Genomic DNA, 72089 nt, shown 5'->3' on the forward strand with positions numbered 1-72089 from the left:
GGTATAGCCACCTTATACTGTGTGAGGCTAGCAAATCTAGTGCTGGACTTACTCTGTTGACTTGTCCCCGAGTCCCCACTTTCTTTCCTTTTTCAACCAATAGATCAGGTTTATATTGAGTTTGTACTGCGTTTACCTTTATTTCCCTATTAGACAAAGAGACCAGTTGGATAGCCAGTCTCTACTACTTTTCGCCCTCATTATTTCCTCTTTCGACCAAGTCCTAGATTCAGGCAACAAATCTTCCCCCACCCCACCCCTTTCTTCCTTGTTTGAACCAAGTAGTACTAGAATCGAGTGCATGAACTAGTTTTACCTCTTAACAGTAAAAATTTAGGTGGCTTTCGAACAACCGATCGATCCTATCAACGAGGGGGGCTGAGAAATAGTAAAAGATACAAATGTAGTGACATCAGGAGCTCGGGAAGTAGAGCAAGGCTTGTTTCGAAGGAAGTTATACCTGACGGTCGCCGGGATGTCGCTAGGTGGGCGACGGGAGGCTAGATTTTCCCACACTACAATAGCGAGGAAGAAGGGGTCGAAGGCCCTCCCTGGCCAGTGGTGCTTGGGAGAGAACGGCAAGGCACACTGATCGAGACGTGCCGGCAATGGGTAAGAGCCGTCGCCGAGGACGACCGCGTGAATGTTGCACCTTCTCACCTTCCCCGACGGAGAGGATCTGGCTGGATCTATGACCAGCGGTGAGTAGAGAGAGAGAGATAGAGAGAGAGAGTGGCCACCGCTGTCGTGTTTAGATCTGGAGAGGACGAGACAGTGTGAAGAGAGCAACACTCGCAAGCAAGCACGGAGGCTCCTACCTATATAGTGGACTACTAGTTTTCTTTTGTCTACCGAAGCCGGCTTGACCACGTCAATGAATGTCGAGAAGTCTTCATGCACGTGCCCCGGAGGCGCAGTTGTCGTCATTTTGATCTGAAGCACCGGATTATAAATATAACACGAAAAAATGCCACATGACAAGAAACCATAACCTCACTGCCCAAAGGAGACAACTTGAATCCCGACGGACAAACTAGACAAGGATGAAAGCTCAAATTAAAGATAAACTCGTAGAAAAGGGGTCCATCGATAGATGTCCTAATTAACATAGCCGGCTTGACCTAGATGGTAGCCGAGTAGTCTTCGTGCATGTGCCCCTAATGACCAGCGCCTTGGAGGAACTTAGTTGTCACTATTTAACCCTCGCAGTGATCCGAAGCACATGACACCTAATATTGTGAGATGACAAGAAACCTTTTTTTAGATTTCTCATCAGAACTATAGCCTTGTACAACACAGCCTGCATGATACATAGACGATAGCCAATCCAGGCGTGTCTGCCGGAGACTAGTCACATGCATGGACGAACTGATCTTCAATGTCATGCAGGGATCGTCCAGGCACCAACATATGTACAACACATCTCTAGTACTATCACTCGTCTCTCTCTTCTATTAACTCACCCGACTTGCAGGGTCGGGGAGTGTGCCTATGGTCGGTTCTCAATTGTGGTCCCACATGTGTGTGCAAACGCAATATGACGCGCCTTCCATTCGGAGAGCGGCGTGCCAGACCGACCGACCGTATGGGTGCGACGGAACGCGATGGGCGTGATGTATACTCCGTACATGTGTACCACCGTTTTGTTGAGGCTTTGCTTCATGGTGCAATCCATGGATACAAAATTAGTATACTGTACTATTAAAAGTCGAGGGCGGGGTTTTTCCCGTGCGGTAGGCAGGGCAGTTCCGCCTAGTCGGTTCGACAAAGACGCGAGAAGATGAGGGAGTAGGCTGCTGCAAATGTAGGGCTATGTGATTTGACAGCGAGTTACTGCTGGACAGGTGGGGCCTCATGATTTGACTTGCCATTATCATTTTAACTGCGGCACTACGACTGGCGTGATTCTCCCGATTCCTGACCACCTCCATGGTATACAGGTGCCTATCCCAATGCTCCACCATGTAGAGACTGGCTCTTGCATGAGAGCCCACTCCTCCACTTTTTCTTTGCCTCTGTCCTCCACATATGCAAAAATGCCATGTAAGCGGGCTTCTAGCCCACTATTGTACTTGCTCGTATAGGTGCTAAGCCTGCCACGTAGGCATAAAGTCTGATGTGGCAAGTTAATTAAGAAGAGAGAGACTAGTTTGGTGACCCCAGGAAGAAACGGTGCTAAGCGCGTGTACCTAGGTGAAAATAAAATTTTGAGTCTATAGCTAATTAAATGAAGCAAACTTAGCAACAAAAAACTAAGCACCTATGCATTGGGGACTTGAGTTGCTAAGCCATTTAATGCCCTTAGCACCTCATCTAAGCACCATTTCATTGGAAGAGGTCACTCCTTGGCAAATGCAATAAATACTACGAAGAAAGAGATAGAGAGAAGTAAAAAAATACTCTTATAGCCAACCTTATAGCTAACCTTATAGCCGGATACACCATGGCAGCCACCACCACCTGGCTGGCTTGCTTTGTCAGTGGATGGTTCTTATTCAACGGAAGAGGGCTCGGCGGGAGCAGGCATGATCCTATGGGATAACTTGGGCTCTGTCATTTTTCATCATGTCAACTATTGTTCTACTGTAACAATGCTCTCGAGGCGGAAATTCAAGCTATCAAGGTTGGAATATCTATGGCTATCGAATGGTCTAACCTTCTGGTCTTAGTACAATCGGAATCGATGGTGGCCCTTTCTTCTATGACTAATGCCTCACTTGATAAATCACCCAATGGTCAATTGGTCAGGGAGATCAAGAACTACATGTTGTAGAGGGAGTTTAAACTAGTGAAGATCCCGAGATCACAGAACATGGTCTCACATTGTCTTGCTAATTATGCCCAAATGGCTCGTAGCACCGCTTGTTGGTTGCAACGGCCATCCCATTCATAATCTTGTATTAGCGGACTCTAAGCCTTTTACTTCGGAATAAACTACTTTTAAACCCGCAAAAAGTGATGACTATGTATGACATGCCAACGTCAGACAGCCTAACACACCATGTTAAATCTCCAAGGGCATGACCGCGTGAGCGAGGCGACGGTCGTGGTAGGCGCGACCATGATACGGGCTACTGGCAGCTCTTGGATCTGAGATCAAACGGTCGCATGCTAAGTTGCTAAAAATTTGCAGAATAACCCTCCAGGATAGGATATTCACCCATAGGTCTAGAATCACACCATGCAACCGTTCGATCTCAGATCCAAGGGCTCGGAAGCCCATATCATGGGAGAATGGAAAGTTTCGTATCACCTCTAATTTTCCCAACGCTTGACATGACATTGAAAGCCATTTAATTGGGCGTCGAGTAGACATGACATCTAATTGGCCCCCCATAGTACTGTGCATGAATCCATTTATCCACTAGGCAAGCCACTACCTTGCCATTCGCACGCCCCACTCAGCATTTTTACAATCGAAAACCGTTGGCAGTTCGCTCCTACTCGTCCCCGGACGTCCTTTAACATTACGACAGTTCGCTCCTAGTCATCCCGTCCTTTCACATTACGGCAGTTCCACTAATCCTAACCCTCCTCCCAAATCCATGGCGTCCCAAATCTCCATGATCAGCAGTGAGTACAAGGTTAGAGCCATCACCGGCGATGAGTTCGACGTCATCTACACCCGTTCTTCCATGACGGTGAAAGGATGCCTTGCTCGCCTCAGACGCATGTTTGAAAACTCAAATGATGAGTGGGTCGCTGGGCTAGATGTTGTGTACACCACAACCCTGGACAAAGAGAAGAATCTAAAGGAGGAAGAGAAGATGAAGCCCGCCATGATCCAGGTTTGCGTGCATGACTTATGCTTGGTCTACCACATATGCCATGCTGACGTTGAGTGCGAGGAATTTAAGAACTTCCTTAAGGGCGGCCTAGTCAAATTCGTTACTGTAGACTTTATGAACGATAGAATAGTCCTGGGTCAGATAGGCCTCATTGTAGGCGCGCCCTTCGACCTCCAGAAGAATGGGCTGGTGCCCTCCCGTGACCAGCCTTCAATGCTGAGCCTGGCAGGAGCCATGGTTTATCCTTCATATGGTAAACTGAAGAAACCTCCGCTCAAGTTTCATCATGCATGGGAGTGGAATGTACTAGATATAGACCACATCCACTACGCTGCAATGGATGCCTACCTTTGTTTCAATATCCTACAAGGGTTGGATGAAGAGTAAGAGGCAAGTGTGTGGTTCAAGCAAAGAAGTATCGGCCAAGAAGAAGTGGGACAAGGACGAAGTCGAGCACGTGGACGAGGAGTCCGAGTAAGGTGGCAGTGTCGTTGCTCATGGTGGTTCTAGTGCAATGTCTACCGGATTAGTTGCTTAGTTTAATTTCAGGTGTGCTTAGCTTTATTTGAGGGGTGTGTTGTGCTGAGCCCCTAGCAGAACTATGTCAAGTTCCTTCTCGTTACTTTAACTCTTCAGTACGTACATACTAGTATTTCTTAAAGTTCATCTTTTAGTTGGTAATAGTACTACCACTCGTTTCTTCACATTGTATACGTACAATATATATGGCCAACATCATATAGCCAGCAGTTTAGTTGTCAAAGAATTTCAGGGTGCTTAGTTTTGTCAAAGAATTTCAGGGTGCTTAGTTTTATTTGAGGGGTGTGTTGTGCTGGACACCATTATTTTCACTCAAATCTCTTTTGTCGGTTTCAAGAGGGGTGAGGGCCTTTGTGATTTGACGGCTCATTACTGCTGGAAGGCGAGGCCTTGTTATTTGACTGCTCGTATAAATGTGCCAACGACCTGAGGAGGAGCAAAGAATCGTGTGGTATACTCCAAGTTTTCCACTGGAGTACGATAGAGGAGCACGAAACACGGTAGCCCAGTGCCATATGGCGATAAAAAATGATCTAATTTGCTAGTCATCTCATTGTTAGCATTGTTCTATTCATGCCTCGCAGAGAACATGAAGCATGCGGTGAAACACTCGAAGCAAAAGAAGAAACACAGGAGAAAAAGAAGAAGGAAGATTATCACCCCCAAAAAAGAAGGAAGACACACACACACAAGTCTGGGGTGCTGCTCTCTACTACATGAAGGGTTGCTAGCCGCGGAGTCGTAATTGCTTCTTCATCGCCTCCACGACCTCCATCTCCTTGAGCGTCTCCTCCGCCATATTCTTCATTCTGTCCATGACGCGGGATTTCTCGACGCGAGCCTTCATCATCTGTTCCACGGCTGCATTACGTACCTTGACAGCAGTCGGGTGCTTCAAAGCGAGAGCTTCACAAACTCCTCCTTCCGTTCGATGACGAGGGCCTGCAGCATCTTCATCGAGGAACTACTATTCTCATGCAGCTTCTTCCAGCCGGCGTTCTCCTCCTTTAGTAGGTCGAGCTCATACCAGAGCTTAGCCTTGTCCTCCTAAAGTTGCAGGATTTCGCCGGTCGCCTTCTTCTCTGAGGCAATGCTCTTCTTCAGCAGCATCACCAAGCCGGCGGTCAACTCCCCCTACTCATTGAGCTGAGTGGGCATGTCGTCGAGGCTCTCCTTCAGCAGCTCCATCAAGCCGTGGATGAGCCCTTCTGCTTGTTGAGCTGATCGGGCATGCCGTCGAGGGATAACGACTCCAGCGGCGCCAGCTCGGCATGTTCTCCTCCGTGGATAGGGCGCTCCTGGGAGCCATCGCCTTCCCGTGAGAGATCATTCAAGGTCTCTACGAGGCGGCGAGCCCTCTTTTTTCCGCAGCCTTGGTTGCCCCTCCCTTTTACGGGTAGTTCTCGACCTAGGGCTCTGCACACTAGACATGGCAAGGACGGACGAAGAAGAAGGACTTATGAGGAAGAAGGTAGAGTAATTTTCGGTTAGTGTCATGGAATTGTCACGACAGATGTCCTCGTTGAAAGGACTTAGTCATGAGGCCAACACATCTAATTGGTAACTTGAGAGGGGTTGAACGGGACGAGAGACGCAAGTTTTTACCCAGGTTTGGCCCGTCAGGGTGGAGGTAAAAGCCTACATCCTGCTTCATTGATATTGATGATGATGATCACGATTACAAGGGTGATATATCTCGAGAGCTATAGACTTGTCTGTCTAACCCTAACTTGTCCAACTCATGAAAAACTTGTCCCTCTTGGGGTGCCCTGCCCCTCCTTATATAAGTTGAAGGGGCGGGTTACATGTGGAGTCCTAGTAGGACTAGGACTATTGTATAACAAGCGGAATCCTAGTCTTGCCCCTTTAAGGGAAAACTCCTTATTCCTTTCCTCTTAAGCCGGCCCACCATACACTACTAGGGAAAAGGCTAGCAGCAGCGCGGGTTTTAGGTGTTTTAGTACCGCGCGTACTGGCGCTACTAATAAGGCGCTACAGCTAACACGTAGCAGTAGCGCGTGCTCACCAGTGCTACTTCTACACAAGTGTAGCAGCAGCGCGCTTCATGGAAGCTCTCTACTGCTAATAGCTCAAGCGCGCTTTGCTTGGACGCGCTACTGCTATCGTGGCGCTGCTGCTAACTTTTCTCCACTCGCTACTGCTAATTTTAGTAGTGTGACGCCCCAAGACCGGAGCTTCAGATGCCTTCCTTGATTTCTAGGTTTCGTCGTGTGTTTTGTTTGGTCCGTTGCATTTCATCTTTGCATCATGTGCATTGCATCATGTCATCATGTCATAAGTCTTTTGCATCTCAACTAAATAATTTGTGTGGATCTTCGATCCATTTAAATCGAGGGAAGAGTGACTTCTCTTTATAACATTATCCTCCTAATATTTAGAGAGCTATTATAAATATTCCATTAATTTGGATTCACCCATAAACACACTTGCAAAATAATTCCCCATGCCTTTGTCCCATTCATCATCTCCTTCTCCTTTCCTTCTATTTCCTTTCTTTTAAAAGTGCCATTTTCCCCTTCTCTATTAATGTTCATTCTTTTCCTATAAACTCTCGACCATGCCTTCAACCTCTCTGTCAAATTTCAGATCCTTTGTAGTTGTTTTGGTTAGGTTCAAAAATGCCTCAAGTTTGAATCATATTTAAACTTGTTTTATTTTTCTACCTCTAAAAATATTCAAGACAATTTTATCAAATAGAGTATAGTTCCACGAGATTGAGGATATTTTTTATATCTAAAAAACTCCTCTTCTAGCCCCCTGGCCTTTTTCTTTTATTGTAACTGATTATCTAAATAAACAAGAAGTAAACGATAAAAGAAAAGGTGTTCCTGGGCGACCTCCTTAGGCCCAGCCGCAGCCAGGTCTACCCACCTTGGGCCAAGGCCCATCCTTCCCCGCAGCCCACCTAAACCCTCTATAACCCTAGGCCCGGCTGATCCCCTCTCTAACCCTAGCCGATCGAGCAGCAGCTCATCTCGATCCCCGTCCTCCTCGTTCCCCATCTCCCTTGCGCCGCCACCCACAGGAACGGCACGCGCTGAGCCCTCATCCTGATCCCCTCCTACCCGTGCTCCTCGTCCGGCCCCGCCGTCTAGCCGCGCTGTGCCCTCAAGCGCCTCGCCTCGCCGCTGCCTCCCCGCCGCCCCGCAGCATCTCCTCCGACCGCGCCTGCTGCAGCTGCTCTTCCCGCGCGCCGCCGGGCCTCTCCGCTGCCAGCACCATCGCCTCCCCGCCATGGCGCCGCCACGAAGCACCCAGCCACTGGCTCGGTCGCTCCTCTGCTGCTTCACCGGTTCCTCTGCTCCATCATCTCCGCCCCGCGCCTCAACTCTGCGTTGTCCCCGTCGCCCTCCTTGCCTTGCTCCGGTCTCCTCTTCTGCACGACCCGAGGGTGTCCCTGCTCGTCGTGCTTGCGCGCCCAACGACCACCTCAGACCGCCAGTGCTTCGCCTCCGTGCCTGCTTGCTGCAGCTGCCATGAGCCTCCTCTACCTTACACGACCATCACCACGGCTGGCCTCGCAGGCCACTCCATGCTTCTCCTGGAGGCCCTTGTTTCCTCCTCTACTCGGCCACAAGTGCATCGACCGACGTACAGAGCACCGGGGCACTGGTTGCCTCTATTTGCGGGTGCTTCCTTTTGTGCTTCATGGAAACGTCGCCAAGTACCTCTACGATCACTGGATCACCAAGATCAGCTGGTCGAAGACCACCTCAAGTTCGACTACCGCACGGTTACGCCAAGTTCATCTATGAAACGTGTACATCTACTCCGTCAAGATCGGACCTCATCTATGAAACGTGTACATCTACTCCGTCAAGACCGGACCGACAAGTACCTCAACGTCATGTGTACAACGAACGTTGCCGAAGACCCAGATAGCAAAACGTCAAGTACCTATGACCGAAGAACGCCATATACCTCTCCGAAAAACGAACATGTACCCCCACGTCCGAAGACCTCGAACCTGTCAAGTCCGACAACGATTGTGCACAACTACCGACGACGTGCATGTTGCCAAGTAACCTCTCCGGATCGTCATGTTCGACTACCGATAAACATGTACCACTACCATCACCGAGATCACGAGAACCTCTACCGTCGACCCTAGAGCGTGCGAGAACGACTACTTCCACTACCGCCGTCGCGAGAACGTCTACTTCCTATACTTTGCACCGAACGAGAACTGTTCCGCTTGCACGCTTCGAAGGTATAACCTCGAGACGACGTCCGTGAATGAATGCTTGCGATGTTTGAGATGCTCGGGTTTTGCACCGTGTCCAAATTGTCACTCTTTTCCTTGTCGCCAACTCGTGGGACACCCGGAATCCGGGAGCGCCCCACTATCTTTCGCACGCATCCACACACTTATCCTTTGCATCGGTATCTCAATTGAGTTACCGGAACCGGGACGCTGCCGTGGCACCGTTTTCGTTATCGTTGCCGTAGCACCCTTTTCCTTTCCACCACGGTGACAAATGCTTCATAACATGCTCATGTCAACATTCTCATAAATGGCATAAAACTTGCACATGTCATCCGCATCATGTTAACAACATCAAGAATGTTTAAAATCGTTGTTTGCTTCAAATTGCTAAATAACATATGGGGATTTTCGGCAATTGTTGTTCGTTATTTCCGGCATCATTTAAACTTTCCTAGATACGTAGTTTTCATTTGCTTCACCCTCTTGCCATATTTAACAACATTTAATATTGTTGGATACATAAACGAGACCGAACTAAACAACTTGAATGTGGTGTTTCGTCAATATGCAACAGAGTTGCATGTTGAGCTTCACTTAATTTGTAGGATTGTTTGTGCATTTTGCCATGCCATGCTTCATTAAACCGGACATGCATCATACTTGATTGTGCATCATGCCATGATTATGTGGTGGTTGTTTACTATGTTGTTTGCTTCTTTCCGTGTTGCTTCTTCGGGTTAGTTCCGATAACGTCACGTTTGGGAGGATCCGTTCGACAACGTCCGTTTGTCTTCGTCGTGGACTCGTTCTTCTTCCTTGCGGGATCTCAGGCAATATGACCATACCCTCGAAATCACTTCTATCTTTGCTTGCTAGTTGCTCGCTCTCTTGCTATGCCTATGCCGCGATACCTACCACTTGCCTATCATGCCTCCCATATTGCCATGTCAAACCTCTAACCCACCTTGTCCTAGCAAACCGTTGTTTGGCTATGTTACCGCTTTGCTCAACCCCTCTTATAGTGTTGCTAGTTGCAGGTGAAGATTGGAGTTTGTTCCTTGTTGGAACATGGATATTTGTTGGGATATCACAATATCTCTTATTTAATTAATGCATCTATATACTTGGTAAAGGGTGGAAGGCTCGGCCTTATGCCTGGTGTTTTGTTCCACTCTTGCCGCCCTAGTTTTCGTCATACCGGTGTTATGTTCCTTGATTTTGCGTTCCTACATGGTTGGTGTCGGGACCCCGATTCTAAGTCACACTGATCTAGCATGTAACACCTCATATCACTTTGCGGCCTCACGCACGGTATCCCCACGGGTGTCGCCTTACCATGGCCCGGGACCGTTTGCGCCTTTTGGCTCACGTATATGATAGTGTCGCTAGCATCCATATGACAGAGAACCCGGGCCGACATGGCTAGTCGTGAACCCAAAGCGGCACAGACCTATGGAGACAGGCATACATGAATCACATCGAGCATGTCAATCAACAACGTATGAATCCGGGCTGTAGCACTGGGCTAACAGGACTCCGGAAGTCACCGCGTGACATTTCCCCGAAGGGACAGACATAGGAACGAAGTGGAACATATGCCGGCCAGTCAAGTGTTCTGAGCAGTAATGCTGGGCTAGCAGGACTCCGGTGAACCGGGCTGTAGCGGACTACTATGGCTCAAGGAAGCACTAGACTACATTTCCCCATAAGAGAGGCTGCCAAGGACAAACAACTAGATTGTCGGATCCCACACATAGCAATACACGTCACACGTACGCATAACATGCAAGTATGTGCTGTACAACATGGCATCACAACATAACGCAAACTCATATAGGTAAAGGCTCAGAAGAGCCACATAACATTGAATACAAACAGGGGTCACATGACCCATCATTCAGAGCATACAAGCAACGGAAGCATTACATGTCTGAGTACAGACAACTACAAAAGAAAAGGGCTAAGAAGCCTGACTGTCTACAAGACCCTCCCAAGGGTACAAGATCGTAGCTGAGGTAACAAGCTACTCGTCGAAGTCCAGGCGGAACTACTAGAAAGACAGATGTATCATCTGCAAAACATAAATAAAGCAAACGTGAGTACAAAGGTACTCAGCAAGACTTACATCAGATCCTATCGTACATGCATTGTATCAAGAAGGTAATGTGGGGTTTAGTTGCAGCAAGCCAGCTTTGACTCAGTGGCTATCCTATTCTACGACAACGAGAAACTTCTTTGAGGTGAGGCAGCGCACACGAGTCCACTAATCACCACATCAATACACCACTATGGATTCATCCCCGTCTCTCCACGAGAAAGCCATTCGTAGCACTCACACTTGTCTTGAGCATTTTAGAGTATCCACTTAAAGTTGTCTATGTACCACGTAAGCACCCAAGAAGTCCATAACCGAGGACACGGCTATTCGAATAGATCATGATAACCCTGCCGGGGTGTACTTCTTCACACACGCTCTCACCACTTATCACCATGTACACGTCATGTATCTCGGCATCCTTCAAGCGGAAGCCTGGTGAGGGTGTCGGCCACGACCTGACTAACCACACAAAATAACAAAAAACGTGTGTTGAATATGGTTAATCCTAAGGCGTCTCTCTCTCTCCTCTCCCCTCCCTCTCCCTCTCTCTCTCTCCCTCTCTCTCTATCTCGCTCTCTTTATCTCACTCTCGCGATGAGAAATCTGTTGTTTTCCCCTGCGACATTTTTCAGAGGTATGCATGTGTAGTTATCGATGTTTTCTTTTCCGTATATGGTTATAGTGGGGTGTTTATTTGCAATCGGGATCGCCGCCGGTATGAAAAAAATGAATCTTGTGCTATAAATTATAAGTTTGCTTCCATAAAAATATTTTTAAAATATTTAACAGGTAAAATTAACATCATATTTAGATTGCACACATTTTTCTAATAAAATTTCATATATAATATGTTAAAATCGAAGTTACGGTTTAAAATATACAAATAATTTAGAAAATCATTTGGTTTGACTGAAATATATTCCAAAATAATATTTAAAAATACTTAACAGGTAAAAATAATCTCATATTCATATTCTACATATTTTTCTAATCAAATTTCATATATAACATGTTTAAATCGGAGTTACGGTTTAAAAGATATGGATGATTTTAAAAAGCATTTGTTTGATTTAAATATGATCAGCGGATGAATTACCTAAAACATCAGAGGGGTTTCAAAAAATGTAAAATAACGGTTTTGGTGTGACTTAAATCCGGACAGCGGGTTGATTTCAAGAAAATATATGGGCTTTTGTGTAAAATACGAAAATAACGATTCATATTAACTTAAAACAGGACTACGGGTTGAATTCTCTGAAATAGAGGTATTTTCTGAAAAATGCCATGACGGACGAAAGAAACCCAATTTTCTTTATTATTAGGTAAATATTACTTGACATAATTAAAGGCCTTACCATTTAATTACTCTGGCGAAGTGTGTCTAAAGCTTTGAAGTCTATTAACCAACTATTACTGCATGAGACTCACAATCTAGTTTATACTAGGCTAATGATTGCATAGCTTTGCTTGTTGTAGTAGGTTTGTATGAATCCCTCTCATGTTCATTATGCTCCCTAAGACTTTAATTGAGCTACAGAATGGCCAACTGCTTGCTTACTTATACGCAACATGCTGTCTAAATTTATAACTTGTCTGTGTTTTGGATTTGGCCCCAACATCATGCTCCTTTGGTGAGCTAAGAGAGATTTCTGTATGCAGGCTGCACAGACTACCATTTTTATAATTTTTAAAATATCACCTGCTTATGCTTCATCACGTGTAACATTATTGTTAGTCCTGTTTTGCCATGTACAAAATAGTCTGTTTTGCTCGTTTCACTGCTATAACTATATTTTTTCCCTAGTCATGTGTACTTACAGAAACATTTCAGGATGAAGTGACATCAACACAAAGATCTGCGAGCAGTGCGGCATGGACATTAACGAATGATTATGGATTGGAATTAGAATGTGCTGATGTTCTCGAGAATCAACTAGAGGTGGAAAGACAATGTGCACATGATTCTCAACGTACAATCAACAAGTTGAGACTGGACATGCAGGTATTAGATGTAGGAGTCAAAAAAATGAAACAAGACACTGAGGTAACCATGAAGGAATTGAAGATTTTGCAGACTGAAATTTGCTATCTGAATCTGGCCAATCCTATTTTTTGAAGAGATTATAATTCACATGGTAAGTTCTGTTGATGCGTGTCCATGATGTGTGAGCTTTATTTGTCCAGTGTATGTAATTTGTTTTTTGTGTATGCTTTATTATCACTGGTGTCGAACTATTATGCCTAGTGGGTATATTTGGTTGTAATTTATTTATTGTATAGTGTAGGATTATTGTATGTTTCTATGCCTTAGTCTTTTTATTGTATAGTGTACGTTTTTTAGAGGCGATTGTAAAGAATGGGAAAATTCTTGAATTTGCTATATCGCTGAAACAGGGGCCCACACACCCAAACATTTCCTGGACGCCATATAAACGAACAAACGTGTGTAATCAAAGCTGCCCTTAATTGGGCTGGTCAAAATAATATTAAGTGGATCCCAAATGATGTGGCCCACCATAACAACGGCTCTTAGCAGGCCATTAATAGGCCAAAAGCTCGATAGGGCTGTATAAATGGAAACGGCCCCGGGCCTTTAGGAGGCTGAAATAGATGTCAATTTTGTCTCGTCCATTTTACTTTACGGCCAGTAAGCGGCCGAAAGTGTTATGGGGCAAAGGAGGCCCAATTTGCAAACTAGGCTTTTAACAAGCCGAAAGTCGCGCTAGGCTGGAATGATGCCCTGCGGAACGTGGGGCCTAATGGACCTAAAGTCAAAGGCCCAACTATTGTGCGGGACGTTAACAGGCCGAGAGACAAAATGGGCTAGGAGTTGGCCCATTTACCTAATGGGCCAGTTACAGGTCTAATGTCACGGTGGGCTAGAATTGGCCCAACTGCAGAATGGGCCGAGAAAGGGCCGAAAGACGTTCCGGGCCGTTAACGGGCTGGAACTGACGATGGGTCGCTAACAGGCCGAAAGAAGCTCAGGCCGCAATTGGGCCCAAAGATGAAGCGGGCCTTTAACGGGCTAAAGCTGACGATGGGCTGGAAATTGTCAAATGTAGAATAGGCCTTTGGTGGGCCGATTCAGTGTAACTTGTATGGGCCGTGCTTGTAAATGGGCCTGACTCAAGTAGGCCGCTAATGGGCCAGCCCGCTTATTCTGACAGGCCTGGCCTTTTCACCGGAATGGGCCTCTATTGGGCCGTGCCATGTGTCGACGTATCATAGGCGCCTCCTGTCCAATGAATAGATGACACCTGTCCCAACGGTGAGCCAGCACGTGTTTCCTCCGGCCAATGAGAATTTTACACGTGGAAAATCCTCATTGGTCCGAGCTCTGAGCGGGTTATCAGATCCAAAACCGGACCCGATAGCTTAACGGCGACCCGTTATGGTGGATGCCACGTGTCGGTCACCCTTGATGAAAGCACTTCCGTGACACGCGATTTATCATCATGGAAGTGGACACTTCCGTGATGATAATTTTTGTAATGTCATGGAACACTTCTACGACAGCACAGGTATGACTATCTTGATTCTGTCATAAAATTGTCATGGATGTACATGCATGACAGAAAACGTGACCTACTGTGACAAACACGTATCATCACGGAAGTATATTTTTTGTAGTTTACCTGGAACACGTGCAATGAATTATTACGCGGAGAATACGAGCTGGGCGGTACTGGTACTTGTACAACTCAATGTCAGAAAGAGAAGAAAAGATTGTGATGTAGAAGCTGCCTCCGTGGTCGGCCTCGCCTTTGCTCGGCCACGCACCAGATAGCCGCTTGATTTTACGGAGCTGGTAGAAGCCATTGATGTCGTTGCCCCTGCCCAGAGTCAGCAGGATTTTCACAGCCGTCAGCCAAGAGAAGAGTTGTTCCTATAATTTGTGTACGAGACTGAAACTGTCGTGTACTTATACAGCAGAGCCGCCGTCGCTGGAGCACTTCTGCTACTCCAAGCCGCCGTATGTGCCTGGTGCTGCCTCCACGGCCTGTCGAGTCATTCCACTGCAAAGCCGCCACACCTTGAGCCGTCTGCCACAATCTCTATCACGACCTTGCATTATTGTCTACGGTTCTATCAAAGTTGCCGCCAAAGTGACAATGTGTTTGAGGGAGGACAATACACTCAGAAAATCATTAAATGTCGTCATGCAACAGCACTAGTGCATGGCCGCCTTTTCCATCAAGCCACTACTCCTCTGTGACCGATTACTGCAGTCCCTCGGTCATCTCCACTCGCCGGCGTTGTTAAACCGCGTCCGCCTTTGTGTCTCCTCTTGTTGTTGCTCCGCCGTAAGCCGCTTTGTTAGGCGCTTCTTCGCCTCCGCTGTGTTAAGCCGCCAGTGCTGGGCCTCAACTCCGAGTTGCTAAGCCGCCCCTGCCGTGAAATCGCCTTGGCTGCTCTTACCCCTTCTGATGAGCGTCTCCCGCCGCTCCCTCCACTGGCATTGTAACTGCCTTGGGCGTCGCTGGCTCTGCGACGCGCCGAGCTACTGCCGTCTGTGTGGCGTTGCAACTTGCTAAGGATCAGTTACGAAGTAGTAATCGATTGGGTACTGTTTACATAAAAGAAACGTTGACAGGGACACCCAAGCTCAATGCATTGCTTGAGGGGCGTGGATTCCTTAAAACTGGATAGATGCATGGTTATTTGTTTGGATGTGCTATCATTTGATCAAATTTCTATGTAGTCACTTTGTCCGAAAGACACATCAGGTGATACCCATTTTATATACTTCATCTGTATATAGTAATTCATCTGCGAACGATTACTTTGGTCTGTATATTTTTATGTACAGGACAATTGTTCATTACAAAGGTGGTGCTATGTTGTGTCTATGGAGTGTACTTTAGCATCATCATGCACTGGCGTCCGCACTCGCTTGCTGTTGAACGGGTGTGTGCAAGCCGCCGCCCGTGCAATTCGATCTACGTCAACTGGCTGGGACTGAGGCCGCGATTGACTCGCCGTCCGCATGGCTTACCGAGCTTGCCATTGACTCGCCTGTCCACACTGGTTTAAAACGCCATGGCTGACTCATCTGTCCGTGCCCGTAGTTGACTCGCCCATCCGCATGGTTTACCGCGCTTGTGATTGCCTCGCTCGTCCGCACTGGCTTACAACGCCGCGACCGGCTCATCTGTCTACTCCCGCGGCCGACTCGGCTGTGATTGATTTCAGCTTCACCATGGTGATCATCAACTACGCGGTGGATAATTTCTGGCCAAACATATTAGGTGAAATCCATCTAGTATATTTTTTATATTACATATTGCTTTCTTTAAAAAGAGCAATTACTCTATCTTGTGATGTTCTCCAATGCAGGACAAGTTGTCTACTGCAAAAGGGACTATTATATCACTGAGCTGTTGAATGACTCATACGGTTTATATCACGGTCAAGCATGGAGAATCTCAAGACAACTCCTTGAGTCGTCTTAAGACTCGGGGGCTATGATGACATGACTTAGAAAATTTTGCCAGATTCAAGATCTCCGGGTCATTGGAGGGAAAATAACCCGGTACCTGAGTCTGCTGCCATATTGATGAAAATTTAAAGGTTGTCAGAAAATTTCCGGCTTAAAATGAAGAACTCCGGTTTAAAATCCGGCTCAAAGGAAATCTGTTTCTCACAAGCTTTGAAGATTTCAATATCCGGTTTGATATTCCGGTTCAAAAAGAATTCATCTCCCGCTAGTTCAAGTTCTCAGAAAAATTAAAGGTTGGCAAAGAGAACTTGCGGCCATGATGCGCGGTTCAAACATGGGTATCCTGCTTTATGGGCTCATCTTGTTAAAAATTACTTGGGGGCTTCCTGCTCATTGAGCATAGCTATGATTACCCTATTCATCTGGCTTGTATGCCTGGAATGGAATATTACTTGTCGGCTCTTTGTTCAATGGACAAGAGTTTTTATGACCCTTGTAATAGGCTTGGAAGCCAGGTGTATTCACCTAAAAACTCGGGTTATCCTGCCTTTTTAAGTCTACCACTCCGCCTAGATTGACTGGAATGACTCGTCGTACTTTTGACAGTCAATCTTATACAGACCCTGAACTTGTCAAAGTTAAAACTACGATTGGTCATGTGAGGCCCGACTTATAAGGTTGCATGAAGGTTTAACACAGCGGCTATGCGGCCCTTTGAAAGCACTTGACTTGAAGGTTTGGCAGCTTGTGAAAGCCTTGTTTTTGTCTTTTGATTTATATTTGATTTGAACATTTTTTGAGGTTCATCTCTTGTGACATGTTAATACATGGTTGAAAATCGATGAGGGCTATGATGCCTTATGGTTCATATATGAATTTAACCAGTGTTTATTAACCTGGGCTGGCTTTGGATATTAAGTCGCCAATATATATTTGGATCGCGCCATTGAAATTATGCGCTTATGAATCTTTGGGATGGACACCCTCACTGGAAGTGGTGATGTAAGCCGGCAATTTGAGCCAATCTTCCAGGTATATTTTTAATTGTTGAATGAACATGGGAGGTTTTGATAACCCGCCTGAGCTTTGGACGTTAAGTCGCCGGTATATTTTGAATTGCACCATTGGAATCATGCACTTATAAATCATTGGATTGTTATCTTCACTGGATAAGGCAATGTAAGCCGGCAGTATAAATCAATCCTACAGGTATGTTTTCCTAGTTATATGAATATGCGAGGTTCGATAACCTGCCCTGGCTTTTAACTTTAAAGTTCCCAGTATGTTTAGGCTTGAATGGCCTTAATGCTAGTATTTTCCATAATTGCATAAGAATATATTATGTTTGGGTTGTTACCCGCCCTGGCTGACCTCGCTCGTCCGCCTCCAAGCGGGAGACCGGCCCGACCACGGCCGCTGCCGCCGTGCCTGATGCGGAGTCCGCCGCCGCCTCCGCCTCGACCCCTCCCCCAAGCCGGACCTCCCCATCGGGCACGGCGGAGGCGGAGAAGCGCCTTTCGAAGCGGCTTACGGCGGAGCAACAACAAGAGGAGACACAAAGGCGGACGCGGTTTAACAACGCCGGCGAGTGGAGATGACCGAGGGACTGCAGTAATCGGTCACAGAGGAGTAGTGGCTTGATGGAAAAGGCGGCCATGCACTAGTGCTGTTGCATGACGACATTTAATGATTTTCTGAGTGTATTGTCTTCCCTCAAACACACTGTCACTTTGGCGGCAACTTTGATAGAACCGTAGACAATAATGCAAGGTCGTGATACAGATTGTGGCAGACGGCTCAAGGTGTGGCGGCTTTGCAGTGGAATGACTCGACAGGCCGTGGAGGCAGCACTAGGCACATACGGCGGCTTGGAGTAGCAGAAGTGCTCCAGCGACGGCGGCTCTGCTGTATAAGTACACGACAGTTTCAGTCTCGTACACAAATTATAGGAACAACTCTTCTCTTGGCTGACGGCTGTGAAAATCCTGCTGACTCTGGGCAGGGGCAACGACATCAATGGCTTCTACCAGCTCCGTAAAATCAAGCGGCTATCTGGTGCGTGGCCGAGCAAAGGCGAGGCCGACCACGGAGGCAGCTTCTACATCACAATCTTTTCTTCTCTTTCTAACATTGAGTTGTACAAGTACCAGTACCGCCCAGCTCGTATTCTCTGCGTAATAATTCATTGCACGTGTTCCAGGTAAACTACAAAAAATATACTTCCGTGATGATACATGTTTGTCACAGTAGGTCACGTTTTCTGTCATGCATGTACATCCATGACAATTTTATGACAGAATCAAGATAGTCATACCTGTGCTGTCGTAGAAGTGTTCCATGACATTACAAAAATTATCATCACGGAAGTGTCCACTTCCATGATGATAAATCGCGTGTCACGGAAGTGCTTTCATCAAGGGTGACCGACACGTGGCATCCACCATAACGGGTCGCCGTTAAGCTATCGGGTCCGGTTTTGGATCTGATAACCCGCTCAGAGCTCGGACCAATGAGGATTTTCCACGTGTAAAATTCTCATTGGCCGGAGGAAACACGTGCTGGCTCACCGTTGGGACAGGTGTCATCTATTCATTGGACAGGAGGCGCCTATGATACGTCGACACATGGCACGGCCCAATAGAGGCCCATTCCGGTGAAAAGGCCAGGCCTGTCAGAATAAGCGGGCTGGCCCATTAGCGGCCTACTTGAGTCAGGCCCATTTACAAGCACGGCCCATACAAGTTACACTGAATCGGCCCATCAAAGGCCTATTCTACATTTGACAATTTCCAGCCCATCGTCAGCTTTAGCCCGTTAAAGGCCCGCTTCATCTTTGGGCCCAATTGCGGCCCGAGCTTCTTTCGGCCTGTTAGCGACCCATCGTCAGTTCCAGCCCGTTAACGGCCCGGAATGTCTTTCGGCCCTTTCTTGGCCCATTCTGCAGTTGGGCCAATTCTAGCCCATCGTGACATTAGACCTGTAACTGGCCCATTAGGTAAATGGGCCAACTACTAGCCCATTTTGTCTCTCGGCCTGTTAACGGCCCGCACAATAGTTGGGCCTTTGACTTTAGGTCCATTAGGCCCCACGTTCCGTAGGGCATCATTCCAGCCTAGTGCGACTTTCGGCTTGTTAAAAGCCTAGTTTGCAAATTGGGCCTCCTTTGCCCCATAACACTTTCGGCCGCTTACTGGCCATAAAGTAAAATGGAGGAGACAAAATTGACATCTATTTCAGCCTGCTAAAGGCCCAGGGCCGTTTCCATTTATACAGCCCTATCGAGCTTTTGGCCTATTAATGGCCTGCTAAGAGCCGTTGTTATGGTGGGCCACATCATTTGGGATCCACTTAATATTATTTTGACCAGCCCAATTAAGGGCAGCTTTGATTACACACGTTTGTTCGTTTATATGGCGTCCAAGAAATGTTTGGGTGTGTGGGCCCCTGTTTCAACGATATAGCAAATTCAAGAATTTTCCCATTCTTTACAATCGCCTCTAAAAAACGTACACTATACAATAAAAAGACTAAGGCATAGAAACATACAATAATCCTACACTATACAATAAATAAATTACAACCAAATATACCCACTAGGCATAATAGTTCGACACCGGTGATAATAAAGCATACACAAAAAACAAATTACATACACTGGACAAATAAAGCTCACACATCATGGACACGCATCAACAGAACTTACCATGTGAATTATAATCTCTTCAAAAAATAGGATTGGCCAGATTCAGATAGCAAATTTCAGTCTGCAAAATCTTCAATTCCTTCATGGTTACCTCAGTGTCTTGTTTCATTTTTTTGACTCCTACATCTAATACCTGCATGTCCAGTCTCAACTTGTTGATTGTACGTTGAGAATCATGTGCACATTGTCTTTCCACCTCTAGTTGATTCTCGAGAACATCAGCACATTCTAATTCCAATCCATAATCATTCGTTAATGTCCATGCCGCACTGCTCGCAGATCTTTGTGTTGATGTCACTTCATCCTGAAATGTTTCTGTAAGTACACATGACTAGGGAAAAAATATAGTTATAGCAGTGAAACGAGCAAAACAGACTATTTTGTACATGGCAAAACAGGACTAACAATAATGTTACACGTGATGAAGCATAAGCAGGTGATGTTTTAAAAATTATAAAAAATGGTAGTCTGTGCAGCCTGCATACAGAAATCTCTCTTAGCTCACCAAAGGAGCATGATGTTGGGGCCAAATCCAAAACACAGACAAGTTATAAATTTAGACAGCATGTTGCGTATAAGTAAGCAAGCAGTTGGCCATTCTGTAGCTCAATTAAAGTCTTAGGGAGCATAATGAACATGAGAGGGATTCATACAAACCTACTACAACAAGCAAAGCTATGCAATCATTAGCCTAGTATAAACTAGATTGTGAGTCTCATGCAGTAATAGTTGGTTAATAGACTTCAAAGCTTTAGACACACTTCGCCAGAGTAATTAAATGGTAAGGCCTTTAATTATGTCAAGTAATATTTACCTAATAATAAAGAAAATTGGGTTTCTTTCGTCCGTCATGGCATTTTTCAGAAAATACCTCTATTTCAGAGAATTCAACCCGTAGTCCTGTTTTAAGTTAATATGAATCGTTATTTTCGTATTTTACACAAAAGCCCATATATTTTCTTGAAATCAACCCGCTGTCCGGATTTAAGTCACACCAAAACCGTTATTTTACATTTTTTGAAACCCCTCTGATGTTTTAGGTAATTCATCCGCTGATCATATTTAAATCAAACAAATGCTTTTTAAAATCATCCATATCTTTTAAACCGTAACTCCGATTTAAACATGTTATATATGAAATTTGATTAGAAAAATATGTAGAATATGAATATGAGATTATTTTTACCTGTTAAGTATTTTTAAATATTATTTTGGAATATATTTCAGTCAAACCAAATGATTTTCTAAATTATCTGTATCTTTTAAACCGTAACTTCGATTTTAACATATTATATATGAAATTTTATTAGAAAAATGTGTGCAATCTAAATATGATGTTAATTTTACCTGTTAAATATTTTAAAAATATTTTTATGGAAGCAAACTTATAATTTATAGCACAAGATTCATTTTTTTCATACCGGCGGCGATCCCGATTGCAAATAAACACCCCACTATAACCATATACGGAAAAGAAAACATCGATAACTACACATGCATACCTCTGAAAAATGTCGCAGGGGAAAACAACAGATTTCTCGTCACGAGAGTGAGATAAAGTGAGAGAGACAGAGAGAGAGGGAGAGAGAGAGGGAGAGGGAGGAGAGAGGAGAGAGAGAGATGCCTTAGGATTAACCATATTCAACACACGTTTTTTGTTATTTTGTGTGAACAATGAGGCCATCGCCGGCGAGGGTGAGAAGGAGGATAAGCGGCAACACACATATGATGCCTCGCAAAAATAAAGGAGATGGACCTATTATGGTCTTGAGTGATGGTTGTTGAGTTAAGAGCGTGTGTTATGTTTTCTCCCCCGTTGCAACGCAAATGCTTTTTTGCTAGTTGTTATACAAGTATCCAACATCAGGCATCATTGTTTAGGCATCTCATTAACTGAGGACAAATAAAGAAATTGAAAAGAGCAAATTAACTATGTCTGAAACAAACAAGGAATTGAACTGTTGAGTTGGATACAGTGACTTACCTTAACTGGTTGAATAGGCTCAGCGCTGCTCCTAGTTCTCTTGCATGGCTCCTTCCTAACATCTTGTACTTCGAAATCCTCAATCTTATCTTCATTGCACCCCCTCTACAAGGTGACACAAACTAGTTACTCGTCTCCTTGGAAGATAAATATGCATACTTTCCAGTCTGTGAACAACACAAAAGGATGAGATTATAACAAAACAACACCACATAATAAAACATGCCACATCTCTTGCACTTGCACACAATGAAATGAGCATTTACTATGTGTGCACTATGTAAAAACTAGGCATACCATCGAATTGGATCTCCAGGTAATCTTGGAGAGCCTACTTTAGTGTACAGCCAAAACTTTATGTCACCTATGAGTTAGACAATCCCCACTATAGCAGCCCTTAGTGTTTAAATCGTTGATAGACTATGTTAGAGTGTTAGGTCAAGAACAACAAGTAATCAAAGCAAACAACTCTGGTATGGCTAGCTGATGCAAACAAGCAATTGAATAGATGTATCAAGAAAAAAAGCAACGAAGGAGGCTTAAAGACCATCACTTGACTGATCAGATTTAAGGGGCATTTAAACATCATGTGCAATGTATGAACTAACATAAACATGGCATAATCTAGATTCTACAATGGAATGCACATGCATTAGGTTATGCCATGTATGATGATGCCTAAATGTACACTATAGCAATCAGGAGTGATTCATTATTGCACGCACAATTGAATTGCAGGTTAAGGGCCAGTTCTATTCCGCCTTTTTAGAGCTTATTGTCAAAATAAGCCATAAAAGATGTAAAGAAGTCATTTTTGAGTTATGGGCTTGGGCTTAACTTATTTCGCTTTGGAGGAGGGTGTTTCGGGTAGAGGCTCAATAAAAATTGAGGGGAAGGGGAATAGTGAAATGACTCTGTTGTCTGCCTGTATTACACTCAAAATGCAATTTCCCTGCCCGCTTGCATCTCCTTTCCCCTTTACCTCTACCTCGATTCCGTGCCTGCATCGATAGTGTTCCTCCAGCGAGCCATCGCCACTGGCACCTTATTCCCCCCTCCTCCCAGGCCGTGGCCTTGAGGTGCTGTTGAAGGATGAGCTCATCCAACAAGGTGAGGTTCTCCTCTGATTTTTTGCCAAAATTTCATTCTGATCCATTATACGATGAATTGCTATGATCTACTTTTGCTGCTGCTATATGATGCATTGCTATGAGCTGTTCCCGCTGCTGCTAAATGATGAATTGCTATGAGGTGCTGCTGCTATATGATGAATTGCGATGAGCTGCTACTTCTATATGATGAGTTGCTATAAACTGCTCCTGCTGCTGCTATATGATGAATTGCCATGAGCTGCTTCTACTGCTGTTATATGGTGAATTGCTATGAGCTGCTCCTGCTGCTGGTATATGATGAATTGCTATGAGCTACTGCTAGTATATGACTGGAGCTTATATTCACATGTGCTTATTTTCTTAGGATAACTCGTAATAATTGTCCCTAAGAAACTTGGCCAATATAAGTGACATACAAATAACATGTCACGATGATAGCAATGGAGGAGTGATCTACCATAGCACATTGTATAGGCTCACCGCTGCCTCTCCTTTTTTTGCGATGTTCCATGAAATTGCCACATACATCTTGTACTTTTTCATTGTGTAACCCTATCTGCAAGTTGACACGACTAATTTCATACATCTCTACATGATAATACATTGCATATCCCTTGCGCATATTTAAACCACCAATTAACGAATGTGTGCGTAGCATAAACTAGCCATGACTCTATGTGCCGGACTAGCAGGAACTCTAAGGGAGCCTAATGTAGTGCACTGGAATTCCTACATGCCACCTATGATTTTGTGTAATGTACTACCTCTGTTCCTAAATATATGTCTTTGTAGAGATTCCAATATGGACCACATACAAATGTATATAAATGCATTTTCGAGTGTACATTCACTCATTTTGCTCTGTATGTAGCCTATAGTGGAATCTCTAGAAAGACTTATATTTAGGAACAGAGGTACGAGGTAGTATCATGTATGACCTCTACATATCTAATTTAGCAGCCAGTAGTAGAAATCATTGTCTGCAGAAAGCGATTACTGGTCGAAAATCCTAGCAAAGCACGCTGGCAGGCACACAACAATACAAGAGAGAGAGAGAGAGACGCACTTACAAGATCATAGCAATGCCTCAGTCCAGGATCTTGGTTGGCCAAGCTGTTAGATCCAGAAGAAATATCGTCCTTGTAGTTTTTTCCAGCTGCATAACAGGTAACAATGACATGTTAGTTTATTTGAAGTATATCGGGCAGGTGATGCTGGACGGGTTTAAAGAAGAAGTACCTAGGCTGTGGCGGGTGCTTGGCATCTTAACAGATGGTGGGAATCAGGTTAGAAACGTGAAGGGTGATGACACTGCGCTGGCTGTCGGGGTCCGGTAAGGAGATCTAGAACCGTCGAGTCGGGTGTTTGTGGAGCGGCTCCGGTAGGGTGGACTACGGCGTGGGCGAAGCGGATCTGTGGCCATGGACGAAGGCATCGGTGAAGCTGCTCCGATGATTGGGTTAAGGATGGTGTCGACGATGCGGATCTGCGGCCATGGACGGGGCGTCAGAAGCTGCCTCGGTAGGTTGGATGAGGGTGCGATGAAGTGGATCTGTGGCCGTGGACTTGTGAGTTGGCAAAGCGGCCCCGTTAGGGTTGAGAATGGTATAGGATAAGCTACTCCGGTAGGGTTGACTATGCTATCGGCGAAGCGGCTCCGGTAGGGTTGAGGAAGGTGTCGGCAAAGAGGATCAGAGGCCGTCGATGGGGGCATCAGTGGGGTGGCTCTGGGGGGGGGGGGGGACGAAGCGTCTCCGGTGGGGAGTACGAATGAGCTTCTGCAGATGCGCTACGGTTGATGAGAGTACCGGCGAAGCAGATCCGGCGCCGTGGACAAGGCCGGCACTGAATGGGTGTGGTACAGTGGTGGATGAGTAGTCTACTTGTTTCTAGTGGAGGCGGGAGGGGTAGATGCGGCCGTAGAAGCAGATCCCGTGAGGTGGACGCCGCTGGAAGTGAATGGGCTCTGGTACGCCGGTGGATGAGCAGTCTAGGATTTCAAGAGGGGAGGAGAAGAAAGGCCGATGAAGTATGGACGGCGTGATGTAAGATGCTCTGGTGATGTGGAGTTAGTAGTTTTTGCGGGAGGGGGTGAGGAAATGGGGGTGCCGTGTGGTGGAGGGAACCGGAAGTTACCAAAGCAGCCCCGACCTATTATTTATATGAGGGCGGTATTGTTACTGTTGTTCTCCGTGCACCAAAGACAAAAGGGGGATTTCGCATGCTAAAGACAAAAGGGAGATTTTGCCGCCCATGGGATCGTTCGTATCGAGTTTCAACTAATTTTGGACCATGCTAGCGGGAAGGTCATGCGAGACTGTGTACACGGGGCACGCGTCAGCAGTTAATAACTGGTGTGAACTCCACCCCAGAAAAAAAGACAATAACTCGGGATGATGCGCCGACAACTTGGACGTTCACACGGGCACGACCAATCGTACGGGTGTAGAGGCGCATTCATAAAAAAAGGATCAAACGCTCAGCCTATGTATTTCTCGTATAAATAGATAATTTAGTGCCATTGGTTATTTACTTTAAACATAACTAGCATGGTGACCCGCACATTTGCGTAGCTAGATTTGCAATATATTATTTTATACCTCGGCAGTTTTGCTGCCTATTTTATTACATTTGACTGGTCACTAAAGCGGCACTATATGTATATATATGTTTCGTTGACTTCTAATTTTAATGTAATTTTCTATATCACTCCAACATTATCCGTGTATAGCTTGACTTCTGGTAGTGCCAATTTCTTTTCGCTTTCATTGCGTCTTCGAAGGAAAACTATATTATTCATTACAAAGTTTCTATGAATTCGTACTTATGTTTTCTTGGTAAAATATCCCTCTATCATTTAGTCAATTCTTATATTTATATTTAATCTTTTTCTCAACCAGTAACTTTTACTTTAGCGAAAACCAAATGTGTTGAATGTCTAACTTTTTGTCACATAGCATAGATATAGTATTTAAATTGTAGAAAGAAGTATAATACCAAAAACATGTGTCTCACGGAGTCCTCATATGTTTCTCCTCTACTTCTCTTCCAAATCCTCGTTGTTTGTCTTCTACTTCTCTTCGTAGATCGCTATTTTGCCCCAGAGGCAAACGTTACCATTGATATATCATTTTATTTATAGAAAAAGATGGTAGTTGGAATGTGCGTCGTTAGGAAACATGACTAAGCTCTGGCTAATACCTTACTGTTAATAGTGACACCATTGCTAAATAAAATGACATGTGACAATAGATGACTAATAGCATTGAGCGTAGCGTCCTACCACATGAAACCATTTCATTAATAAGTAAATGCCTAAATTGCAGTCCCCTAGCTTCTTATGTCCCCATTGCCGCTATGTGTGTTGCAATTGGAATTTCCTAATAATAGTAGTCCCGTAGCTAAATTTATGCAAAAAATTTGATTTATTGTTATTTATTATGTTAAACTTTATATGTAAATCCGATTATATTGTTTGTCCGTCTAATAATATGTCACATCCCTAGCTTCTGGTGCTGCCTAGTGTTTGCATCTTGCTTCCATCATGTTTAAATTTTTGAAACTTGAATTGAGGAAATTTGGAAGCCTCAAATTTTAATTAAAAGAAGAGAAAATAACCCTAAAAATTGCATTCAATGAACGCAAAATGCTCTTCAATGATGTTGATATTTTTGGCAATGGTTTTGATCCAAACCAAAAATAATGGACATTTTTGAAGAATAATTTTGGGCACTGATTTAAATCATTATTGTATTTGAATTTGGAATTATATTCATAATATATATAGAATATATTTTCAAATAACTTTGGAATGTTTTATGTGCTTTTGGAAAAGTCCATCTAGCAACATAAAATTGTTCAGAGGATTTTTGGCACTGGTTTGAAACTATTGGAATTTCAAACAGTGGCAAGATTCAAATCAAAACAGAGAAACAAAATAGAAAACAGAAAAGGAGAAAGGAACCTACCTGGTAGCCCACTTACCTGGCCAGCTGGCGGCCCGGTAAGACAGCCCAGCCCACCAGGGGCAGAGGCGTCTTCCACCTCGCGCCAGTCGGATGAAGGGCGTGTGCCCGACGCGCGCGTGCACGCGCCGGCCACCTCCTGCTTGCCTGCTCGCCGCTGAACGCCTCTGGGAGACGCCACGCAACCCCCTGACCCCTCTCACTCTTCCCTGTGGCCCTCCTCTCCTCTGCTCTCGCTCTCTCTTCCGAAGCCGAGCGGAGCCGTCGCCGCCGTTCATCATTGTCGCGGCCACCGCCTCCCCCTCGACCCCTCGCCGTGCCTGCGAGCTCCGTCTCGACGTCCCCGACCCCCTCGACGAGCCACGAGGCCCCGGATGCGCTGCAACACCGCCACCGCTGCTGTTTCCCTCGTCGGCCACCGGAGATCGTCGCCGTCGATTCGCCGCCTCCCGCGCTTCCCCGAGCCCGCTTCAACGCCTGCTGCATCAACTGTGAGCTGCTGCTCCTCCTCCCCCTCTCCGTTTTATCGTTTGCACGCCGTAGCTGCCGCTTCGCCGATGACCGAAACCCACCGCCGCCCGGCTTTGTCGCCGCCGTGGCCCGAGCTCGAACCACCTGCGCCCTTGCACCGCATCGCGCTCCTGGTGCCTCCAGGAGGCCGCCTAGACCCTCTACGCGCTCACCTGCTTGCCCTAGCGCCACGCTCGCACGAAGCCGAGCTCCGACCGCCGCCTCACTCGCCGCCGACGTATCTCCGGCCACCTAACGGTCCAGCCATCGTGCTCAGCTCCCTCCCCGCGCCGCGTAGAGCACGTAGGTGCCCCGCACGAGCCACCCTACCCATCGTAGCATCGACCCCGAGCTCACCCGAGCTCCGTCGACCGCCAAGGTTGACGCCGGTGATGACTCCGGCCATCCCATGCCCAACCGCTGCCACAAATCGACGCAGACGAGTGCCCATGTCCCGCAGATGCCCTCCGCCGGCCATTTGGTCGCCAGAGGAGGAATTCCGCATCCCTCCGCCGCGTCTGGCCTCGTCGGCGTCGAGTCGCCGGCAGGTTTGACCGAGTTGACCAAGGTTTGACCCCCTGGGTCATTAACATGTGGGCCCGAGGCCCTGCTAATTTAGTTTAGATGCTAATTAAATTTTAGCTAACCACTAACTCGCTAACCGTGGGCCCCGGCCCTTCTAATTACTTTAGTTAGGATTTAACTAAACCCTGGTTAGCACTGAGTCAATGACAGGTGGGCCACACCTGTCAGGTTTGACCTGGACGGTCCTGTTGACCAGCTGACGTCAGCATGACCTAATGCTGACGCAATAATACATTTTCTAAATTTATTAATAATCAGGAAATTCCATAAAATTCCCAAAACTTCTAAAAATCATAGAAATTCAACCGTAACTCCAAATGGAAAGATTTATATATATGAAAAATTAATAAAAATTTAAGGAATCCATCTGTACCATTTTCGTGCATGTTTGAACAATGTTTGTCCTCTGTTTTGGACGAAACAAATAAAGGGCATTTAAATAATCATATATGGAGTTGGAATTTGAATCATGTATTCAAACCAACTTCATTTAAATCATAGCTAGATGCATTAGCTCAAATCACAGCATATTGCCATGTCATGATCATGCATCATATTGTGGCATTGCATTGATTGTGTTCTTTCTCAGTTGCCGGTGTTTGTTCCCTCTCAATAGACGTGGTTCCGACGATGTGATCGATGACACCGATGAAGAACTATACTATCTTCAAAAGTGCCAGGCAAGCAAAACCCCCTTGTTCATTCCGATACAATCCCACTCTCTCGTTCCTGCTCTCTTTTACTGCATTAGGACAACAATGATTCAACTGTTACATGCTGCGGTAGTTGAACCCGTTTTCCTCTGCATGACCTGTCATTGCCACAGTAAATAGATGAAACCCACTAGCATGAGTAGGAGTTGTTTGAGCCCTGATGTGCCTACTCATTCGTGCTTGTATGTCATGCCTGCTACTTCTTAGAGTTGAGTCAGGTCTGATTCATCGGGGATGAATTGGAATGTGGTGAACATGTCCTACCGTTGAGAGCTAAGTGTGTGAAAACGATTTAGTAAAGGTAGCGGTGAGAGGCCATGTAGGAGTACATGGTGGGTTGTCTCATTGTAGCCGTCCTCAGGAACTGAGTTCTGTGTTTGTGATCCATGAACAGCTACTACCACGCATTGGAATGCTTAAGTGCCCCTCTCGACTTATTAATCAACATGATCTCTGTCCAGGAATTGCAACTAGTTTCTGGTGTTTGTAGGTAGTGTTAGTAGTCTACCAAGTGGCACCCGGTACAGGTGGGCTTGGGACAGACTAGGCACAGTGGCACGGTGTACCAAGTGGCACCCGGATGGTGGGCTTGGGAACCCTGCTCACATCGTTTGGGGCCGTGAGCGACACCCCGGCCGGATCTCCTTGTAGATGGAACCCGAATAGGCGATAAACCTGGACTAGAGACTTGTTGGTTAGTCAGGTCGTGGCCGACTCCCTCGCCAGGCTTCTGCTTGAAGGTTGCCGAGATACACGATGTGTACATGGTGGTAAGTGGCGAGAGCGTGCGTGAAGAAGTACACCCCTGCAGGGTTATCATTATCTATTCGAATAGCCGGATTCCTCGGATATGGAAACTTGGACCCCTTGCATAGTTCATAGACAAGTGAAAGTGGATACTCTAAAATGCGCAAGATAAGCGTGAGTGCTATGGATGGCTTTCTCGTAGGGAGACGGGAGCGGATCCATAGTGGAGTATTGATATGGTGAATATGTGGACTCGTGTGCGTCACCTCAAAAGAGTTACTTCTAGTTGTAGTTCAGGTTAGCCACTGAGTCAAAAGCTGGCTTGCTATAGTTAAACCCCACCATCCCTTTTGCTGATAATGATGCATATGTAGTTAGTTCTGATGTAAGTCTCACTACTAGGGAAAACCCTAGTAGTAGCGCGGGTAATTGCCTAGCAGTAGCGCGGGGGCCTGCGCTACTGCTAGGGCGCTACAGCTAACTTTTAGCAGTAGCGCGGGTGGTACCCGCGCTACTGCTACTTCTAGTAGGAGTAGCGCGGTTGCCACCCGCGCTACTACTACTTAGTTGTAGCGTGGTTGCCACCTGTGCTACTACTACTTAGTTGTAGCGTGTCTCAAGGCCCCGCGCTACTACTAACTAATTGAGAATTAAAAAAAAATTCCATCCATGGCGGTTGCTTTTGCTGGGCATCGTCCTCTCCATCCATTGCTGCTACTGATCCTGGAGGGGATGAAGTTGTCCGTGGTGTTGGTGCTTCCCCACCCATCTTGTGCCCGCACCTCTCGTCTACTGCTGCTACAAGAGAAGAGAAAATTATTAGAAATAGGAATAGAGAGATAGAGAGAAGTAGGAGGAGGAACTCACCGGTGGCCGCCGGAGTTGGAGCCGACGCCCGAAACCCTAGATGAAGCTCGGTGACCTGCTACTGCTTGTCGTGGGACCCTTGACCCGACGAGGAGGTGCAAGCGGCTGCGTCCATGGCAGATCTGGTCGCCGCCCTGGATGACGCTTTGCTGGTTTTCATCTCCTTCCACCAGTGGAGAAGAAGGAGCATGGAGGGGGAGGGGAGGGGTTTGCAGTGCCGCCGAGGATGGAGGATGGAGGGGGAGGGGGAGAGGAGGTTGCCAGATTTGTGAGTGCCACCGAGGTGCGAGGCCGGCAGTGGCGGTGGGTGAGGAAGGGAATGGCAAGTGGGATGAGAAGGGGAATCAGAAGAGTGTGGGTTTGGATTTGGGCCTCGGCACGCTATGTGTACGTATGTCTTGGTGGGTCGATAGTAGTAGCGCGGGTTTATACCCCTCGCTACTACTATGGCATGTCCCGGGTGGGCACGGTAGAGACCACTTAGTAGTAGCGAGGGTTATAAACCCGCGCTACTACTATCGACTTTGTAGTAGCATGGGTTTATACCCCTCGCTACTACTATGGCATGTTCCGGGGGCGCACGGCAGAGACCACTTAGTAGTAGCGAGGGTTAAAGACCCGCGCTACTACTATCAACTTAGTAGTAGCGAGGGGTAAAAACCCGCGCTACTAGTAAGTAGCAGTAGCGAGGGTTATAAACCCTCGCTACTAGTAAGCGTCTGCCTATAAGCTTTTCCCTAGTAGTGTCTTGCAGAGTACATTTGTACTCACGTTTGGTTAATTTATGTTTTGCAGAGAGACTTCAGTCTCGCTAGTAGTTCCACGTCGACTTCGACGTTTAGCTTGTTACCTCAGCTACGATCTTGTACCCTTGGGAGGGTCTTGTAGATAGTCAGGCTCCTCAGCCTTCTTCATTTTTAGTTGTCTGTACTCAGACAAGTTAAGCTTCCGCATGTGCTTTGACTTGTATGCTCTGAATGTTGGGTGATGAGACCCATGTTTGTAATATCTCGCTCCTCGGAGCTTAATGAATAAATACTTGAGTCGTAGACTTATGTTGTGATGCCATATTGTATTTACACATATCGAGCATATTGTGTGTATGATTGAAATGCTTGGTATGTGTGGGATCCGACAACCTACTTGTTTATCCTTGGTAGCCTCTCTTACGGGGAAATATAGTCTTGTGCTTCCATGAGCCATAGTAGTCCGCTACAGCCCGGTTCACCGGAGTCCTGCTAGCACATCACTACTGCTCTGGAACACTTGACTGGCCGGCATGTGATCCACTTCGTTCCTGTGTCTGTCCCTTCGGGGAAATGTCAAGCGGCGACATCCGGAGTCCTTCCTAGCCTGCTACAGCCCAGGCTTCCGGAGTCCTGTTAGCCCAGTGCTACAGCCCGGATTCGCACGCTGCTGACCGACATGCTCGATGTTGATTCATGTATGCCTGTCTCCATAAGTTAGTGCCACTTTGGGTTCACGACTAGTCATGTCGGCCCGGGTTCTTTGTCATATGGATGCTAGCGACACTATCATATACGTGTGCCAAAAGGCGCAAACGGTCCCGGGCCATGGTAAGGCGACGCCCATGGGAATACCGTGCGCGAGGCCGCAAAGTGATATGAGGTGTTACAGGCTAGATCGGTGTGACCTAGAATTGGGGTGCTGACATAATATATGTATCTAGTATTGTTATTTTGATACATGTGTAATGGACTGCGGGTTTATAGATTCTAACTTAAAAACACAAATTAAGTGGCTTTGTTTGTATTGGTTAAATGACATGTCTCGACGGTTTTGTACATGTTCTTGTCTCTCTTATTCCTTTTTTTGTAGAGAACTTTTTTTTATTATTTCCACATAAATGAGAGAACTGTTTTCATTCTCGTTGGACTCCTGAAGGTTGTTCGATTTTGCATGCATGTTTCCTTTTCTGAAAGACTTTTGCACGTTTTTTCACATTCGTATGTGACCTAGATCCGCATGTGTGCTTGTTGTACTTAGTTTGAACTTGTCATCGATGAACTAACCTACCTCCTACGTAACACCTTTTTAATCTTTTCACAAAAAAACACCTTTTTATCTTTTAATCTCAACCATTATAATCAGATTCAGTGGAGCATACAATTTTCGCTTATGTAGACAAATTTAGTGCCTTTTTATTCTATTGTTTTAGTTTATATAATAGATATGTATTTTTATGAAAAGATGGTAGTTGGAATGTGCATCGTTAGGAAACATGACTAAGATGTAGCTAATACCTTACTGTTAATAGTGACACCATTGGTAAATAAAATGACATGTGACAACATATGACTAATGGCATTGAGCATAGCATCCTACCACATGAAACCATTTCATTAATAAGTAAATGCCTAAATTGCAGTCCCCTAGCTTCTTATGTCCCCATTGCCGCTATGTGTGTTGCAATTGGAATTTCCTAATAATAGTAGTCCCGTAGCTAAATTTATACAAAAAATCTGATTTATTGTTATTTATTATGTTAAACTTCATATGTAAATCCGATTATATTGTTTGTCCATCTCATAATTTATGTATCTAGTATTGTTATTTTGATACATCTGTGATGGACTGCGTGTTTATAGTTTCTAACTTAAAAACACAAATTAAGTGGCTTTCTTCGTATTGGTTAAATGCCATGTGTCTCGACGGTTTTGTACGTGTTCTTGTCTCTCTTATTCCTTTTTTGTAGAGAACTTTTTTTATTATTTCCACAAAAATGAGAGAACTGTTTTCATTCTCGTTGGACTCCTGAAGGTTGTTCGATTTTGCATGCATGTTTCCTTTTCTGAAAGACTTTTGCACGTTTTTTTCACATTCGTATGTGACCTAGATCCGCATGTGTGCTTGTTGTACTTAGTTTGAACTTGTCATCGATGAACTAACATACCTCCTATGTAATACCTTTTTAATCTTTTCGCAAAAACACCTTTTTATCTTTTAATCTCAGCTGTTATAATCAGATTCAGTGGAGCATACCGTTTTAGCTTATGTAGACAAATTTAGTGCCTTTTTATTCTATTGTTTTAGTTTATATAATAGATATATATTTTTACAAAAAATGTTTCATTGTTTTTTGACTTGCTTCATTGTTTATTAGCTGAACGATGGACGAATGGACCTATATATGGATGAGTGCCCCGTGTGATTCTCCACTTGTAAATACATGGTGTTACCCAAAATCAATCAACCTGATGGATTGATGCTTGTGTCCTTCTATGCTTCTGCATGAAAACTAATTAATTGCACCTGTCTTGCTGGAAATCAATATTGCCTTTCACACGTACATACGTACGTGTGTATACATTATTTATTCTTGCACGTGGATTTTTGCTGCCTTGCCGGGAATCTGCACCTTGTTAACGCTGGTGCCTATTACGTGTGTCAACCGGACTACTCCTTTTTCCTCATGTTAATAGTGTTTGGCTCCCGTAGGACTATTCTTTTTTGTCCTATTAGAATCTGGTGGATCCGGTCTAAACCTTTATCTGTTTGTACGTGACAGATTGAACTATCTTTACGAAACAATATTATTTGCATGTAACACTTTTGATTTTCCTTTCAACAATATAACAGATCTCAGCCGTTTAGATGTCATAACTTTATATAGATAAATCTTTGCCGTTCGTTTTCTATTGTTTTAATTATATAATAGATAGATGCATTGACGTGTTAGTGTAGAGGAGCACAAAAAGAAATGGATATTGTAGTCTCACAAAAGAAATTGATATTGTAGTCCGCTACTTAAAAGTGTTACCTCATATGATTACATAGCCTTTATTTCATAAATTGCGTACCCGTTGAATTCATATATGAATATTACATATTTTACTTCATAATAGAACCTTAAATCATCCAAGACTAATGAATTTGAATGCAAGAGTAACAATGGTGCATGTACATGATAGCTAAATTAGTGGTTTGAAAAAATATCACTGTAACTTTGGCATGCACAATTGAAAAGGTTTATATAGATTGAAAAATATGTGATATGTGAGTGTCCAATCTTTATAGCGTTGAGTCGATAGTGTACCTTTGGCCACGATACGAAGTAGATATTGATTTATGTTCAAGCAATGCACGTCCACGATCGCTAGATAGTGATACGTGAATGAATTGTGCAATCTCTCTCACACGCATACATATCTCATTTCCCCGTGGGCATCGGAATCACACACGTGCACTTTGTGTAATTCTCTCGCTCCATCAAGGTTAGAATTCGTCTTTCTACCCCATCCTACAAGTCGCTCACACAGAAACACACACGCTCTCTCTGTCAAACACGCCCACCCCTTTAATTCCGCCCACCCACAACCACTAATGTATCAAAGGATAATTATGTCTCTCACACATATGCCTAAGGTTAACTTGAGTTCCGGAACCATATGAATACATACAATGGGATTCCAGCAGAGCACCTTTTGTTTTGAGATTTCGCTCTCTCTCTCTCTCTCTCTCTCTCTCACACACACACACACACACGCGTGCGCGCGCGTAGACATTGTTTATCGCTTCATTTTTTCCGGCACTTGCATGCACACCGTTTGTTTATCTTCGTGATGCTCTCCTATCTGCCTATCCCTTAAAACAGATATGTGTCACACAAACTCCTTCTCCCTACTAGCAAGATGCCCATGCGTTGCACGGAACATCAGGATGCATTTGTATGCGTAGTTTGTCTTGTGGGATAATAGGATGAACGAGGGAATGCCTTATTTGCAAATGTGGAGAGGGGTGTTGGTATCTTTTTACAAAATTGCCATAGTTTCCTTCCTATCCGTTAGATATAAATCAGATGGCCTATATTGCAGGATTGCAGGAACACCATCATCACCAACTCTCTTTTTTTATAAGATTAGAGATATGTAAGTGTACTTGCCCCCCCACCCCCCCACCCACACACACTTCCCGACACCGAAGGAGTAGGGTGACACCTCGATCTTGATACTAATCTATCGACTGGCTTCTCTCTCAAACACACACACGCACACACACTACCCGACACCGAAGGAGTAGGGTGACACCTCGATCTTGATAGTAATCTATCCACTCCTCTTTCAAACACACACGGATACACACACACTCACTAGTTGTGCCTCTGTGCATACCGCGCACACTCTCGATACGTCTTTCTCTCCCTCCCCCACCCCACCCCACCCCAACCCCAACAATGACAACAAAAGGGTGACAACTTGATCTGATCTTAATCTGTCAATTGGTTTCTCTCTCAAATATTGTTTCTCTGTGCCTCGCTCAGACACACTCGATGCGTCTTTTTCTCCGTAGCCCCTCGATATGTAGACCTCTCGCGCGCGCACAGCTGTAGTGACGATGACGCTAAACCCAATGTGCTTTATTTTTACCGGCCTCATGTGATAGTTTTCACCCTATTTTCTGTTAATTAACAAGACAACCTTTTCTTTGTTACTACTAGTGAATCTGAAATTACCGCAGCCATAAAATATATTACTTCAACCCAATTACCGCAGTAACTATTTTGAAAGAAACTAGCTAGATGTCTGTGCGTTGCACAAAACATTAAGATGCATTTGTATGAGTAGTTTATCTTGTGAGAGACTAGCAAGATGCCCATGCGTTGCATGGAACATCAAGATGCATTTATGTGAGTAGTTTATCTTGTGAGAGAAAAGGATGAACGAGGGAAGGCCTTATTTGCAAATGTGGAGAGGAATGTGGGTATGTTTTTGCAAAATTGCCATAGTTTCCTTCCTATTCCTCAGATATAAATCGGATGGCCTATATTGCGGGATGGCAGGCACACCGTCATCACCAACTCTATTTTTTATCTCTACTCCTATAAAAGACTCAGTTGGTGATGACGGTGTGTTTGCCATCCGTCATTTCTGACCATCAGATCTGCATCTAACGACTATGATGTAAGTCGTGGCTTTTTGCAACAAGACCCCACTTCTCTGCTCCAATTTGCAGAAACCCCTTAGTATATTGAAATCAACCACATCCCTCCCCCACCTCATCAAAACAGCCCCAAGGAATATATTTTGAGTGAAACCTAATACGAGTATATTTTTAGTGATATATACACCAAATTAGAGTGTTTTTCTTTCAAGTTTGTGAACATGTATTATTATATTTTGGATCCGTTGCAATGCATGGGCACATTGGTAGTAAGTGTAGAGAAAAGGATGAACGAGGGAAGGCCTTATTTGCAAACATGGAGAGGGGTGTGGGTATCTTTTTAAAAAATTGCCATAGTTTCCTTCCTATCCATTAGATATAAATCCGACGGCATGTATTGCAGGATGGCACACACACCATCATCACCAACTCTGTTTTCTACTCCCTCCGTTCCTAAATATTTATCTTTTTAGTGATTTCAACAAGTGACTACATATAGACCAAAATGAGTGAATTTACACTCTAAAATATGTCTACATACACATCCTTATGTGGTAGTCCATTTGAAATCTGAAAAAGACAAATATTTAGGAACGGATGGAGTATAAGAGTTGACATGGAGATATATCTCCAGCATGGTCTACAACAAAAATGTGCTTGACTGGTTAGCGCCGAATGCTCGCAACATGATGACCTGAGTTCGAATTCTGTCTTTAACTTTAAATTTTTATATTATATATTACTTATTTAATATATACTTCTTTCGCTACTGTACTGACAGTGGAACCCGCAGAGTACTTAGAATACAAGACTAAGGATGGACTTGTTTCTTTTTAACTTTCTGTACGAAGTTGTAGCCACCCTGCAAGTCACGTGTACACTGTACATGCAATTAACTTTTTATATAGGGAGAATCATACACGCAATTAACTCAAATGGATTGGATGTGACTCTATTATTTCCAATAAGAGCATCTCCAACGGCAGCCGGCAAATTTCCTCCCGCTTCCTTCCGCGGAGGATGAAATCAAACGCCAGCGGCATACATTTTCACAACTCTAACCAACCAGATGAGATTCGTGCAAACACGGACTGTTTTCATATAAGCATGCATGATTTCCTATAAAAAAGCCAGATCTTCATATAAACATGATGGATTTCATTACATTTACATGAACTAAGCGGTGCTAATTCGGCTCTCTTGGTATAATTAATACTCCCTCCGTCCGGAAATACTTGTCCTTGAAATGGATGTATCTAGACTTATTTTAGTTATAGATACATCCAATTTATCCATTCTTAGAACAAATATTTCTCGCCAGCCGGAGAGGGAGTACCTAATCTAAATGGCCGCCCGCGGATCCCTTTGTATTCCTCATGTCCCGCAGACTCTTGCAGGGTCGATGAAGGTCCTCAGAAGAGACGAAGCAGCAAAGAAACCACCTGAATGCGCAATCACAGCCTCAGCCGTGGCCTTCATGGGACCCAAGTGGCGGCGGCCTCCCGTGTTCTACTTCTCCTCGATGATGGCGGCGGACACGGAGAAGCTGGGCACCGACTCGTCGCTCTCCACACACCTGACTTTTGTCTCTGCCTGCATGGCGTTGCCGCAGGCACGGGGGGCGCGGCCGCAGGTACGGGAGGCGCGCCCATAGACACGGGAGGCACGGTCACCGCAGACACTGGTGGCGCGGAACGACGCGACAATGATGACGCCCGTACAAGCATGCTCGTCGTCGTACCGGTATGGAGCAACTCGCCACTCCTCATTGAGCTGAACTGGAGCGGCGAGTTGCTGAACCACGCGCCAGATTGGGGCAGCAACTGGCTTCGTCGGGCCAAGCGAGGTTGATGAAGCATCGAGCGGCCACCCAGCCGGGTAGTATGCCGGAGAACGGCTCCTCGGAACCCATCAGAAGAGTGGAGAAAATGGTGAAGGAGGAGATGGGGGAGCGGCGGAGGGGTGCAATTCATGCCCGTTGTTTGTCTGGCCTCGTTTAAATAGAGGGTGGATGGTAGGAGCTTGGCCGGCATCTGGCCTCGTTTAAACTGAGGGCGAACGGGAGGAGCTCGGCCGGTGTTGCGTTTAATTCCGGTCCGCTCATGAACGAACATGTGGCCGGAGTAGGTTTCTCGGTTTGCATGCGGGTTTAACGGAGGGGTTTGATGGAGGCGAGGAGGCGTGTTCAGTCGGGTGTGCAGTAGCCGGCGCAGTACTATTCGATTTCACAGCGGGCGGCGTAGTTCCCGATACAACTTTAATGCACACGAGGGAGGGGTTGCAGTTCCCGAAATGTTGAACGGCCAATGATGCATCCTCCTTCAATTAGAATCGTGCATGCATGAGGGAAGTAATAGGAAGATGACTGGGAAAAGAGGCTGCATGATGTTAATGCAACGCAGTGTGCACTCATATAAAGGCTCCCCTCCATTCCAATGCATCTACCACATCGTACGCACCTAAGCATTTGCCTAAGCACCTACACTAAGTGCAAACGTGCTCACTCCAGACCCATGGCGGCGTTGGGCGCGAGCGGCTGTGCTAGATGGTCCATGACGCTGACCTGCGGCATGGTGCCGAGGATCATCTCCAGACGGTGTTCGCGATCGGCTGGTGGATGGCCGCCGTCGACGCCAACTACGACTCTTAGTTTGACCAGATGATCGTTTCCACCACCAACAAGTTCACCGTCCTCAGGAAGCTCGGGGACGACATCGCCGTACTCCTCCAGCCTGGGCTCCTCCTTGCCTGCCACCCTAATCGACCCCATGGCCGAAACCTCTTTCGAGCACTGGTGGCCATGCGACTGCCCGCCGACGCCACGAATAATGTACACATGGAGGTCGCGCTCGCTGCGAGGCGCCTCGCCCTGCAAGAATTCGTCGACCTACACATCCACATGTACGAGCAAATCATGTACATATGTATGTACAAGGCCATTGAGGATGCTACGACGTTAGCCTTCCTCAACCGGCTGGAAGCCTTGGATGCCTTTGCTAAGAAGCACCTTGACCTCGCCACAAAAGCCGCCACTCCTTAGCCACCAGTCGGTGGCCCGGCACACTAAGTTGAGGAGGAGGAGGTCGTACGTTCATGGATGCATCTTTCTTCGTGCCTCCTGTAACCACCATTGCGATCGCATCATCGTGGCCTTAATTCTTATTGTGCTATTGCATTCTCGTTCCAGTCAATACCGACATGTGCGATCCCTTTGCTTAATTTTATGCATCACTGTAACTAGTACTCCATCCGTCAATTTATAAGTTGTGCTTACCTTTTCCATCAACTTCGTGCAACGCACGGACATCTAGCTAGAAACAGTAGAACATGTCAGAACGCGTGTGACCAAACCGATGATGCGCCAACCTAGCTACTACTACGTACCCTGTTATTTCTATTTTTTGAAAGTAATCATTATTTCTATCTATCAATCATGCCAAGGAGCAGAACCAAATGTTACAATTTATACTTTTTCTCTACTCCTACTCCTATAAAAAGACTCAATTGGTGATGGTGGTGTGTCTGCCATCCGTCGTTTCTGACCATTAGATCTGCATCTAACGGCTGTGAGGTAAGTTGGGGCATTTTTGCAACAATAGCCCACTTCTCTGCTCCAATTTGCAAAAAAAACTTTATTATCTTAAAAGCAACCACATCCCTCCCTCACCTCATCAGAACAGCCTGAGAAATATATTTTGAGTGAAAAGTAATATATTAAGAGTATATCAAAACAAGAGTGATTTATTTCAAGTTTGTGAACAAGTACTACTATTCTACTACTTTGGATCCGTCGCAACGCACGGGCACATTGCCAGTAAAAGGAAAAGGCCTGCCACTTTTGCGTCGCACCCCCACACGCCCAGGAATCGGGAGTACTCCACGGCCCGTCCAACACGTCACATAGCTAGGGAAGGCGTGTTGCCTAGCATTTTCACTTTCATGTGGGACCGCCGTTGAGCAAACCGACTATTGGCAAACCGCACCCCGCCCGTTACCGGGTTGGAAAACAGAAACGAGGGGAAGATCTAGCTGTAGCACAGAAGCCAAGAAATTTGGTGTCTGATGGGGCTTGTTGATACATTGTTATTTATTCATAACTAGCAAGATGCCCATGCGTTGCACAGAAAATCAAGATGCATTTGTATGAGTAGTTTATGTTGTGGGAGATAAGGGTGAATGAGGCAAGGCCTTATTTGCAAATATGGAGAGGGGTGTGGGTATCTTTTTGCAAAATTGCCATAGTTTCCTTCCTATCCGTCAGATATAAATCGGACGACCTATATTACAGGATGGCAGGCACACCGTCACCACCAACTCTGTTTTTTATAAGAGTAAGTATAAGTATAAGTATATATATATATATAGATAAAGATATAGAGAGTAGAGATTTGGGTTTGGCACGAGCTCGTACTGCGGGAGTACCACAAGGCCTGCCGTAGGAGTTACATTTCCCTCTCGGGGCCCACGGGTCCGAGCTTCAGTGGCTTATTGCACTGTCCTATGAGTCAATGACATGCGGACCTTAAATACGGCTGGCCCACATGTCATTCTCATGGTGGTGGTGTGGCTCGCGACTCACTTGTTCGAAATGAACCGTCCGATGGTGGCGTGGCCATGGCGAGGGTGCCACAACTGGGCGTCGAGGCGTTACGAGGCGGAGATGGCCACACCGGCGGGTACTACCTCTAGTATAGAAGTACTCCAGCTAAGGATTGATGCCCGGGAACAAATGTGTCATAGCCGCTGGATGAAAATTCTATGGTGCAGGAGTACGGATCGGAGCACAGGAGCGGAGCAGGCAAACCGCGTCCAATCGGGTGTGGCTGTGGTAGAAAGTTGATGGTCGCCGCAGTTCAGCTGGCCCGCCTGTCATGCACACAAAGGCAGAGGAGCGGTGGGGCTGAGAGGGATGAGGCGCATGTTGGGGGACGTCATGCCGTGGGTTGGAGCAGCGTCATGGGAATCGCGTGTGGCTGTGGCAGTGGTAGAAACAAGAAATGTGATGGTCGCCGTGGTTCAACTTCCATGGACAGGCTGTCATGTCTACTGACACATGCATTGCATACCGCTCACTTCAAGGAGGAGTAGTAGAGAAAACTTGTTCCAAAGATACCATTTTTCCGATAAAATTCTCGAGATATCATTTGTTTTTACACATGGGATTACTCCTACAAGGTTCAATCACAATAGGTGTTTTGTAAAAAAAATGTATCTTGATGTTCCCTGCAATGCACGGGCATCTTGCTAGTTATAAAGAAGCCCACACGATCATCTTGCCGCAGGGTGTGCCACCGACCCAAACTCAATTTTTTTCAGGCGCTTAGGTGCACCGGATGTCGTGCCACGCTACAAAATGTAAAAAAAACAGCTCCAATTTTTTTTAAACCTGTTATCTTCAAACCATCAAAACAGCCCGTGGAATATATTTTGAGTGAAGCATGATTTACTTTTACTGATATATGTATATCAAAACTAGAGTGTTTATATTTCAAGCCCATGAACAAGTATTATTCTACTACTTCAGATCCATTGCAGCGCACGGGCCAGCACGTTGGTAGTAGTAGTCTCTATCTCTACTCTACTCTTATCTTATAAAAAACAGAGTTGTTGATGATGGTGTGCCTGCCATCCTGCAGTATAGGACGTCCGATTTATATCTGACAGAAACGAAGGAAAGTATGGCAATTTCGCAAAAAAAAATACCCACACCCCTATCCGATCTATATCTAACAGATAGGTCGGAAACTATGACAATTTACCCGCACTCTCCACATTTGCAGATAAGGCCTTCCCTCGTTCATCCTTTTCTCCCACAAGATCTTGATGTTCCGTGCAACGGACGGGCATCTTGCTAGTCTCTACTCTTATAAAAAAACAGAGTTAGTGATGATGGTGTGCCTGCTACCCTGCAATATAGGCCGTCCGATTTATATCTGATGGATAGGAAGAAAACTGTGGCAATTTTGCAAAAAGAAACCTACACCCCTCTCCACATTTGCAAATAAGGCCTTCCCTCGTTCATCCTTTTCTCTGACCAAATAAACTACTCATACAAATGCATATTGATGTTCCGTGCAACGCACGAGGATGTTTCCTTGGGGGCCTCTCCAGCGCGGCGTGGCCATAGTTGCAAGTTGACGCCCTTGAAATTCCGACGTTGAGGGGCACTCGGATTTTGTCCGATGAGCAGGTAAGATGAGTTTGATCACGTAGTAAATGCATTCTAAAGATTACTTCCGTGTCCATTCCTAATTCTCCCCCTGCCCACTATTTCACAGGTTAGGCTCGGTGCGAGTGGAGATTGGCTTGCATATGTACGGGAGGGTACCAACATCAATTTGCACAACATTTACAACAGTGACACCATTACCATAGAACCTTTGTCCAACATTGGGATCAGCCATGCAACACGCCACCGCTTGAATTGGTATGATGGAACCTTAGTGAGATTGAAGAAGATAGCACGAACCTTGCACATGGCAGTCAAAGGTGGACGATGCTGTCTGCGGCCGATTTGTTGCTGTACGAGTACGAAGACGCGGTGCTCCTTCCTAACCGTATCTTCGTGGTGACAAACTAGGGGACTTGTTTCATATGGGACACATCCTACGGTATACTCCCTCTCTCCCAGTTTATTTGTTTTGAATTTTTTTGTTTTGTAAGTTTCAAATTCAAGTTTAGAGCTCCCCATCACATGTTGAGATTACAATGTCCATTAAATTGTTGCGTGCATGTATAGTAAAGAAACAAATCTCGAGTTTGCCACGAGTTCGTGCGGCGGTAGCACCACAAGGCCTGGCGCAGGAGTTTCATTTACCTCTCGGGGCCCTCAAGTATGAGCTTCAGCGCCTTACGACACCTGCCTTTGAGTCAATAACAAGTGGACCCGATAGGTGGCTGGTCCACATATAATGCTCCCAAAGGCAGAGGGGAAGTGGGGCCAAGAGGGGTGAGCCATAGGTCGGGGGACGTGTGCTTTCATGGGTTCGAGCGGCATCGTGGGAATCACGTGTGGTTGTGGTAGCGGCTTTTTTTTCAAGAGTATGGCCGTGGTAGAAACTTGATGCTCGCCGCGTTTCAGTTGGCCCACATGTCATACACACAAAGGCAGAGGGGCGGTGCAGCCAAGTGGGGTGAGGCGCACGTCGGGGGACGTGGTGCCGTTGGTTGGAGCGGCATCGTGGGAATCGCGAGTGGAAGTGGATGAAACATGATGGTCGCCGTAGTTGAACTTCCATCGACAAGCTGTCATGTCTACGGACACATGCATTGCATACCGATCACTAGAAGGAGTAGTAGAGAAAGCTAGGCGGATAAATAGTTTGTTATAGTCAATCGGACCCACGCTACTACTTGTTCCAAAGACATGCACACCATCAAAATAGTCCATCTGTATCAATATACACAGAGAGGGAATACTTTTTTTACAATAGAGGAAATAGTTCATCCATCCATAATGACCTGCTGCTGGTGCAACATCTTCTTCTTATTCTTCTTCTTCTTCTTCTTCTTCTTCTTCTTCTTCTTCTTCTTCTTCTTCTTCTTCTTCTTCTTCTCATTTTCTGTGGGAGACGGCTCGCAACAAGCTCTCTTGACCTTACAGCTATCTCGAAACTCACACGGGCATCGAGGGCACCATATTTTATCCGCTCGTACGTCAAGGGATAATTCTCCCATCCAGACGACCTTAATGCCAGCGTCTCGTCACCCTTCTGAAGATTTGTTCCAAGCACAAAATTTGCTATGTCGAATAGGGGTGGTGTCGGTTTATCACAATATTCTATAGGAATTTTTATTTTGGTTTGTACGTTAGCGATGCTTTTCAAATCAAGGTTATACGGCTCCAACTTCTGTTTGTCCCCTGCGATGGCTGCCCCACAGAAGTATATGTCCTCCCGAGACAAGAAATCGTGAAGTTCACCTGGTATGGAGGGCGAGTGTATGATGTGGTACACCAAAACATCATCTTTGAGGAACGGCTGAAGAACGGCGGCGCGTTGGATCTTCCCAGTGGCACGCTCCGTGTAATCTATGTCGAGACCGATGACCTTCATCTCCACCTTTTGGAGGGAGTAGGATACATTGTTGATCCACTTCCGAACAACCCTTGGGTGGTCGGTGACTGTGGAAACTATGCTCAACGAGCCTTCGACGAGGACATGTTGGATGCTAAAAACCGGCATCTCGATCTCTTTCTCCATTTGGAACCGCTGGACCGGAGGGCTATGGTTTGGAGAATTAAGATTAGATGGCTAGTCTAACTGAAGAAGATGATTATTCATAGGGGCTTCGAAATTAGTCCAGGAGGATGTGAAGAGGTTAAATCAATGTGAATGTAGTGTGGTTTGGATGCAAATGAAGATGAAGGAGTAGTGAACAAGCCGAGGAAAATCGGTTCCCGATGGAGAAGTAAATGGGAGAAGTGGACTACAGGCAGTTAATTAGATGGCTAGGTAGACTAAACGAAAAGGCTACGCGGGTAGACTGAGGAGTGGGGCCTATCCCTGTACGTGCCCATCCTTTTAGCGCTACATGTGTCCCTTTTTTTGAACATCGCTACATGTGTCCCTGTACGAGAGTACTACTCATGTTCCTACTACTCCTACAAGTAGTAGTACTACAACTGTGGTACACTTGATGGTCAAAATACTATTATTCATCCGGTCCTCATAGTGAAATGACAAGACCCTGCGCCCGAAGTGACACCAGTCTAGGCGGCGTGTTTGGGTTACCAAAGTTAGCCTCACCTTGTGCACTGTGCAGTCACTGTCACCGCCGCTGTATAGCATGCCTCACCTTGTCTCCCTCTCCCTCCATCTCCATCTCCGTCTCGCCAGAGATCCTGAGGTCACTCTTCATCATCTCACTGTGCCCCCGCTTACCCTCGCCTCGCTCGCCTCCCCCAGTACCACTATTCCCTCGCTAGCTGCTCCAGCACAGAGAGCCTTCTCCCCTGTAAATCAAGCCCCCCAAAACCCCACCTTCCAAACTCCACCATGGCCGAACTCGAACCGTGTAGCATCCATATGAGCCGAGATTGGAGCAATCTCTCCAGTGACGTCCTCGACCTCTGTTGTTTCTGTATGGATATGTTGAGCGCTCTGCGGCTGGCTGCATGCTCGAGGGGCATGCACACGGCCATCATCGAAGCAAGGCCTAAGCTTTTGAAGACACCCTGCTTGCTGCTATCCGGTCTTGCGCGATTTTCTCACCATGATATGGAGGCGTACATGATGCCCCTTGACTTCAATCCGACCTCCATTAGCCGAAACTTCTTTGCAGGTATGTAGTGGGTCGCCGTACATCATTTCCCTCGACTTCGATCCGATCACCATCGCCCGAAACTTCTTGAAGGTATGTACTAGGTCGGCATGAACTCCCACTGGATGGCTGCCGTCAGAGAAGAAGGGAAAAAGTTGGTGCTCGTGAACTTCCAGACCTCCCATGATATTATCCTTCCTCCGTTGGATGATATAGAGTTTTACCATCGCGGTCCAAGTCATCTAGATTATGTCGTCAGTTGGACACACCTTGTTTTGTAGAAGATTGTAATATGCCAAGTGCCCACACGACGTGCGGATTACGCAGACTTCAAGCTAATTGCCTTGTTCGACAAGGGACTCGCCTATCTTTTCGTCGATGCCTTCTTTAGTTGGAGACAGCTCAGCTAATAGTGGATTGTCGTCAAAGCTGATACACACTTCTGTGATGCTATTGAACACAACGGCATCATCTACGCGATCGACAAAGCAGATGGCACCACATATTGCTGGGACGACGCGTGTAAGTTGTTTCCATCTGATGTTAATGATGACTCCATGACACTATTTGAACTTTTTGTGATGATTGACATATCCCTGTTTGAGCAGAATTTGAGTAGAACTATGTCAATGTATTAGAGACGCCGTAAATCAGCTATATTTGGACCATGCCATTACAACCAATTTGTACTATGTCAGTTAATTCATGCGATTGTGACCATGCCATTACAACCAATTTGTACCCTTGAATAATCAAATGGTTAGGAAGATTTTGATATTCTCCTTATTTTATAGTAATCTATATACTACTAAATATGAGTGTGTATCAATGGCCATGTTAGTTTCCTCATTTTCATGATGTAGAAACATGCATCACACTATTGGTTTCATCTAACCATACATTAGGGAAGTAAATGTGCATATGGAGAACTCTATATTTGGAAGTAGTGAAATCCTATAATGCTTACCATGTTCGCCCTTCAGCAATCAATGGCTAGAATAATATGCTCACAATAATTTTGCCCACAGAACATGAGTATATAACAATGCATGGTTTGTTAGTTTCCATGAAGAATTTGTTTGTGAGGATAGAGCATGATTACATAACATGGATGAAATGGTAGTTTCCTGTGAAAAATCGATTGTGAGATAACTTGAGTATAACCATGCATGGCACTTCTATATTTTCTAACCCAGTATACATTTCCCTGTATTTTCCTCCCAGTTCCAACAGGGACATATCAATTTTGTTCCTTGCATTATCCTACTCATACTCTAAACAATGCTGATCTTACATTAACAATGCCTGTCCTTTTTGATATGATGCAGTGTCCCTACAGTTACTGCCCTTTGTAATCACACCACCTTTGCCAAAAACAGGAAGCACAACTGGTTCTTCGCTCGATCAAATGATAGCAAAATACTGATGATCATTTGGACACATGAGCTGGAAAAGTTATATTGCAAAAAACCAACTGTATGCAAGCACCGTGAAATACGTGAGTATCTAGATAGTGGTTGTTACGTCTATGAGCAGGACACCATCTTGTTGGGGCCTTCAGGATTTTTGAGTTGGAGGTGGGTAAACAGCCTTGGTTCACACTCTCTGTTTCTTGGACTCAATTATCCGATTAACTAGGAGATCACCGTTGGCAAGGACCTTGATGGCAGAGAGGCTCTGTTTGCTATGGAAAACTCTGTCTACACGGAGAGCCCTAGGAGTTCGGGAGCAAACTCCCCTGATTTTCAACGATACAGCCTGCAGCCAAAAGAAGGTGAGAATGACAAAGGTATTTGGATTAACTTTGATCCTTGGATGTGTCGAGTCCGACAGGCAGTGATGTGGTTCAAGCCTTCAGCTGGTTGATAGATAATTGGGCTGTTGCATCGAAAGGGTGGAGTATTGGTGTCTCCGGATCACTTGTGGCTGAACCGGGGCTGCAAATTATGATGGTGTTGGATCATCCCTCTTCAAATGACTTGTTGTCTTTGCTGCTTGTTCTGGATGGGTAGTTCTCTCTTTTGTTATGCATATTCCTTCTCATTTGGTCATCCTTGTCTATGTCACTCTTACTATGTAATAATTTCCTCTTTTTAGAATGTCATTCTAGTCTGGATCGCGAGAGTCTAAGCGCTGCAGATGGGTGCATTTTGGTGGTGTAGCAAGACTTCTTATGAACTATCATGTCTTACTGTTTATGTCAGTAGTAGTCACTAGTCAGTGTTTGAATGTTGTATATATCATTGTTTCGAACTGTTTATTGTCTCAAACTGTTGGTGGGCTAAATGAGGGCATCACCATTCTCCAGTGTTCAGAGTATATCTCCTTTTTTCAAGTTATAAATTGCGCTCATTGTCTTTTCGATGATGTATACTTGTTTGGGCCAGTGAGGTGTCATTGAATATAGGCCGAGTATTAACGTAATGCCAAATCGGTCAATTATGACTCTCAGGTCGGGCTCTCAAAAGATCCTAAAAAGGCCGGGCTATCAAAAAAAGCAAGAATAGGGATTCTTAGGCCAACATGTGGGCGCCACCGGTGTTTTCGTGCGCTTGCGCACCGAGAGGATATTTGCGCGTGTTCAAAATTCATGCTACCTTTTCATCCCCAATCTCCCCCACCTCTGGAATCTCGATTCCTACTCCAGTTCCCCCAAATACCCCCCCCTATATTCCTTGTACTCAAGCACACTATCATGTCGCCGGTCAACACAGATCTCCGAGTTGGAGATCCTGAGGTCCGTCCTGCCTTCGGGCGCTGCGTGCTGTTGCTCAAAAGTGGCATGGCGGCGCTTTACGACCAGTTTGCCGGCAAAGTGCTAATGGTAACCATCAACGGCGACCGGCCTCCCGTCTCGCCAGACGACCTTGTCAATGCTCTTGGCATTGCGCACGACATCCAAATAAGTGACTTGCTCGTCGAAGTCTGTCCGCCACCGGCTAATTTCTTTGTCAGGTTCCAGACAACTTTTGACTGTAGTCGTGTGTTCGAATCTTCCCGGCATTTGTTCTGCGATGGCACGCTGGTGAGCTTTGATGGGTGGCACCCAGGATGGGACTCGGTGCCCTCTGAGCTTGAGTTTTTAACAAAGCTTACCTTCCATGGCATGCCTCAACGTGCTTGGAACAGCGATTCCATGAATGAGCTTATCAACGATCTTGGAGGTGAGCTCGTAAGTATGTTTGTTCCTCCAGATAGTTGGGCTCTGACGGTTATGGCATGGATGAAGAAGCCGTCCACCATACCGAAGGTGATTGGTGTTGAGATACCGGTGTAGGAACCAGGGTTGTACTATTCATCGCCACCAAGGCCGCCGCAGACCACCTTAGGGATGTACCTGTATCGAGTGTTCGTGCATGTCGAAGAAGTAGTCAATCCATCAACCGAAGTTCTGCCGCCGCGGCTGGTGCCTGGGTCCGTTGATGATGTCCATTACAAGAGTTAACGTCAGACTTTCCCTGTGTTGTTCGGAACGATGGATGGCACAGGACCTACTCCATCACGCGGCAGAGGCCACTGCTTCTTTGGGAGAAGAGGTAGGGCTGGCTGCCTAGATGTGCTCTAATTTGAGGTAACAACTGAATCTTGTCAGATACTCTACTAGTTAAATCCGAGCTATGGGTGTGAAGCACTGATGTGCCAGTACATTTGATTGTGATCTGTTCTATTTTTTTACCTGAACTTTTTTTAGAAAGGGTTGTACGTCAACTTAATGTTCTAGCAGAACTTATATATTGTGTTGTCTGTCTGTTTTCTTCGCACATCATTCAAGATATTTCCCCGTCATTGATAAAGAAGATGAACCGTTATGTATAAGCTCGTTGGTTTCAACATAGCCCTACCCGTAGCGATCCACTGCTTCCACCCTCATTGTGCCACCTATGTGAAATTTTTGTATGCAGATTCAGTGTGCTATGATGTTCTATATGATTATGTCAACTATATCCTGTTTTGTATGCTCGAATAGCTCATGTATCAACTAGGGTTGTCCATATCTTCCATGTTAGGCAGGTTATTCTCAAGAGGAGTGGACTCCACTCCTCACTCATGAGAAAGTGGGTGGTCACCGGGATGCCCAGCCCCATGCTTTATGCAAACTAAATCAAAATAATTGCAAACAAAACTCCCCCTGGGTCTCTTGTTAGTTGGAGGCACTCGTTGTTTTGAGCAAGCCATGGATTGATGGTTGTTGGTGGAGGGGGAGTATAAACTTTACCATTCTGTTTGGGAACCGCCTATAATGTGTGTAGCATGGAAGATATTGCCATATCTTGGTTGTTATGTTGACAATGAAAGTATACCGCTCAAAATATTACTCACCTCCATTTCAAAACCGAGCTCTGGCACCTCTACAAATCCCTGCTTCCCTCTGTGAAGGGCCTATCTATTTACTTTCATGTTGAGTCATCATCCTCTTATTAAAAAGCACCAGTTGGAGAGCACCGTTGTCATTTGCATTCATTACCGTTAGTTTACATTGAGTATGACTTGACTGGATCTCTTTTACCATGAATTACAATGTCTAGTCAGTCCTTGATCTTTAAAGGTGCTCTGCATTTATGTTTTGCGGTCTCAGAAAGGGCTAGCGAGATACCATCTTGTTATATCATATTATGATTGTTTTGAGAAAGTGTTGTCATCTGAGATTTATTATTATTGCTCGCTAGTTGATTATGCCATTGATATGTGTTTACATGAGACATATGCGTTATTGTGAATGTGGTTAGTTCATAATCTTTGCTGAAAATTTGAATGATGGCTTTACATATTTACAACAACAAGAGCAAACAGAGTTTGTAAAAGTTTTTCTTTATCGCTTTCAGTTTATCAATTGAATTGCTTGAGGACAAGCAAAGGTTTAAGCTTGGGGGAGTTGATACGTCTCCGTCGTATCTACTTTTCCAAACACTTTTGCCCTTGTTTTGGACTCTAACTTACATGATTTGAATGGAACTAACCCGGACTGACGCTGTTTTCAGCAGAATTGCCATGGTGTTATTTATGTGCAGAAACGAAAGTTCTCGGAATGACCTGAAACATCACGGAACGTCTATATGGAAATAATAAAAAATCCTTGCAAAAGATGACGACCAGGGGCCCACCACCTGTCCACGAGGGTGGGGGGCGTGCCCCCTACCTCGTGGGCCCCCTGGAGCTCCTCCGACCTCAACTCCAACTCTATATATTTGGTTTCAGAGAGACAAAAATCAAAGAGAAGGATTCATCGCGTTTTACGATACGGAGCCGCCGCCAAGCCCTAAAACCTCTCCGGAGGGCTGATCTGGAGTCCGTTCAGGGCTCCGGAGAGGGGAATCCATCGCCACCGTCATCATCAACCATCCCCCATCACTAATTTCATGATGCTCACCGCCGTGCATGAGTCATTCCATCGTAGGCTTGCTGGACGGTGATGGGTTGGATGAGATTTATCATGTAATCGAGTTAGTTTTGTTAGGGTTTGGTCCCTAGTATCCACTATGTTTTGAGATTGATGTTGCTATGACTTTGCTCTGCTTAATGCTTGTCACTAGGGCCCGAGTGCCATGATTTCAGATCTGAACCTATTATGTTTTCATCAATATATGAGAGTTCTTGATCCTATCTTGCAAGTCTATAGTCACCTATTATGTGTTATGATCCGTTAACCCCGAAGTGACAATAATCGGGATACTTACCGGTGATGACCGTAGTTTGAGGAGTTCATGTATTCACTATGTGTTAATGCTTTGGTCCGGTACTCTATTAAAAGGAGGCCTTAATATCCCTTAGTTTCCAATAGGACCCCGCTGCCACGGGAGGGTAGGACAAAAGATGTCATGCAAGTTGTTTTCCATAAGCACGCATGAGTACATTCGGAATACATGCCTACATTACATCGATGAATTGGAGCTAGTTCTGTGTCACCCTAGGTTATGACTGTTACATGATGAACCGCATCCGGCATAATTCTCACCATACTTGTTTGCTAGTAGTCCTTATCTTTTCACCGCGATCAAACTTTTGTACTGGAGTCCTTTTCTAAAAAATTGAATTTTTGTACAATACATGTTTGCTAGTCCTTTCATTTACAACTTCTTCTTTGCACTGCTATGTCTATGAGGTTTCCCATCTCTTATCTAGGTATAAGGTGGTGAGGTATACATCAAAATCGGTGTTATGTGAAATTTTGGTGATCATTATCTATCCCCTCCTATTTTTCTCAAATTAGTTAGCAATGTTCTAGTGAGGTTCCTTATGGTTCATATTGTTCCTCTTGCATTGCCTATGTTCATGCTTGAGTTGGTTGCCCGCACCAAAGATGGCTACCAACATACATTGGTGAATGTTTATGAAATAGTGGTCTTGTGGGAACCAATAGCAGTGATCTGTATCAGCAACCACGCCGGCAGCTCACGCCGGCAGCAACAATGGCGGCTCATGCCAATGACTACGATGGTAACCCATGTCTGCATTGGTGACAACAGGACAACATGGAATGTACTATTTTTTGAATGCCAGTTGTGGCATAGGCTTATCATTGTACAGATTTCAATAAAGGGGTTCGAAAGGAAAAACATACAACAATCTGTCAGAAAGATAATACGGTAAGGAATAAAAGTAGATGTGAATCTCTATTGTGTTTACGTAATAAAAATTAAAAATCATCTTGTGTATGTGTAAGAGATTCTGTTTCAAAGGTGTCAAAAACCATCTAGCAGTGGTGAATTCTTGCTACAAGTCGTTGGAGGGAAAAGAACAATGATCGAACTAGTCTAGGCAACAACCAAGATGAGGGCAACATGGGAGACATCCAACAAATTATATATCCAATGTAAATTATTTACTATTTGTGGTTTTGTAGGAATAGGTGATGGACTTCCTAACATATATGCAAACGTACTACTTCATGCTTGTATGGATGCGTTTGGTAGCATGCGTCAGATTTTTGCCTCCCTGCATCTATAGCTGAGTTCAGGCTGGCTGAATAGAAATAGTCTAAAGCCCATGTTCTGCAACTGGTTTGGTAGCCTGAATAGGACCTTCCTGCATCAAGGCACAAATCCCTCCCGTGTTTGGTTTCCTGCATAGGGATGTGTTCATGCATTATGCGGTGTTTGGTTGCACACATTTCTTATGGTGTAGTAATCTTCTGCCCTATGTGGTAAGCTTACATCTACCACCTTAGCAAGTGTTCATTGCATATTACATACGATCGCATCAATCATAGGAATAAACCAACAATACAATTACGACAAATTGGACAAAGATTATCAAGTTATTCATCCCACATAACCCATTTTGACCTGCACCTTTTCCCACATCATTGGTCTTCTGTTCGATTAGAAACTAGGAGTAATCATCCTCTACATCCTTCCAAGTGTGAAACCCTTTGTAGGAGCTATCTTTGTAATATAACACTTGTTCATGGCATGTGTGCCACAAACCGTATACTCCTGGAACGCTCCTTGAGTAGACCACATACATCTTAATCTACCATAACGGAAGAGCAAAAATTAAACCAGCAAGCAAAGCAACACAACATGTGGAACATAAGCAACATAGACATGCATGATCATATACCTAAAAGGCATCACAAGTTCATCCTAACTACGGTGTCATTCTACCACCACATCCAAAAGAGGGTGTAATTCTACCACCGCAAGTTCACCATCACTATGAGGGGTTAGTATATATCACCTCATCGAAATATTCATGCCACTAACAATTTTCAAGCCCTAGTTACCATAAAATATACATCATCATCATCGTAGTTTTCGTCCTTGTCATCATCATGCACATCGTCACCACCACCAGAGACCACTAAGCACTAGTAGTAGTGTTTGCCCTGCCAGGTCCTAAGCCATCTCCTTGATGTTGGTAGTCATGTTACTTATACATTGAGCTCCTCCTCCATCGAGCCACCCCGCTTCCTCTTAATCTCATGAATATGATCGTGACCAGCAACCTTGTTAGGACCATCAAGGATGATGGTCTCTGACTCCTGGGTGTGTGTATACTCAGGTGTAGTCATAGCCGACCCTAGAGGCTCATTAGAGCCCATGACATGCTTGCTGATAGTCAGACCCCAGGCAAAGATTTTTTGCATCTAAGAGTCATTCTAGATGGGAATGTTGAGAAACTCAACGTCCTTGGGGTGGTCCTAAGGAAGGAAAACTGTGTTGTTAGTTGTGATTTGCATTAGATAAGCTAAAAAGTCTAACAAGTGGTGTGTGAGCTAATTGTGGTGTGGCCTTGGTAGTGCTCTGTCTCCAACAGGATCATGAAGGTGTCCTGATCCAATTGTGCTAAGGTCTCTGAGCCTAGACAATTGTGTCCATTTGGCTCTCCACTTCCTGAGGTGGTTATAGAATTTGGTCAAGGTCACCTCTTGGCTAAAGAACTCGAAGATCTGCTTGGCACAGCGTTGAGGTGCACCTCCTTAAAGCCATTGTCAGTCCTTAACCAAGTGGTCATGAACTCAAACATCTTGTTAATCAGAAAATTGGATAGGTAAGGCTGCCACTTTATTGTGTTCCCCTTACCAAATATCTTCGCCTTCCCAACCTTGATGGTTGTGTTATGTGTAGCAGCAATAGGAGAATTAGGCATCATGACCAGAAATGATGGCGGTCTAGCAGACCCCTCGACCACATCTGAATCAAGAGGCATCTTCTGGGAATCCTCAATATAGGATGGCATGAACTAGTTCTCAGACAAGATAATGGTCTGACTTAAATCTTTGGTTCTCATGTCTTATAGTTGTTAGCATTAGTACTAGTGTAACACACTACACACGGGCAAAAAGAAACAAAAATAATACTACACATGGAGCACCAATCATGAAGTTTAATACACTACACATGGACTCATCTTCAAGATCAAAGAAAATCATCGAGTTCAACAAACTATCACACCTACGTATCGACCATACTTCATACTAGCATACTACACACTTTCTGATCATCAAACTATTATGACATCTACCATAGTGTCATCGAAACCGACATGGAAAACAACATGAACATCATCAAATCCTACAAGAAAAACCTAGCATTCTTGCAATCCATCACCACTACCATTTGATCTACCAAAACATCACATGCTCACAGATCTACAGTCTACCATGCTACCATATGCTCACAAATCAAAGCTCGAACGAATAGGGAGGAGGAAGTGACCAAACATACAACCATCGGTGGAGCAGGGTGGTGTTGTGGAATAGGTCGGAGAAGAGGATGAAGAAGAGACATCGCCACCGTCTACCAGACCAGATGTGTTACTTTTACTTCTTGTTAGTGAAGAATTCACCTGAGACGGAGAGCTCGAAGGGATGGGGGGAGAACGATGGCGGATGTTTTGGCGGTGAGCCGAAGGGAGCTAAATAGGGCGACCGTTTTGACGGGAGGTGACCCAATTCCTCCAGCTGCTTTTTTCGGGAACGAGCGTGAGCTTGCACAATCTCGCAACTTGTATGAGCTCAGCGCCGCGTTCCCCTCCCCTACATGTTTTTTACTATACCCTCGCCTACATGTTGTGAGCCAGGCTGAGAGGAAACAACCATTTTGGTCGTTCCTAGTGGTTCTGGCTGGGAGGTGCTTTAATTCAGACGGGCCAGAAATTCGGTGCAACGTAGGAAACCAAACATGCCCGAATTGCATCCAACAGGCCTCGCTGACTCTGATGCATGCTACCAAATGCATCTGATATGTGTTGATGGCATGCATGTGGATCTTAGATTGTTGTATACAAGAGTGCACTTTAGCTAATCCCTGCTTGTATAAGATTTACTCCACGGCTTCAAACATGCATAGATGTTCTATTTTTGTAAGCTTTCTTTACCATTAAAGTGAATTTTATTGACTGCAACCACAATAAGTATAAGTCCGACCTCTACGTAAGATGATGCAAACATTTCCAACACATCCAGAATTCGCAGAAAACAACCATGACATAGTTTGACATGAAAGGAAGGTTGCATAGGGCACTAGATGACTGACCTTAGACCAAGATGGCATCCATGCAAGGTAAAATTACCTCCCTATCAGCTATCTCCAAACAGAGTACATAACACAACAAAGAACTCTCTTGCTTCGGTAGCTGAAGCGTAGTTGATTGTCAGTGTACAAAAGTAGGGGCCTTCTGTACCCCTTTACATGTGCATGGGCAGTTGTAGCCACACCTGCGACCATGCTTCGCGGGGAAGAGGAAGCGAAGATACAAGACTACCCGAGCAACACTGAAGCCAGATGCGCGAAGAGCAAAGGGACAAGATGGGTTTCCCTCGGCAAGAACCTTGCCGGGGACGACCTACGCTGCCCCGGCAAGAGTCTTGTCGGGGCAACTTGCTTAACACCATCGAGACCGCCACCTTTGAGCCTTAGAATTATGACGCCATCTACAACGTCAAGACCACGGCTCGAGAACGCCTGCATGGTGGCATGCAGATCTTTGTGATGAATAGAGGTCTGCAAGACCGGGTAAGAACCAGAAGACGAAGGCCCCCGGCAAGATCCTTGCCGGGGATGACCATAGAATCCCAGCAAGACCCTTGCCGGGGATATCTGCGGGGCCACAACCAGGCCCATGCCTACCAAGGCTCCGCTGCCCCATGGTCGTTCCGATGCAGTAGTCAGCCTGCCAACGAGGCACACACCTACGTGGCAGCATGCAGCTTCTAGGACAACTAGGCAAGCACCTACGTGGTGGCATGCAGATCTTCATGAAGAATCTGTCACCGCACCAGCACAGCAGCTAGCCAGCCAGTGTCGCACTGCATGCCTCGTCAGCTTGGACGCGCATCGAAGCGAGGCAAGGCGGCGACAGACGAGACGAGCTTCCTTGCCGTCCCTGATAAAGCAAGAGGACACGTCGGCAGCACATTAAATGCGTTTTGTCCCACGATGTCAGGGATAGACTTGTACACTGTAGACAATTTCCACCTCCTGTGTGCTGCTGTGGCAGCCCCTTTGACATATAAAAGGAGGCCTGAGGCATACTAAGAAAGGATTCGGACTTTTTGGGCTAGGATGCACCGCAGCTAGTTCAAGAACTCAAGAACACCAAATATACACCAAAGCAGGATTAGGGTATTACGCATCGCTTGCGGCCCGAACCTGGATAAAGTTCCCCCGCGTTGATCTTCTAAACCCACTCTTTCCACAGCCCCGTGCCCCGTCAATCGTAGTAGGGATTCCCTGTGATCCCATAGGTGTCATTCTTGAACCCCGACATCTTTGGTATGCCAGGTAGGGGGCGCAAGCTGTGAAAATCCGGTTTGGAAGTTAGCACATCGACTTCATCATCACCATGGCCCCCAAGAAGAAGGGGATCACAGCGATCGGGTCGTCTGGAGCCGACCCGTCTGCACTAGTATGGGCGGGCGACGGAGTGGCCATGGGAGACGCCGGAGGCGCGGCCCGCAAGCATCCACGACACTCTGGCAATCGGAGCCAGGCGAGTGGCATCATTCGGGACCAAGACGACGAGCCACACACCGGTGGGCCTGGGGGCGGGGCGGTGCTGCCCATAGGCGGCGCAACGACCTCCCGGACGCCCCAACCAGTGTTCGTGCTGCGACCTTGCCAGGCCGTGTGCGATGAACAACACTGCGACGCCGGCGCCCCTGGGCGGCGCCGCTGGAAGAGCCCTTCATGTCACTCTCAGGACGCACCTAGGCCAGCGTGCGCGCCCGGACGCTGATGGAGGCGGCATGCGACCACGAGACTGTGATAGAGCTCCTTCTAAAGTGGTTAGAAGTCGGAACACGTCCCGGTCCATGCAGCTTTCGCCACCACCCACGCCAGCAGACGCGTTGGCACGCGTGCAACTGCTCCTTGACTTTCCTCCCGCCGCGGAGAAGCTCGACGAGTGGAGAGCCACCATCCGGAGCCTCATCAGCTTCGCCAACAAAGATGAACCACGGTTAGCGGGACCCTCGCGCCACCGTTCCATAGAGCCGGTGCACGCCGGAGGTGGGAGGAATGGGGATGCTGCGACCATGGTGCACTCTCCTCCCTCACACCAGTAACAGCAGTCGTCGGCTCATCGGGCCCACGCCTGCGACAATGTTTCCACGGCGTTGTCCGACCCGCGAACCCGTTGTGACCAATGTCGAGTTATTTGAGAGCAAACTCAGGAAGACACTCGAACCACCATCGAGCAACAGTGGGAAGCGTGCCAACAGTCAGATCAGTGCGCGGGGCCTACTATGGACCACCCAGTGTCGGGGTTGTCCAGCTTTTACCCGAGAGCTGCGGCAGTTCTAGTGGCCCTCCCACCGCACGTTCAAGCTTGATGTTGGGGAAAAGTACAATGGCAAAACTCACCCGTCGGAGTTCCTCAGCATCTACACCATCGTGATGCAAGCCGCCGGGGCTCGCGACGACAAGGTGCTCGCCAACAACTTTCCGTTGGCGCTTAAACCCAACGTCATGTCATGGTTGATGCACCTGCTAGTGGATTTTGTCTCTTCTTGGTCGGATCTCTGCCAGAAGTTTGTTGGCGCATTTACCGGAGTCCACCAAGCTCCTGGCCAGGCAAGTGATCTACATGTCATCCCCTAGAAGGACGGCGAAACCCTGCGCAAATACATACAAAGGTTCAGCCGTGTATAGTACACCATCCCAGATGTTCACCCCGCCGCTGTCATCAGTGCATTCCATCGCAATGTATGCAACCGCAAGATGCATGAAAAACTGGCGATGAACAAGGTTACGGATGTAGCCAAACTTTATGTTCTGGCTAATATACGTGCTCGGGCTGAGGAAGGAAGGAAGTACCCCGGCGCGGAAACCGACTCCACGGATGAAGACGTCGTCGCGTCGACGTAGAAGGGCCGACGACGCAACAGGAAGCGCAAGGGCAAGACTGTTCTTGCCGTTGAGGGATCCGGCGACCCTGGCCCCGCCAACAAGACCAAGGCAGACGACCCCGACAAGGAAGTTGCCGGGTGCGCCGCCTGCCGGGCCTTGGCGGTTGCCGACAAGCCAGGAGGCTCCGACAAGCAGTACTGCAAGATCCATCGCACCAAGGGCCATGACCTCCAGAACTGGCACAGGTTGAGCTGCTTGCAGAAAAGTAGAAAGCTGAATATGAAAGGCGAGACAAGGAGAAGGGTCGGGATGGTGCTGAAGGGTCCGGCAAGAAGCGTGGTGGCCAAGGAGGTCGCCTGTAATGCTCCAAGACCGGAGCTTCAGATGCCTTCCATGTTTCCGAGTGTTGTTGGGTGTTTCGTTTTGGTTCGTTGCATCATGTGCATTGCACCATGTCATCAAGCCATCATTTTCTCAAATCCAACTAAAACTCACTTAAGTAAATTGCATGGATCTTCAGTCCATTTAAACCAAGGGAAGGGTGATTTCTCTTTATAACATATCCTCCCAATATTAGGGAGCTATTATAAATATTTCCATTCTTGTGGAATTACCGTAACACACTTGCAATTTAAACTCTCAAGTATTTTCTGCTTCGAGTTGCTCTCTAACCTTGCCATTTATTCTTTCGTCATTTTCCGGAGCTCCACCAAAAATCCGAATATTTTTGGACTCTTCATTACCTTGAACTTATTCAAACCATTTGAATTAAATTCAAATGATTTTGAATTTAAACATCTCAATCTTGGCTTTCTCTATTTTCTCGAAACAAGCACATTTTTGTGAGCCCGGGAAAATTGTCCTCGTGCCCAGATTCCGCCCCTACCTTCTCTTTCATTGTTTTGTTTTTAAAAAGGAAAAGAGTGGTGAGAGGAGAGCCAGCCCACCTGGGCCTCCCAACGACCAGTGCGGCCCAAGGCCAAGGCCCAGCAACCCGTTGCCTAAACCTAACCGGCCCAAGGGGATGCCCGATCCCATCTCCTCTCCCTCTCCCTCGTCTCCACCACGCCGCCAGAAGCCCCACGTTTGATTCCCGATCCAACCTCTCCCTCTCATCCCCTCCCGCAACAGGGAGTCACGCTGGACGCCCCGGCCTCTCCTTCCTCTTGCCGCGCCTGATCCCCTCAACCCCCGCACCTCTCTGTCGCCCCAGCCTTGTTTCTCCGTTGCCATGGCCTGGCGCCCGCGCTTCTGCTGCTTCGTCGCCCACAGCTGCCGACCTCCCGCGCTCGTCTCCTTGCTCGGGCCGCCACCTCGCCGCAAGAAGGGCATCGTCCTCCGCCGTCGCCTCCATTCGCCGGTGCCCATCGCCGCGGGAAATTCTCTCGCGCCACCGACTTATTCTCCCTTGCTCTAGGCCACGCCGCCACCTTCTGCAACCCCGGCCTCCTCGTCGTCATCGCCCGAGGACCTGCGTCGCCTCCAGCGCCCACAGGTCCTACGCCATGCCCCGCCTCCAGCCTTCGTCCGCGATGTTCGACCCCCTGCATCACCTCCTGGCCCCTCCTCGTTCATATCCACCATGGCCACTTTGGCCTTGCTCACTGTTTTGCTTGGTCGCATCAGCCGCGGTCGCCGCCATGTTTTGTTCCTTGCGGGTAGAAGACCCATGCCCTTCGATCGCAGCATGCCTTCGCTGGGTTGTCTCCGAAAGGCCCCTCTCCGAATCACTGCCAAGGCCAAGACCATCTCCGGGCACGAAGCCTCAAGTCCGAGGAATATCGCATTCGTGGATCCCTTTCGCCAAGTACCACGACCGGTGAAGACCGAGACAGAGACCTCCTCAAGCAGGAGCGTTTTTGGGATCGTCAAGACCACCTCAAGTTCGACTACGTTTTGCCGCTCCGACCGAGACCGACAAGTACCACTATGACCATCCCTCTCCAAGACCGACCCCGAAAGGTTCGGATTCGTCACGTGTGCAACGACCCATGTACAACTACGCGAACTCGCCAAGTACCACTTCATGTCGGCAAGACCCGCAAGTTGGACCCCGAATGATCGACGTCTCGTGGACCGGGTACAACTATCGTCGCCCCAAAGACGTTGGAGTCATCAAGTACCTCACCGAACGAACGTGAATGACTACCGTCGCAAGAACGGGACCGGAAAGTCTGAAGACCCCAAGTACCACGACGCCGATGACATGAACATCTACGGAAACTCGTGCTACGATAAACATGTACCACTACCATCGTCGAGATCGCGAGAACCTCTACCGTCGACCCTAGAGCATGCGAGAACGACTACTTCCACTACGAACGTCCCGAGAATGTCTACTTCCCCTATACCGCATCGAACTCGAACCCCTCCGATAACGCACGCTTCGAAGGTATAACCCCGAGACGACCGCCCGTGAACGAATGCATGTGTGATGTATGAGATGCTCGTGCTTGCTCCATGCTCGAATTGTCGATGCACGTTGCCCCTCTTTTGCCTTGTCACCATCGTCGACTCATGGGACACCCGGTATCCGGGAGTGCCCCACCATCTTTTGCACGCATCCGCACACTTCTCCTTTGCATCGGTTTCTCAATCGAGTTACTGGAACCGGAACATTGCCGTGGCACCGCTATCGTTATCGTTGCCGTGGCACCCCTTTTTTCGTTTCCTCCATGTAACAAATGCTTCATGATATGCTCTTGTTAACATTTTCTTAAAACCTACATAAAACTTGCACATGTCATTCGCATCATGATAACAACATTTAAAATGTTTAAAATTGTTGTTGCACCAAATTGCTAAATGCATATGGGGATTTACCGGATTTTTTGTTGGTTATATCCGGCCTCATTTAAATTGTTAGATGGTATAGTTTTGTTATGCTTCACCTCTTGCCATGTTAACCAACATTTAATATTGTTGAGTACCTAAACAAGAGTGAACTAAATAATTGATGTGGTGTTCTGTCAATATGCAACTCGTTGCATATTGAGCTCCACTTAACTTGTAGTTTTGTTTGTGCCCTTTGCCATGCCATGCATATTTAAACCGTACATGCATCATACTTGGTTGTGCATCATGCCATGTTTATGTGATGGTTGTTTACTATGTTGCTTGCTTCTTTCCGGTGTTGCTTCTTCGGGTTAGTTCCGATAACGTCGCGTTTGTGAGGATCCGTTCGACTACGTCCGTTTGTCTTCTTCATGGACTCGTTCTTCTTCCTCGCAGGACCTCAGGAAAGATGACCATACCTTCGAAATCACTTCTATCTTTGCTTGCTAGTTGCTCGCTCTTTTTCTATGCCTATGCTACGATACCGACCACTTGCTTATCATGCCTCCCATATTGCCATGTCAAGCCTCTAACCCACCTTGCCGTAGCAAACCGTTGTTTGGCTATGTTACCGCTTTGCTCGGCCCCTCTTATAGCGTTGCTAGTTGCAGGTGAAGATTGAAGTTTGTTCCTTGTTGGAACATGGATTTTTGTTGGGATATCACAATATCTCTTATATAATTAATGCACCTATATACTTGGTAAAGGTTGGAAGGTTCGGCCTTATGCCTGGTGTTTTGTTCCACTCTTGCCGCCCTAGTTTCCGTCATACCGGAGTTATGTTCCTTGATTTTGCGTTCCTTACACGGTTGGGTTATAACGGGAACCCCTTAACAGTTCGCCATGAATAAAACTCCTCCAGCAAGGCCCAACATTGGTTTTACCATTTGCCACCTAGCCTTTTCTTTCCCTTGGGTTCTGCAGACTCAAGGGTCATCTTTATTTAAACCCCCGGACCAGTGCTCCTCTGAGTGTTGGTCCAACCTGTCAGCCGCCGGTGGCCACCAGGGGCAACTCTAGGCTGGCCTACCGGAAGTTTGGACAATCCGGTGTGCCCTGAGAACGAGATATGTGTAGCTCCTATCGGGATCTGTCGGCACATTCGGGTGGCTTTGCTGGTCTTGTTTTACCATTGTCGAGATGTCTTGTAACCGGGATTCCGAGTCTGATCGGGTCTTCCTGGGAGAAGGAATATTCTTAGTTGACCGTGAGAGCTTGTGATGGGCTAAGTTGGGACACCCCTGCAGGGATTTGAACTTTCGAAAGCCGTGCCCGCGGTTATGGGCAGATGGGAATTTGTTAATGTCCGGTTGTAGAAAACCTGGAACTTATCTTAATAAAAATACATCAACCGCGTGTATAGCCGTGATGGTCTCTTTCCGGTGGAGTCCGGGAAGTGAACACGATGTTGGAGTTATGCTTGACGTAGGTTGTTCTAGGATCACTTCTTGATCATATATTCTCGAACGTGCTTTGCCTTCTCTTCTCGCTCTCATTTGTGTATGTTAGCCACCATATATGCTAGTGCTTGCTACAGCTCCACCTCATACCTTTTCCCTTACCCATAATCTTAAATAGTCTTGATTGCGAGGGTGTGAGATTCCTGAGTCCCCGTGACTCATAGTTTACTTCCAAAACCAGCTTGCAGGTGCCGATGATATCGTGCAGGTGACGCAACCGAGCTCAAGGAGGAGCTCGATGAAGATCTTGTCCATTGTGTTGTTTCATTTCAGTTGATCAGTAGTGGAGCCCAGTTGGGACGATCGGGGATCTGTGTAGCATTTGGGGTAGTCTTCTTTTATTTTGGTTCCATAGTCGGACCTTGATTGTATCTGGATGATGTAATGCTTAATTCATGTATGTGTGAAGTGGCGATTGTAAGCCAACTACGTATCTCTTTCCCTTATGTATTACATGGGTTGTGTGAAGATTAGCTCACTTGCGACATTGCTTACAATGCGGTTATGCCTCTAAGTCGTGCTTCGACACGTGGGAGATATAGCCGCATCGTGGGCGTTACATCGCCGCGGCAAAGATAACCAACAAGAGAGGCCCGCTCGGGGTCGTGATAAGGAGGAAGATGATGATCATGATGGGGACGACGAGTCCGGTGAGCACGAGTTCTAGAAACCTACGGAGGCCATGTGCGTCGATGGTGGCGCCTCGCTGCACACCTCTCACCACCAACTAGAGCTATGGGTGCGTGAGATTACCACGGCGGAACCATCGATCGATGCCCAGAAGCCACTGAAGTGGTCCAACACCCCTATCATTTTTGACATCGAGGACCACCCTGATCGCACAACTGCGGTCGGGTGTTTGCCATTGTTGGTTTCACCAACATACACAACCTTAAGGTAACAAAAGTGCTAGTTGATGGTGATGCCGGACTGAACTTGATCTCGCCCGCCATGATCAAGAGGCTGCAAATCCCTGATTGGGACCTCAAGGAGACGGGCATGTTTCAAGGGGTCAACCCGGGGAGGAGTCAGCCAAAAGGTAAAATCATGTTACCCGTTACATTCGAGGGTGAGCTGAACTATAGGACGGAGAAGATCGTCTTTGATGTCGCCAGGATCCCCTTGCCCTACAACGGGACCCTTGGCCGCCCAGCGCTGGCCAAGTTCATGGTGGCGTCACATTACGCCTACAACAAGTTGAAGATGCCCGGGCCCCTGACCATCATCACCGTCCCCTCCGACAAGAAAGACGCGCTCATCTGCGCCGACCAACTCTATCGGGAGGAAGTTGCAGCAACTGCCGCCAAGGCACTTGCTCCTACCGCTGAAACCCCGGGAGGGAAGAAAACCGGCAAGACCTCTTCCGGCAAGACCTCCTGCGCCCACTCCAGCAAGCACACCTCTTCGGAGTGCAGCGCTCCCGTCGAGGACGTGCCAGAGAGCTCCAACGCCAAGAGAAATAAATCCAAGGCAGCACCACCAGCAACCAAGAGGGTGCCCGTCAAGGGGGATGGCACGGGCGGGGCTTTTACCATAAGCTCCACCCTGGACAGCAAATAGGAAAGCACGCTCGTCGCCTTCCTGCGGGCGAATGTCGACGTGTTTGCATGGCAAGCATCCGACATCCCCGGTGTTCCAAGGGAGGTGATTGAGCAACATCTTGTTGCCTAAACTCGTGCGCGGCCCGTCAAGCAGGAGGTCAAGAAGCAAGCTTTGGAGTGACAAGAGTTCAGCATTGAGGAGATCAGGAAGTTGGAGGCGGCAGGCCTGGTTAGAGGAGTACTCCACCCCACGTGGTTGACCAATCCAGTGGTGGTGCGTAAGGCGAATAGGAAATGGAGGCTGTGTATTGACTACACGGACACCAATAAAGCCTATCCAAAGGATCCTTTCCCTCTACCACGCATCGACCAGATTGTGGACTCCACTGTTAGGTGTGACATGCTGCCGTTCCTCGACGCCTATTCAGGATACCACTAGATTTTCATGATGAAGGAAGACGAAGAAAAGACCGTGTTCATCACCCCATGTGGTACGTACTATTTTGTATGAATGCCTTTTGGGTTGAAGAGCGCTGGTTCAACGTTTGCCCGAGCGGTCCAAATTGGTTTTGAGCCCCAGCTGCATAGGAACATGGAAGCTTATATGGATGATATAGTGGTCAAAACCAAGGACAGGGCCACGCTTGTGCAAGATCTGGAAGAAACATTTGCAAATCTGCGCAAGATCAACCTCAAGATCAACCCAGAGAAGTGCGTGTTCATTGTCCCATTCGGCAAGCTTCTTGGGTTCTTTGTGTATCAACGGGGAATCGAAGCAAATCCCGACAAGATCAAAGCAATTGAGCAGATTGGGGCGCCAAGACGGGTCAAAGACGTCTGTAGGCTCGCCGGCTGCGTTGCCGCCCTAAGTAGGTTCATCTCCAAGTCTGCTGACCGCGCCCTCCCTTTTTTCAAAGTTCTGAAAAAGGCGGGTCCAGTGAAATGGACTCCGGAGAGAGAGGTGGCGCTGCAGGGCTTGAAGAGGTACCTCTCCTCCATGCTAATACTAGTCGCTCCTAAACCATAAGAGTCGTTGCTGCTATACTTAGCAACAACAAATCAAGTGGTCAGTGTTGTGCTGGTGGCATAGAGGGAAATTGAGGAAGAAGCGGCAATAGCAGCGGATCCGTCAGATGATGGGCCGAGGCTCTCCCCGGCAGGGCCTGGCGCTGGCAAGGCGGGACCCCCGGCAAGGCCCGGTCCCGGCAAGATAGAGCCTGCGCAGATGGGTGAAGTTGAACAGAAGAAGAAGGTGGTGCAGCACCCGGTTTATTTTGTTAGCTCCCTCTTACAGGGGGCTAGATCAAGGTATTCTGGTAAGCAGAAGCTGCTTTTCGGCCTCCTTATGGCCTCGAGAAAGCTGTGTCACTATTTCCAAGCACACGAGATCACCGTGGTCACCCACCTCCCTTTGCAGCGAATCTTGCATAACCCGGATGCAACTGGGAGGATTGTGGAATGGGCTTTGGAACTATCGAGTTTTGGCCTCAAGTATGAGAGTAGTTCGACAATCAAGAGCCGAGCTTTGGCAGAGTTCATAGCAGAATGGACATCAACGCCCGACGCAGAGATTCGAGAGACTACCATTCCCAGCAAGGAGACGAGTCGTGATTGGATCATGTACTTCGATGGAGCCTTCTCGCTGGAAGGTGCTGGTGCCGGTGTATTCCTCATTGCACCCACCAGAGAGCGCCTCAAGTATGTAGTCCAGATGCGCTTTCCCCGGGAAAAATCAACGAACCATACATCGGAGTACGAGGGATTTCTTGCCAGTCTGAGGATCACGGCAGACCTCAGAATCAGGAAGCTCATCATCAGAGGTGATTCACAGCTCGTCGAAAGCAAGTCAACAAGGATTACCAGAGCCCGCTGATGGAGGCTTATGTGGATGAGGTGAGGAAGTTGGAGGAGCGTTTTGACGGTCTACTGGCAAAACATGTTCCCCGAGCAGAAAACACCATTGCCGATGACCTGTCAAAGCGCGCTGCCCTGAAGTTGCCTGTGGAACCAGGTACCTTTGTGCTTCAATTAACCCAGCCATCCGTTGAGCCATCAGCAGGGCAGAACAAACGAAGGAAAGCGAGCCCCGACAAGTACTTTCCGGCTGAGCTCCAAGGGGCCGCCGGCAAGGACATTGCCGGGTGCCCCAGACTCGCCGGGGAGCGGCAACCTCCGGCGGGGCCTCAAGCCCTGACTGTAGAGGCAGCTGCCCCTGCGGCCATAGACGAGCCTTTAGTCCTTGCCGTCCAGTCCCAGGCTCAGGCATGGGCGCAGTGCACCGTTCGTTTCCTCGAAACAGGGCAACTCCCTAAGCAACAGGAAGAAGCAGAGAAAGTAGCCCGTTGGTCCAGCATGTACCAGTTTGTGGATGATGCCCTATACAGAAGGAGGCCGAACGACGTGAAATTAAAGTGCATTCCTCGGGAGGACGGACTGGAGCTGTTGGCAGAGATACATGGAGGCATGTGTAGCGCCCACATAGGGTCGAGAGCCCTTGCCGGCAAAGCATTCCTACAAGGTTTTCTTCTAACCCACCGCTCTCCAGGATGCGTCTGCACAAGTAACCAAGTGTGAAGTGTCCCAGTTCCATTCAAAGAAGCTCCACCAGCCAGCCCAAGCCCTTCAAACAATCACTCTTTCCTGGCCATTTTCTGTCAGGACCCCAATTCCAAGTCACATCGATCTAGCCGGTAACACCTAATATCACTTTGTGGCCTCACGCACGGTATTCCCACGGGTGTCGCCTTACCATGGCCCAGGACCGTTTGCGCCTTTTGGCTCACGTATATGATAGTGTCGCTACCATCCATATGACAGAGAACCCGGGCCGACATGGCTAGTCGTGAACCCAAAGCGGCACCAACCTATGGGGACAGGCATACATGAATCACATCGAGCATGTTGGTCAGCAGCATGTGAATCCGGGCTGTAGCACTGGGCTAACAGGACTCCAGGAACCCGGGCTATAGCAGGCTAGGCAGGACTCTGGATGTCACCGCGTGACATTTCCCCGAAGGGACAGACACAGGAACGAAGTGAAACACATGCCGGCCAGTCAAGTGTCCTAAGCAGTAGTGCTGGGCTAGCAGGACTCCGGTGAACCGGGCTGTAGCGGACTACTATGGCTCATGGAAGCACTAGACTACATCTCCCCATAAGAGAGGCTGCCAAGGATAAACAACTAGATTGTCAGATCCAACACATACCAAGCATTTCAATCATACACACAATATGCTCGATATGTGTAAATACAACATGGCATCACAACATAACTCTACGACTCAAGTATTTATTCATTAGGCTCCGAGGAGGGAGATATTACAAACATGGGTCTCATAACCCAACAATCATAGCATACAAATCAAAGCACATGCGGAAGCTTAACATGTCTGAGTACAGACATCTACAAATGAAAAAGGCTAAGAAGCCTGACTATCTAGCAGATCCTGTCGAGGGCACAAGATCATAACTGAGGTATCAAGCTAAACGTCGAAGTCCACATGAAACTACTAGCGAGACTGAAGTCTCTCTGCAAAACATAAATTAAGCAAACGTGAGTATAAAAGTACTCAGCAAGACTTACATCAGAACTAGCTACATATGCATCGGTATCAACAAAGGGGGGTGGTGGAGTTTAGCTGCAGCAAGCTAGCTTTGACTCAGTGGCTATCTTAAACTACGACTGCAAGTAACTCTTTTGGGGTGGCGCACACGAGTCCACATATTCACCATATCAATACACACCACTATGGATCCGCTCCCGTCTCCCTACGAGAACGCCATCCATAGCACTCACGCTTATCTTGCGCATTTTAGAGTATCCACTTTCACTTGTCTATGAACTGTTATAGGCAACCCAGAAGTCCTTTACCGCGGACGCGGCTATTCGAATAGTTTTATACCCAGCAAGGGTGTACTTCGTCACACATGTTTCCACCACTTAGCGTCTGCACACGACATGTGCTCAGCAGACTTCAAGCGAAAGCCGACATGGGTGTAGACCACGACCTGAGTAACCGCACAAGTCTCTACTCCAGGTTTATCGCCTATTTGGGTTCCATCCGCAAGGAAATCCGGCCGGGGTGTCCTCAACGGCCCCAAACGATGTGTACAGGGTCCCGAGACACCAAACGGGCGCCGGGCATACCCGGCCACGGTGTATCTACCGCAACATAGCCCAACCCTAGGGACAGCACTACGCACGGCCGCCAACACATACCCTATAAACACCAGAAACTAGTTGCAACTACTGGACAGAGGACAAGAGGGGTCAGTAAGTCGAGCGTGGTCATATTTCAGGTCCCAATGTGTGGTAGTAGCTGTTTCATGGATCACAAACACAGAACTCAGTTCCTGAGAACGGTTTCAATGGGACAACCCACCATGTACTCCTACATGGCCTCTCACTGCTACCTTTACCAAATCGTGTTCACACACTTAGCTCACACACAGTAGGACATGTTCACAACTTTCCAATTCATCCCCGATGAATCAGACCTGACACAACTCTAAGCAATAGCAGGCATGACAAGCAAACATGAATGAGTAGGCACATCAGGGCTCAAACAACTCCTACTCATGCTAGTGGGTTTCATCTATTTACTGTGGCAATGACAGGTCATGCAAAGGAAAGGGGTTCAACTACCGCAACATGTAACAGTTGAATCGTTGTTGTCCGAATGCAGTAAAAGAGAGCAGGATCGAGAGAGTGGGATTGTACCGGAATGAACAAGGGGGTTTTGCTTGCCTGGCACTTCTGAAGATAGTATAGCTCTTCATCGGTGTCATCGAACTCATCGTTGAAACCACATCTATCGAGTGGGACAACTTCCGGTAATAAAGAAGGAAACACAATCAATGCAATGCAACAATATGATGCATGCTTATGACATGGCAATATGCTGTTGATTTGAGCTAATGCAGCTAGCAACGATTCAAATGGAGTTGGTTTGAACACTAGATTCAAATTTGAACTCCACATGAGGCATTCCAAATACCATTAATTCAAATTGTCATCTACAATGGATGTAAGTTGTTCAAACATGCATGAGAATGCCATAAACAGATTCTTCATATTTTTCTAATCATTTTTCATATATAATTTATTTCATTCTGGGCTACGGTTGATTTAATATGATTTTTAGAAGTTTTGGGTATTTTCTGAAAATAATAAATCATTTCTGATTTATTTCAAAATTCCAGAAAGTATTTACTGCGTCAGCCTGACGTCAAGATGATGCCATCAAGTCAACAGGGCTGGCCCAGGTCAAATCTGACCAGTTGTGTCCACTAGTCAGTGACCAAGTGCTGCCTAGGTCACAGACAAGTGGGGCCAGTCAGTGGCCACGTCAGCGAGGTCAACGCCGACGCTTGGGGCCACCGTGATTAAATAAAACTAAACAGAAATTAAACTGGTGTTAGTTAAGGGCGTGGGGCCCAGTGTTCAGTGAGAGAGGGGGTTAGTTAGCCCCGTCATTAGCATTTAACGACGTTGCCACGTCGGGCCGCCGGTGTTCAACCGCCGGCGACCATTTGCCACAGCGGACGTGCGTCGGGAAAGCGCTAGGGGCTGCGGTTTGTCGAGCAAAAAGCATCAGGGAGAAGCCCTTGCTCGAGCGCATCCAATGGGCCAGACAGGGGGTCGCAGGGCGGCCGGAATCTCGCCGGCGACGAGCTATGGCGGCGGCGCAGCTACAGGTTTGCACGGGCGCGGCGTGGCGGAGCACGGGGAGCTCAACCAAGGGCATAGACGGCGTCGTTGGGTCACCAGGAGCACGTCTGTGCCACTAGGGCGAGCAAGCGAAGCTCGGGAGCGCGTGGCTCAACGTCCATGGGGGTGGCGGGCTTCGATCGTCAGTGAAATAGGAGCTACAGCGTGAAAACGGGACAACAGAGAGGGGGGGTTCGAGGGAGAGGCTTACGGCGGTTGCAACGGTGCGACGGCGAGCTCGGGGAAGGCCAGAGCTGAGCGAGGCGGCGAGGTCGATCTCCGGCAGCCGAGGAGGGGAAAAGCATCGATGGCGGCGTTGCAGCGCGTCCGGGGCCTCGTGGCTCATCGAGGGGGTCGGGGACGTCGAGACGAGGCTCACAGGCACGGCGAGGGGTCGACGGGGAAGCGGTGGCCGCGACAGCAGCAAGCGGCAGCGATGGCAGCGTTTGATGGCGCTGCGTGAAGATGCAGAGGGGGGGGGGAGATCCAGCGAGAGAGGGGAGAGGTGCATAGGTCCGGGGGTGCGTGGCGACGCATGGAGGCGTCCAGGGCGTCGGGGACGCAGCCAGCCAGGCAGGAGGTGGCTCGGGCGCGTGTGCGCGCGCGGCGAGCACACGCTCTGCCTACTGGCCTAGGGAGGAAGACGACAGGGGAGGTGGAGGTGGACTGGGCCGGCACAGGGCCAGGCCAGGTGGGCTGCACAGTAGATAGGTCCAGGTAACTTTCTCTCCCTTTCCTTTCTATTTCTTTATGTTTTCTATTTTCTGCAATTGGTTTTGATTTAGCAAAAATGCCAAACCACTTTGTAAAATGCCCAAAATATTTGTGGCACTTGGGAAATTATTTCCCATAGCCCTCAAATGCTTTCAAGATTATTTGGACATTTAAAAGTATTTATAGAATTTAATTGTCCAAATTCAAATACTTATGAATTAACTCCAAAATCCATAAATGTCCTAGAAATGTGTGCAGCATTTTTGGGAGAAGTTTTCACCCATTCCAAAATTGATGAACTTTTCTGAAGGCCATTTTGGGTAGATGGAAAAGATTTAATTTGACCCTAGTTGTATTTCATTTAGTGCTAGGGTTTTAACATCCCCATTTCAAGTTTAATTGAAATCGAAAATGATGCATGGATGCAATGCCACTAATTACAAGAAGATTTCTAGGGCTGTGAAATTTTCGGTCTGGGGGCTCCACATATTGGGGCCCTTTCCCCATGCTGGCGGGGGCTTTGAGTACTTGTACGTTGCGATCGACAAGTTCACAAAGTGACCGGAAGTGGAATCGGTGAGGAAGGTGGCAGCACAGTCAGCCGTCAAGTTCTTCAAGGGACTAGTCTGCCATTTCGGTGTGCCGAACAGTGTCATTACCAACAACGGCACGCAGTTCACGAGTCGCACCTTCATGCAGTACACTCAAGACATCGGCGGCAAGGTCCGTTTTGCTTTTGTTGCTCATCCCAGAAGTAATGGCCAGGCTGAGAGGGCAAATGCCGAAGTACTGCGAGGCCTCAAGACCAGAACTTTTGACAAGCTACACAAGTGCGAAAGGCGCTGGATTGATGAGTTTCCAATGGTTCTTTGGTCAATCAGGACGACACCAAATCGAGCCACTGGCCAGATGCCCTCTGCCCTGGTATACAGGGCAGAAGCAGTTCTCCCCACGGAACTCATATACGAGTCACCTCGAGTGCTCGCTTATGATGAGATTGAGCAAGAGCAGTTGCGCCAGGATGATACGACGCTCCCTGAGGAAGATCCTCTTCAGGCTGCTGTGTGAGCCGCTCGCTACCAGCAAGCCTTGCGTCGCTACCATAGCCGCAAGGTTCACACCCGAAGCCTTGAGGAAGGCGACCTTGTTCTTCGGCGAATTCAATCCACCAAGAATTCAAACAAGTTGACGCCATAGTGGGAAGGCCCTTATCGAGTAATACGAGTCACCAGGCCCAGCGCAGTCCGCCTGGAGACCGAAGATGGCATTCCGGTGACCAATTCCTGGAATATCGAACATCTTCGCAAGTTTTACCCCTAAGGCGCGGTTGCCGGGAGCCCCGGCAACCCCCAGTTTGCACTAGCCTTGCCGGCAAGGCATGTAACCCTATGTACAAAGCCAGGCACGGACCCTGTATGCAGTCAGGGAAAGGAATCCCTTAGCATGTATAGTTTCCTGTTGATTTCCATGTTTATGTATATACGTATATGCATGCTTGTCCAGGGTATTGTACTGATTTTTGATTCCAACAAATATCTATGGACCGCCAAGGTTCCATGCTCTTGCCCTCTCTTATTTCCAGCTACGGCAAGG

This window comes from Triticum urartu, chromosome 7 (assembly GCF_003073215.2).
Source record: "Triticum urartu cultivar G1812 chromosome 7, Tu2.1, whole genome shotgun sequence".
NCBI classification, from domain to species: domain Eukaryota; kingdom Viridiplantae; phylum Streptophyta; class Magnoliopsida; order Poales; family Poaceae; genus Triticum; species Triticum urartu.